The following is a 72,089-nucleotide window of genomic DNA, read 5'->3' as shown; positions in this document are numbered from 1 at the left end:
CGACTACTCCGCTAAGTACAACGCAATTTTGGGGTGGCCCACGCTCATAGCCTTTGAGGCCGCCACGTCCATTCGCCACCTCGCGATGAAATTTCCTACCTCCATGGGAATATGCACTGTCCGTGGCGATCAGCTCGCTGCCAGGGAATGCTACAGCATTTCCATGAAGGGAAAATCGAAACCCGGGCAGCTAGCAATGGCCATCCAAAGTGGTGAAGAGGAATCTCGGGACCCCTTGGCTGGTCCTGAGATTGAAAAACCTCAAAGCGCCGAAGGGGAAAATATCGTCTTAAGTGAGGATATTAACCCCCGAATAGGCGAGGACAGATCCAAGCTCCAAGCTATTGAGGAGCTCGAGGAAGTAAGCATTGACCCGCAGAACCCATCACAGATGGTCAAGCTCGGAAAAAACCTCTGCAACGAGAGGAAGGCGGAGCTGATCAGATTTCTGCGGGATAACCTGGATGTGTTTGCGTGGTCACACGAGGACATGGTGGGAATCAGCCCGAGTGTCATCATGCACACACTTCATCTGGATAAAAGCGTTCCTGCAAAGTCCCAGAAGCAGAGACGCCTAGGAACAACCCGGGCTGAAGCCTTAGAGGAAGAAGTAGCCCGGCTCAAAAAATGCGGCTTTATCCGTGAAGCCAAGTTTCCGATTTGGGTCGCCAACCCCGTTTTGGTCCCGAAGCCCAACGGGAAATGGCGGACCTGCATCGACTTCTCCGACCTGAATAAAGCCTGCCCCAAGGATTGTTTTCCATTGCCAAGGATTTACCAGTTGGTGGATGCCACAGTGGGGCACGAGCTCATGTCCTTTATGGACGCGTACTCAGGCTACAATCAGATCGCCATGAATTCGGCGAACCAGGAGCACACCAGTTTCATGACCCTGACTAACGTTTATTGTTACAAGGTCATGCCCTTCGGGTTGAAGAACGCCGGAGCTACATATCAAAGGTTAGTGAATAGAATGTTCGCAGAACAGATCGGAAAAAAACATGGAAGTGTACGTTGATGACATGCTAGTCAAGTCAAAGACTGCCGATAACCATGTTTTCGACCTGGGGGAATGCTTCAAGATACTACGGGAGTATGGCATAAGGCTAAATCCGCAGAAGTGCACTTTTGGAGTCGCATCGGGAAAATTCCTGGGTTTCATCTTCAATACCCGGGGGATCGAGGCGAACCCCGACAAGATCAGATCATTGCTCGAACTTCCCTCACCCAGGTCGCGCAAAGATGTCCAAGGCCTGACAAGAAGGGTGGCAGCCCTCAATCGGTTTATTTCCAAGTCCACCGATAAGTGTTTTCCATTCTACAACCTGCTCCGAGGAAATAAGAAGTTCGAATGGAAAGAAGAATGCGAAAGCGCTTTCCTCGACCTGAAGGCACATCTGGCCGAGCCACCCGTACTATCCAAACCAAAAGCAGGAGAGCCTCTTTTTCTCTACCTGGCTGTCACGAAGGATGCAGCCAGTGCCGTATTGGTCCGGGAAGAAGACCGAATTCAGAAGCCAGTCTACTACATCAGCAAGAGACTTCTCAGAGCTGAATCCCGGTACCCGTTGATGGAGAAATTGGCGTTCTGCCTTATCACGGCCTCGCGAAAGCTCAGGCCGTACTTCCAGTCCCACTCAATACACGTCATGACCGATCAGCCTTTAAGGCAGGTTTTGCAAAATCCTGAAGCATCGGGACGCTTGTTAAAATGGGCAATCGAACTCAACCAGTTCGAGATTCTGTACACTCCGCGAACTGCTATAAAGAGTCAGGCCCTGGCCGATTTTGTAGCCGAGTGCACAGGATTCCAGGAGGATCCTGCAGAAGACTCACCCCAAGTCACCTCGGCCCAGGCATCGTGGAAGATATTCGTGGATGGTTCATCCAACGAGAACGGCTCCGGAGATGGAATCATTCTGATATCCCCTGAAGGACATAGATTCCACTCAGCGCTGAGGTTCGGATTCAAGGCCTCCAACAACGAGGCCGAGTACGAAGCTTTGCTGGCCGGACTAAGGATAGCCCAGGAGCTAAGGGCGAGCTCCATCCAGTGCTTCAGTGACTCCCAGCTCGTGGTAAACCAAGTTCTGGGCGAGTATCAAGCACGAGGACCCAAGATGGTTGCCTACCTAGCAAAGGTAAAAGTTGAGCTGTCCGCATTTGGGCGAGGCTCGATCAAGCAGATACCTCGGGAGCAGAACGCCAACGCGGACGCTCTTGCCAAGCTCGCCACCTCCGGGGAGACGGAGACCTTGGGGTTAGTGCCAGTAGAATTCCTGGAGAAACCAAGTATAGAAGAAGTCAGGACGGAGGCCGAGATGATCAATGCCAGGCCGACCTGGATGACCCCCATCCTTGAGTATCTCACCGAGGAAAAGCTACCTGAAGTACGTAATGATGCACGGCGAGTGGTGTATCAAGCTCCCAGGTATACGGTAGTAGACGGGGTGTTATACCGACGTGGACACTCCCTACCTCTCCTACGATGTGTTCTTCCAGGCGAAGCACAGGCCATCCTGCAGGAGGTGCATGAGGGTTTTTGCGGAGATCACACTGGGGGCAAAGCTTGGCCTTAAAGGTCCTGAGGCAAGGTTATTACTGGCCAACTCTATCCAAAGACTCGATCTCATACGTGAAGAAGTGTGACAAGTGCCAGCGATTCGCCACAGTTGCCCGAGCTCCCCCAGTCGAGCTGAAGATGATCTCTTCCCCATGGTCGTTTGCAGTTTGGGGGATCGACTTGGTTGGTGCCCTCCCTACTGGAAAAGGCGGGGTCCGTTACGCCGTGGTGGCCGTCGACTACTTTACGAAGTGGGCTGAGGCAGAACCCTTGGCAACGATAACTTCCAAAAAAGTCCTTGACTTCGTGGTTAAGAACATTATCTGCCGATTCGGGCTGCCCAAGAAGATTGTTTCTGACAATGGGACTCAGTTCGACAGCGACCTGTTCACCGATTTTTGTGAGAGGTACGGAATTGTGAAAATTTTCTCCTCCGTGGCCTATCCTCAGGCGAACGGCCAGGTCGAGGCTGTCAACAAGACGTTAAAGGCGAGCCTCAAGAAGAGACTAGACGAGGTGAAGGGAGTCTAGCTAGAACAGCTCCCCCAGGTTCTCTGGGCATACCGGACCTCACATCGGACTCCTACGGGTCATACTCCTTTTTCCTTGACCTTTGGGAGTGAGGCAGTCCTCCCTGTGGAGATTAAGGTGCTTTCGCATAGGGTCCAGTCAAATGACCAGGACTGCAACCACGAGCTACTTTGCGCTTCCCTTGACTTGGTTGATGAAAGGCGAGAGGATTCGCAACTCCAGCTCGCCCATTATCAGTAGAAGATCGCTCGCTATTTCAACTCAAAAGTCAAAAATCGCGCCTTTAACGCTGGCGACCTGATCCTAAGGAGAGTTTTCCTGGCCAGTAAGGATTCCAAAGATGGAGTCTTGGGACCGAACTGGGAAGGACCATATCAAGTCATCGAGGTCATTAGAGAAGGAACTTATAAATTAGCTCGGCTAGATGGAGGGGCAGTCCCACGAACTTGGAACGCCATCCATTTGAAGAGATATTATCAATGATTCACTTGTAAGGCCTGAAAGGCCATTTTTTATGTATTAAGCAATGAGAATTAACTTTTTGTTTATGTTTGTACATGTTTTCAAGTGTAATCTAAAGTAACCACGAAAGACCCTTTCCCAGTTACTTGGGGGGCATATGGTACCTGAATATAACCAGGTCGCCTTAATGACTTAGAAGTTGATTCATATCGATTGATCGTTGTTTTTCTTAAAAAACGCGAGATATTGATAAGGATCAACGCGAACTAAGTCCTATCCTGGATTTAACCAGGTCACCTCATAAAACTTAGAAGTTGACTTAAATCGATTAATTGTTGCTTTTCTTAAAAAGCACGAGATATTGATAAAAGTTAACACAAACTAAGTTTTCAAATTAAGTTCCTGGATACAACCAGGTCATAAAACTTAGAAGTTGACTTAAATCGATTGATTGTTGCTTTTCTTAAAAAGCACGAGATATTGATAAAAGTTAACACGAACTAAGTTTTCAAATTAAGTTCCTGGATACAACCAGGTCATAAAACTTAGAAGTTGATGTAAATCTATTGATCGTTCTTCTTCCTAAAGAGCACGAGATATTGATAAAAATTAACACGAACTAAGTTTTCAAATTAAGTTCCTAGATACAACCAGGTCATAAAACTTAGAAGTTGATTTAAATCTATTGATCGTTGTTCTTCCTAAAGAGCACGAGATATTGATAAAAATTAACACGAACTAAGTTTTCAAATTAAGTTCCTGGATATGACCAGGTCAAAAAACTTAGAAGTTGATTTAAATATATTGATCGTTGTTCTTCCTAAAGAGCACGGGATATTGATAAAAGTTAACGCGAACTAAGTTTTTGAAAAAATTGTAACTGAAATGCGCAGAGGCAAAAGGGAGTTCATCAATTCAAAGGTAAAAATTAATTGTCTCGAGGTGGGAACACCTCATGCTAAGGTTACAACAAAAAAACATAAGAATGAAAGAGGGGGGGCAGAATGGAAAGGCCCTAGGTTCCACCGGTTGGCCCCTTGGAGGTCGCCGTCTCGCCCTGCTCAGCTGCGCCAGAGACTTCCCCGGCCTCGAAAGGTGCTTCTTTCTCGAGGCGAGCTTTGAACTTCTCCAGCAAGGGCTCCCAAACGTCCGCTGCCAGGAAGGAGAAGTCGGCGTCCTGATTATAGGCCCACCAATGGTAGAACATGTCCTCCATGGCGGTGCCTGAAGTTGCCTGCTCGGCCTCCAGGGCGGCCTTGGCCTTGGCCTTTGCAGTGTCTAGGTCGGCCCGCGTGGCGGTGAGGGCGGATTTGGTGGTCTCGAGCTCTTGTAGCTTGGGACGGGCCTCTTTCAACTCGGCCTGCGCGGCCGCCAGAGCGTCCGTAGCCGCCTGCAAGGAGGTCTGGTGGTTGGCCACAACCGCCTGGTGCTCGCTCCTCATCTCCTCGAGCTGGGCCTTGGTCCTGGCTATGCTCTGATGAAGGGCAACGGCGCTCTGCGAAAGCGGAGAGACACATGCCTTAGAAAAAAAAAAAAAAGAAGGGAGAAAGAAAAAACAGGGCAGGGCATGATAGTCAAAAACCATAAAAGGTTGAGGTTAGCTTATCGTTAGGGCCATGCCCAGTGAAGACTCCAGCATGCCCACCGGGCTCCTGGTTTCGATGGCCCTGAGCTCCTTCTCGTTGAACTTGTATATGTGGCTGACGGCGTAGTTTTCCGACTCATACACCGTCCCCCGGAAGGCCTCTGGAATCTTCTCCAGGTCCTGGGGCTCAACCGGGATGCGCACCTCGGAGGTTGAAATTGCCGAAGTCCCGGGCTCTGCCCCTGTGTCCCGGACGAGGGCCGGAGCTCATGGAGGGGGTGGGGGCATGCTTCTCCCCCCTACGGCAGGAGGAACAGTTCCCACGACCTGAGCGGTGGGAGGCTGCTCTTTCTCCTTTGTAGGAGACTTGGTCGGGGTCCCGGCAGTTTTCTTTAAAATCCGGGGCTTCTTCATTTTGGGCCCAGAGGCCCCGGCTGAAGGATTCCCCCCGACGAACGCAGCTCGAAGACTCCCTCCGGGCTGAGACATCTCTTCTGTCAAAACAAAAATATGGTTAGTACACAAGTTAGCAGCCATTCAAAAACAAAAACAAAGGGGGAAAAAGAGAAATTCAAGTATATATATATATATATACTAAAAGGGATCCTACCCCCCGAGCTAGAAGAAGAACCTATGGTTACGACCATCGGCCCCGGAGCTCCTGCAGGAGAATCTAAGTCGATTATTTCCTGAGCTAGCGCAAGTTTTGGATCCGACTCTGGTTCCGGGCTAGATTCTTCTACATATTGCCTAAGTCCTGGAGCTACGGCACCCCTCCGGAGTGATGGCCATGACCGAAGGTTGGTCCCATACTCCTCAAATAGGATCGATCTAAAGGCTAGGGTGTTATCTACGACTACGGTACCCCTAGGTCGGCTATCTTGGTAATCCAGCACGAGCTGGTCGACACAGTGAAGCAGGGTGGTATCTAGGTCCGGATCACTTCGATGACGTTGGACGAGCTGTCTGGGATTGAACCTAGCTAGTCGGGGGTCGGCAATGGCCCTATCTAAATTCCTAAACATGTAAGGGTTACCTTGGCCAGAAGGACCCGCGGCTGCTCCGGACCGGATCCTCTCCTCGTCCGTTCTCTGGGCGACCTCCAACGCCCGCTTCCTGTTCCTCACGAGGGGAACCTCGTCCTCCTCATCTTCGTCCCCCACGACCCCCTCCACGATGGTGGGCCTAGTATCGCGAGCTGGGGGAAGCGCCCGGGGCCTCCTTAGGTTCAGAGTCTGATTTGGGAAGATCAGCTTACAGGCCACCATCGTCTCGTCTGTCACAAGCACACGGTAATCCTTTTGACCGGGGGGCAAGCCCGCCAGTGTCTCGTACTGGGCCCCGAGGGTCACAGATTTCTCTGTCCTCGCGAAGATAGCTACAGGATTAATCTAAGTCAGAAAGGGATACAGGAGGAGCTAAACGATACTTAACTTACGAGCTAAGGTTGAAAAACACTTACGAGGACGATTGAAGTAGTGGAGCTCACAGTTTCGGAACCCCGTCGACATAAAGAATTGATCTTTGAAGTTGTTGGGGTGGCTGGGCAGCTCGATGACCGCAGCCGTGTTGGGGAACCGGGTTAAGTAATAAAATCCGTCGCCTCGCCCCCGCTGCTCCGGGCTGGCCTTGAGGCAGAAAAAGTACAAAATATATGCAGGAGTGGGGACCTCCCACTCCTGTTTCAAGAATAAATATCTCAACCCCGCCAACAGCCGATAAGAGTTGGGGGGAGCTGGAATGGGGCCAACCTCACGTAATTGAGGAAACCAGCGAAATACTGATCCAACGGGAGGAAGGCCCCCGCCTTAAAATGCTCGTCGCTTCAGGCCGAGAATGCCTCGTCAAGTGGCGCGCAGCTCCGCTCGCCCTCTGCGGGAGGTCGGGCAATCACGGATGCTCTCCCCAGCCCGATGTTGTGGGAGAGGAATATTTTGTTGACCTTCGCCTGGTCGGTAATCTTTGAGACGATCCTCTCCGCCTCAAAGAACGCGTCAGGGGCCACCTCGAGCTCCTGGTCCACCGCTGGCCCGAAGTTGGGGATCGGGGATTCGGCCATCACCTCCTTTCCTTTGTCTTGACGGGAGGACAAGCTTCCTACAGGCTTCTTGGGAGCATTCTTCTTAGGTCCCATCTGGTCGCCTAGCGAACAAAAAGAAGAAATTTTAGAAAAAGGCGATCTAAGGTGGAAGAGAATCTGAGTGTGTTTCTTTGACACGAGCTGAGGTAAGCCCAGCCCGTGGAGAGTGAGACCACGAGGTTCTAAGAACACGCGCCTGTGCTCCCAACAAATCCCCGATTACTCAGAATTCGTGTGTCAGGACGGTCAGGATAGAATTTTCCTTGGAAGGAAAGTTTCAGTGGGCAAGAAAGGCAAAACCGACTGTGAAGCGTGCCCCCTAAGCTACTCAGTTTTGCACCCAAAAATACTGAATACTCTAAACCAGCATACCAAAAATCTTACCCAGAAATTTTCCCCAGAAAATGCATCCTGTAAACCATGCTCCTAAACGATTTTCTACGGCAAAGATACCCTAATCTAAAAGGTTTTCACCCTTCATTCCCACAAAACCCAGCAAACCCTTGCATGTGGCTACAGTAAATATTTACCTAAGCTACAGTAAAAAATAATTTCGAAACATGCACAGTCAGGAGACTTACAGAGTGTTTGGCTGGGAAGTGGATGAGGATATCGCCTGGGTTGGGGCTTCGTCGGAGCAGTTGGTTCCAAGGCTTCGAAGGAGTCTTTGCGCCTGAACTTCTTGAACGTTAGGAGTGGCGATCGGGAAGAAGAGGGTTTTTTCTCTTGAGGATGAAGAGAGAAGAAGAGGAAAATTTCTGAAAAATTTCAAATGCACGGGTGGCCCGTGCGTAAGGTGGCCACCCCTTTTTATATGCGTGAAGGGTCACATGAAGAGGGTCGTTGGATTGCCCTGATGTGGGATCCAAGGCCCTCCACTCGAAATGCGAAACGACAGCTGGGCATAGGCTAGGCCATTAAATGCGGTTCTCGGAAGACGTACCGTCACCAACCACGATGTTCCACATATTCGGCGCCTGCGTAGAATGTGGAATATGAAGAGTTCAGGGGGAAGCCTAAAAGCCCCTACTGTGGCCCTACACGACGTCGTGTACCACGAGCAGGGGCTTGGGGGGCAGATGTACGCCCTGATTCTCCCACGGGCTGATTAGCGAGCTGAGATACGGCCTAATCATGACTACCACGTGAACATCCCCGAGACTGGAGCTGCCTTCGTAAGGTCCTACCTCCTTAGCTCGGGGTAACCTAAGGGTTCGCCAAGATTGCTTAAGGACTGAGCCTGGGCTCTGAAGACCACAGGTCGAGGGAAGCATCCAGCTCGTGGTACGAGCTGGAGTTGAAGGCTGTGACCTTTTATAAAGTCAATCACGCAAGGTAAACGTGCATATATCAGACATCACATGTCTGATATACCCCTGACTTCTCGGACACGCAGCAGGAACGTGCGTATTCAGACACCCACGACTGGTTTGGGCCGTGCGGCCCATTATCCCCTTACCTATTGATTTGACCACACTTATGTGTCAGGTTTAGGAATTAATCATGAATGTCACAGAGTTGACATGATAGGTAAGAAGGTCACGGGATGACCTTCTTACCAACTCCCAGGTGCCTTCTCCTATAAATATGGAGACCCTGGGAGTTATAAGGGGTTGGATGATAGATTGTAAGAAAGACCCTGTAATCAAATATCCAGTATATAGCAATAATACTAACTAGTGGAGTAGAAGGATTTTAACCTTTGAACCACTCAAAAAACGTATTTGGAGTCACCATTTCATTTCTAAGATCATTTGTCTATTTCGGTTCAACCTGAGCACTAATCCCTTCCTCTTCTTTTCTTAATTACCTGTTGGCGAAGAACCGCGTCAACATCTATGTTCATAAAAATCAGCATCATTAGATTCCACAATAACATGCGCATTTAAATCATAGAACCTATATGCTTTACTATTAATTGCATATCCGATAAATACACATTCATAGGCTCTACTTGCTAGCTTAATTCTCTTAGGATCAGGAATACGAACATAAGCCAGACAACACCAAGTTCTAAAATAAGACAGGTTAGGTTGCCTATTTTTCAAGATCTCATAAGGTGAAACTTTACTTTTAGACTTAGGAACTCTATTCAACACATAACAAACAGTCAAAAGAATTTCACCCCACCAATGAGATGCAGCACCAGAATTCAATAAAATAGCCACAACAGATTCAGTAAAAGTTCGATTCTTTCTTTCAGCTTTACCATTCATTTCAGGTGAATATGGTGTAGTGGTTTCGTGTACAATGCCATGTGAATTATAAAACTCAATAAACATGCTTAAATCATATTCAGTTCCTCTATCACTACGAAACCTTTTAATTTTCTTATTGAATTGATTCTCAATTTCAGTCACAAATAATTTGAACATGTCAAGCGCATCACTTTTATTTTTCATTAAGTACACATAAGTAAAGTCAGAACAATCATCAATAAAAGTGATGAAATAACGTTTACCATTCCTAGTTAACGTTCCATCAAGTTCACAAATATCTGAATGAATTAAATAAAGGCTCAGAGTAACTGACTTATGAGGAGTCTTAGTTATTTTTGCTTAACTACAAAAATCACATTTTTCAAAATCGTTATCTGACACTTTAGGAATCAGTCCTATGTTACTCATGTTCTTAATAATGCGCTTATTAACATGACAAAGTCTAGCATGCCAAACATTAAAATCACACAGCATATAAGCAGAAGGAGAAACTTTATTGGATTCAACATTTAACTTAAACATGCCATCAGTAGCATAACCCTTCCCAACAAAAATACCATTCTTAGTGATGGTGTACAAATCAACCCCAATAGTTTGAGTAAACCCAGCCTTATTAAGAAGAAAACCAGAAACCAGATTCTTTCTCATCTCAGGAGTATGCATTACATCTTTCAGTAATAAAGTCTTTCTTGAGGTAAACTTAAGATCCACATTTCCAATCCCAGCAACAATAGTGGTGTGGGAATCTCCCAACAACACTTTCTTATCATCAACAGCAGTGTATGTTTTAAACATAGCATGATCATAGTAGACATGGCGAGAAGCGCCAGTGTCTACCCACCACCCATCTGATCCACCAATAAGGTTGATCTTAGAAATCATAGCTGTAAAAGCTTCTTCAGTCAAGTTAGCCTGTGGAGCAATGCTTGGCTTGTTCCTACACTTACGTGCCATATGACCTGGCTTGTTACAGTTGTAACAAAGGAATTGTCCAGAGTCATTCTGTTTAGGTGGAGGCTGCTGCCTTCCATGTTGGTTCCTGTTATGGTTCTAACTCTGATTGTTGTTTTGAGGATTGTTCTGGTTGTTGCAGTTGGAATTTGAATTCGAGTTGCGGTTCTGATTCTTAAAATTTTTGCCATTTGGCTTCAGAACCGCAGGTGTGGACTTCTTAGGGTTTCTGTTAGAGACAACAAGCACCTCTTCTTTCTGATCTTGTTTCCTTGCTTCCTCCTCGATACGAAAGCGGGTGATCAAACTTTCTAAGGAAAATTCCTTAGTCTTATGCCTGAGAACATTTTTAAAATCCTTCCAAGAAGGAGGTAATTTGTCAATTAAAACAACAACTTGAGACTGTTCATCAAGGGCCATACCTTCTGAGATAATCTCATGAGCAATTTTCTGAATTTCGTGAGATTGGGCCTCCACAGATTTATCGTCCACCATCTGATACTTCAGGTAGCGGCTAACAACGTATTTTTTAGTCCCCGCCTCTTCTGTATCATATTTCTTTTGCAGCGCCTCCCAAATTTCCTTTGCTGACTTGTCTGAGTTATAATAGTCATAAAGATCATCAGATAAACCGTTAAGAATAAAATTCTTATAGAGGAAATCGTTTTCCACCCAGGAGTCCAAGTCCTTCTGTTGCTTCTCGCGTTCAGTCTCCTTGTCCTTGTCGGTCGAGGCTTCAGAGACAACCGGCTTCAGAGCAGTGAGTACAAACGCAACCTTCTTCATGGTCAGATAAAAAAGCATCTTCTGTTTCCAACGCTTAAAGTGCAAACCCTCAAAACGAAATGGCTTGTTAATATCAACAGAGGTAGAACCAGAAAAATCATCGGTTGCAGCCATAGCAAAACAGATTCGTCTTAAAATTGATTATCCTCAATAGAAAATAAAATTGGAACGAAATTACCAATCAATTTTTCTGGCTGAGTCGCGGACAATGTCGCTCTCTTTAAGATGTTTCGCGGCTCTACCCTAAGTGTGCACGGCAGTCTATCAACCACACCGTCCCCAGGATAAAACAGCCTCTGTATGATTCCTCCCTGCACCGAGAAGATCGTCCTTGTACACCCTTAAAAATGCTCTGAGAAAATTCGTAGAACCAAAAGAAAAAAGACTCATATTTTCAAAAAATGTTTGATCTGACTTATACAGAGAAGTAGACCCCATAAAACGGCTAAAAACGTTTTTCCATTTAATCAGAGGAGGAAATTAACAGCTAAAACGTTTATTTTCATTTAATCAAAATAAAAACCGTTTTTTTTTTAAATAAACGTTTTAAGATTAATTTAATTAATAAAAAAATGTTTTGTTACCTTTGTTGGAAAAAATAAAAAATACGACACCACACAGCTCGGTCGGACTGCGGCACGCGCGACACCACACCACCCAGCTCAGCTCGGTTGGCAGCGCACGTGTGGTGGTCAAGTGTGTGAGTCCTCACCCATGCGCACAAAACTGGATACCCCTTGGGGCACACCCCAAGACATAACATTTGCAACTTATATACACTCCTTGAAGAGTGTTTCAATTCCATGTGGGACTTTTCCCATATCACACACAACTATATTTTTTCCATTTTTTAATAATTCATATAAAAAAGTTCCAACAATTTTGATAATTTGAACTAAAACTAAATGTTTTTATTGTAAATGTTTTAATATACAAGTTTATGAAAATTAAAAAAGGTCGAATTTTTTGTCTTGTTTGGTCTAACTTTTGGGAATCTAGGGTTTATACTTTTTTGGACCCTGTGTTTTGTCTCATTACCTGTTTGGACCATGTGTTTTGACAAATTACTTTTTGGACCCTATGTTTTGTAAAATGGTTAAAATAGAACCCTAAACTCAATTTTGATGAAGAAAAAATTGAATATAACAACACAGTTTTTAAGCATAATGATTTTATTTTTGTTCTGAATTGTTAGTTTAGTAAATTATTTGTGATTTTAGTTGAGAAAACATTGACCAAAATCGAGTTTATGGTTTTATTTTAATCATTTTACAAAACATAAGGTCCAAAAAGTAATTTGTCAAAACACAGGGTCCAAACAGGTAATGAAAAAAAACACAGGGTCCAAAAAAGTATAAACTCGGGAATCTATTTGTTTAATTATAATATTTAAATTTGCTCTTTTTTTTTCTTTGTTAAGTAGACTGAAATTAGGGGGAAAGAATCAAAATAAAGATTAAACTATACGTTTTATGAAGAAATAGATCAAACTTAAAGTTGACTTGTTTGAGATGATTAATAGACCCACCACACTCATAAACTATCCTAATCAGGTACCATTATTTATTAATAACTATTTTCACTCCATGCATTGCATTCTCTCTTTTTTTTATTTCAAAATTTTGATGTAATGAATATGATACATCATACAAAACATGTGAAGTTTAAAGAAGTAATTCCCTACAATTTCCACTGGAACAAAAAAAAAAGTAAAAAAAATAATAATAATAAATAATTTCATAATAAAAAAAAATCGGTATATATTTTTCACGTACTGGTCAAAGTTGACGCGTGCAGTCGATTTTGCAGGAGTTACGCGCGTCGACCCCATTATCATATGCTGTCATTGTTTCTTTCCTTGTATGTAGGTTGCAACTTGCAAGTGGCAACCTAGTCCCCACCTTAATAACACACTCACTTTTAACATTCACATTACTGAATAAGGGTTCGTGACTAAGCTCCCCACTGTCCCTCGAAATTAATTAAGGCCCCCCAGGTAAATATAATCACTTTCAAATAATGTTCTTTTTTTTTTTTTATTTGAGGGGAACTTTCAAATAATGTTCACAAAATTAGATTTTGATAAGGTGTATTATCAAGTATATTTTTCAGCGAAAAGTCAAAAGTCAAACTCTGACTAGTGGACATTGTTTTGATGTCATCATTTAGCTCAACTTGTAATATTCTTTTTTGACCACTTAAACATAAGATGATGAAAAATGATGAGCAGTAAAAAATAAACAATTCAACGGAAAAACTGTATTTTAAAAACATATTCTTTTTTACTGTTATAAAAAAAATTAATGCCTTGTTTTGACTTTGGATTTTAAAAGATTTTAAGAGGGAAAAAATTAATTCTAAAAAATACATATTTTTCATATTTGGATTGAATTAATAAATTAAAAAATAAATTTTAGAAAAATTTAAATGCAATATAATTTTATGAAATTTAGAACAATTATAAATGTGTACTAAAAAAGAGAAAATATTAAAAAAAATTATTATATTTGCAAAAAATATTTCCTTTATTTTTTTTCTTCTATTTTGCCTCATAAAAATTTTTCAAGGGAAAATACAAGATCCAAAAAAGACCAAAGAATAAGTGTTATAATAATCATTTATAAACAACAACTGCAAGTATTTATTTCTATAAGATAATTTGTCACTTTCTATCATAACTATTGTTTTTTTTTTTTGTTTAGTTTGTATTTAGATCATTTACATGTATAATCATGCCCTATTATATTTATTATATTTGAAAAATTACTATTATATACATTTATATATGACATTGGTAATTAAATTGACATAAATGTTCTTATTAAATAATGAAAATTATATTAAATATGATATTTTTTTCATTAAGTTTGATAAATAGGATTTTTAAGCATTTTTTATGGCTTATATATATTTATGGGATTTTTTCTCAATATTTTAGTGTTGACCACGATTTTGGCCAACGACGAGTAGACGTCAAAATGACAATAAGTCTTGAATAGAAAATACGACACCAATAATTTTATAGTGGTTCAGCCCCAATTTATTGGTAATAACCTAATCCACTTGGAGTTGTGATATATATATTCTACACTTAAGATCATATGAACTTGAGTCAACTGAGTTTCTTAAATGTAAGTAGAAAAATACAGAGTTTTTCTCTCTAGAGAATACAAGATTTCTCTCTCTAAACTCTCTCAGAAAATGCCCCAAGAATGCCCCAAGTAACGGTCCCAAGTTCTCCAAACCAGAGAGCTCTTTTCTCTTTCAAAAGACCAGATCCCCAAAAATGATACCATGAGCCATTTATTTATAGGCTCATGGATCGTACATCAGAAATATCCCTTTGACCGGGTCCTTGGTTCTTCCAACCAGCTTTAATTAACTAAAATATAAATAATTTCAAATTACAATAATATAGCTATTATTTCGGGATATCTGAGAGATTCCCGCGGCAGTTGCAAATGATTCGGGTTGAAGCCATTACTGAAGCTTTTACTAAAGAGTTATTAGATGGTAACTTCTGAGATTCTGATTCGTGGACCGACCAAATCCATCCCCGAAGTGACTGGTTGGCCAAGACACATTACTGGTCGGCCATAAGTTTTTTACTGGTCGGTCAAGAATCTTACTGGTCGGACAGAAACCTTACCTGGTCGGGAATTACTTCCCGACCAGATAAATCAATTTCATGACCAGTAATATCACAACTCCGAAGATTAATTTCAAACTTTTGCACTTCTTGGTCAACCCATTTATTGACTATTAATGTGTCATTCACTACCATGCATTGTCACTTGTCACTTTTGATTGACACGTCATCGAACTGAAATTTTGGGGATAACATTTTTTCTCATAATTTTTTAGTAATGCGTTGGTAACCAATTACCAACATCAAAAGAATTTTTATTTTTTTAGTGATGTGGTGGTAACCAGTTACCACTATCAAATAATGTATTATGCTAATAACAATCAAATCTGAAACCTAAAAAAAAATTGATTACTTAACCTAAATTGAATGTGATGACAACTAGGATGTAAATGGTTACTTAGCCAGATCTTGAAGAAAAAAAAAACTAAATCGAACGTGATGGTTACTGGTTATCTAATCAGGTATGAAAAATGAAAACAGATCTGAAAAGAAAAAGAAAAACTAAATTGATTATGATGGTAACTGGAAACTTAGCCAAGTAAAAACAATTGAATTTGAAAAAAAAAACAAAAGGAAAAAAAAGAACATCAACCGATCGTGATGGTAACTAGTTACTTAGCCATGTCTAAAAAAAAGAAAACAGATCTTGAGAAGAAAAAAAAAAATAAATCGATCGTGATGGAAACTGGTTACTTAGTTAGGTCTGGAAAAAAAAATCAAATCTGAACAAAAAAAAAAAACTAACAATCATGGTGGTAACTAGTTACAGCTAAGTCTGAAAAAAAAATTATATTTTGAATGCAAAATCAAATGTGAAAATGAAGAAAAACAAAACCAAATCTAAATAGGAATAAAAAAAATAACCAAAGATGTGGTCGGGAGGGGGGGGGGGGGGGGAGGGAATAGTATGAGGGAGGAGAGAGAGAAAAAGGAGAAAATGATTGTGAGACATATAATTTTTTTGGTATTTAATTTATGGTAATCAATTTATTATATTTTATGAAATTGTCGTTATTTTAACTTTTTTTCTACCACAATTCTTTTTAGTCCGTAAGTATAGAAACTAACTTAATTTTTAACATATTTATATATACTTCTTTATTAAATATTAAAAATATATTAAACACACCTCCAAAGCATCTAATACATCTATTACTTATTATTAATTACTTTATCATTTTGTTAAGATAATTTTTTTCCGTACTTTAATAATTACATACATTAAAATTGAATAGTGTAAGTTTACTATTGATATTGATTTTAATGAGATCATTTCTTTTCATTTTTAATTATTATGTTTATATTTATTTTATTTTGAATTATGAAATAATTTAAAAAATTGTGATTAAATTTTAAAAAAATTATTAATTTTAGTTGAGAGTACAGCCAAAATTATGCTTTCATTTTTTAATAATAAATTATTAAAAAATAAAATTATTTAGTAGTATATATTTGTATTAAACATATTTTAAAATGTGTACAAAAAAATTTAAAAATTTATGAGCCGTTTATTTAAAAAATAATGTGGAGAAAAAACAAAGATGTTATAGAAGCACTTTTTTTTAAACAAGGTTTGTTGATCATAACATGGACATTTAATGGAGCAATACCATAATAAATAAAGGAAATTTTTTAGTAAGGGCATGGTTTTTACTCTTATCAGTATGAGCGTTTCTGTTTTTAGCATGTGAAGAAATTATAACATAAATATTTTTATATAAAGGTATATAATGTAGTATAGTCGGCATCCCACCAATTTTAATAAATTCCGAATAATTTACAGTGTCGAAATAAACTTCAAAATAATTTGTTTTTGTGTTTTCGGTACATGGATATATTACAATCTATATTTTTTATATGACGGTGTACAATATAGATATTTAGAATCTCCAACAAATTTTTGGAAAATTCTAAATAATTACAATTCCAAAAATTAATAAGCAAGTTGTTTTGAAGCTTATTTTATACATCTATGAAATAAGTTATTTTGAAGCTTATTAAATATTAAAAATATATTAACACACCTCCAAAGCATCTAATACATCTATTACTTATTATTAATTACTTTATCATTTTGTTAAGATAATTTTTTTCCGTACTTTAATAATTACATACATTAAAATTGAATAGTGTAAGTTTACTATTGATATTGATTTTAATGAGATCATTTCTTTTCATTTTTAATTATTATGTTTATATTTATTTTATTTTGAATTATAAAATAATTTAAAAAATTGTGATTAAATTTTAAAAAAATTATTAATTTTAGTTGAGAGTACAGCCAAAATTATGCTTTCATTTTTTAATAATAAATTATTAAAAAATAAAATTATTTAGTAGTATATATTTGTATTAAACATATTTTAAAATGTGTACAAAAAAATTTAAAAATTTATGAGCCGTTTATTTAAAAAATAATGTGGAGAAAAAATAAAGATGTTATAGAAGCACTTTTTTTTTAAACAAGGTTTGTTGATCATGACATGGACATTTAATGGAGCAATACCATAATAAATAAAGGAAATTTTTTTAGTAAGGGCATGGTTTTTGCTCTTATCAGTATGGGCGTTTCTGTTTTTAGCATGTGAAGAAATTATAACATAAATATTTTTATATAAAGGTATATAATGTAGTATAGTCGGCATCCCACCAATTTCAAGAAATTCCGAATAATTTACAGTGTCGAAATAAACTTCAAAATAATTTGTTTTTGTGTTTTCGGTACATGGATATATTACAATCTATATTTTTTATATGACGGTGTACAATATAGATATTTAGAATCTCCAACAAATTTTTGGAAAATTCTAAATAATTACAATTCCAAAAATTAATAAGCAGGTTGTTTTGAAGCTTATTTTATACGTCCATGAAATAAGTTATTTTGAAGCTTATTTTCGGTACCGTAAATTATTTGAAATTTTCCAAAAACTGATGGAAAGTCCTAAATAACTATAATGTATACCGTCATATAAAAAATAAGATAATAATTTCTTTTACGTGTCAAAAACAAATATACCCCAACCGATGAGGGCAAAATGCATGCCCACGTTGTAGTCTCCCCCAATAGATATAATGTAATGTCCTATCATATAAGATTAATACTTATCAAAATCTACACCCAAAAATTGCATAGTTTCGTTAATTTTTATAATAATTTCACATTCAAATATTAATATTTAAAATTAATTACATGTCTATGTCCTTGTTTCTCTTAGTATAATTTTTTAAGAGGAGTGTTAGCAACAATCTCTTAATTAACTTCCGCCCCTAAAACATATATCAGAGTACTTTTTTTTTCAATTCTTTTAATGGCGGTGTTTATTGTAGTTACAACATCATTCATGTAAATTTTGGAAAAATTCTTAATAGTTTACAGTGCCAAAAATAGAGTTCATTATATTTTAATTTAATTACCATGTGTTAGGTCAAAATCCTCCCCCTAAATCTTTTCATTAACTTCATATGTTTATGAATATGAGATCGTTAGATTGTTGATGTTGATCGTCAGTAATTTACACATTCAATTGGAAAATCTAATGACATAAATGTGTTCTTCAATGGAGTGAGTAGAGAAAACATGAAAGGAGGACCTGCAAAAGATGCTTCGATGTTTAAGTCAGCACATCACTCTCTCTCTCTCAAGCCACAATTAACACAAACTTTAAGTGAATTAAAACCAGGTGGTCCAAATATTGTCCCCCATCTACTATTTATAGAAAAATGACAAAGTGTATGGTTAGGAAAGTTTATCGTGATTAATCCACGTGTCCGACTTTACTAACTTTTTCCCCACCTTTTCTCTTCTTCACATTATGAGTTCACGTGCTCATCAGTCCTCTTACTTGACTTCTTCACCGAACTCTTCGTGATTCATCTATTATGAGCTTTGTGCCCATCAACCTATCTCACCATACTGAGCTCAAAGCTTCACTAATCTGTGTGATCACTATGAGCTTAGCGCTCATCAATATGTTTAGTCATATGAGCTTAACACTCATCTATCTGTTCAATCATTTAAGCTCAAAGCTCATCAATATGTTCAATCATTTGAGCTCAGAGCTCTTCCAATTGTTCAATCATTTGCGCTCAGAGTTCATCGATTTGTTCAATCATTTGAGTTCATAGCTCATTAATCTATTCAATCTTTTGAGCTCAGAGCTCATCAATTTATTCAATCATTTGAACTTAGAGTTCATCAATCTATTCAATAATCTGAGCTCAGAGCTCATCTATCTGTTCAATCATTTAAGCTCAGGGTTCATCAATCTATTAAATCTTTTGAGCTCAGAACTCGTACAATTCTTCAATCATTTAAGCTCAGAGCTCATCAATCTATTTTGAGCTTAGAGCTCGTCCAACTCTTCAATCATTTCAGCTCAAAGCTCATCAATCTATTCAATTTTTTGAGCTCGGAGCTCGTTCAACTCTTCAATCATTTGAGTTCAGAACTCATCAATCTATTCAATCTTTTGAGTTCATAACTCATCAATATTTTCCTTTTTATATTTAGTAGAATCTTCATTTCTTCCATCATTCGATTTATAATGACACGTCAATAATAGCAAAATTATTCCCATACACCCAAATATACTAACCTATTTTCAGTATTATAAATTATTCAGAATTTTTTGAAAATTTTCAAGAAGGATATTGTAACTATAACGAACACCGCCATGAAAAAAAATGAAAAAAAAATACTCCGACATATATTTTTTGGGGCGAAAATTGATTAAGAAATTAAAATAGAAGGTTGATTGTAACATTCCTCGTTTATTTTAATTTGAAGTACTAATATTTAAAATTAATGATGTAAAATTGTATCATATTATTGGTATAATTATCATATGTGTATTATATATAAAATAAGATGAATATTTGTTGCAAAAATAATTATTCTTTTTCAAAAATTACACTTAATAATATACCAAATTAATTTTTTTATGACAAAAGTATTTACGTTTATGTTTGGGTACGGTGTTAGTACCAAACTGTCAAATGATTATTTGGAGCCTACGTGTTAAATGCTTAAAGGTCAGGTACTTGACTTAGAATTAACGGCGAGGAACTAATGCGGCACCAAAAACTTTTTTTTTTTTTTTAATTTTAATATTGAGAATTTAAAATCTTGGCATAATGTATTTTTGTGCGGTGAAAACAATTTGATGATTTAAGTACAATTATTAACATAATTTAAGTATTATTGACACAAATGTGCCTGTATATAATCATGTTAGTTATAATATCATTAATGATGTGTTTTTTTTTTTTGACAAAATCCTTAATCATTATTAATAGGTATTCCCAAGTAAAAAAAAATATCTTCTATAAAAAAATATGTAAGTATCAGAAAATTTTGAATATTTAATAATTATATTACTATAAATTTAATTATTATAAAATATTTTTTTTATAATAATTATTAAATTAAACTTTTTTTTTATTAATATAATGTTGTCATGTGACTCTTATTATGATTTTAGTCAAATTTAATACTTGACTTAACAGTAAAGAGTGATGCTACAACAAATTTTTAACAGCTGTGAGTTTTGCTGCTAAATATTTAACATAGAGAGTTAAGAATTACAAAATAAATTACTTAAGGAATTTCGTCGCAATTATCTTTTTTTCTTTTAATATATGTATGTCATTATTTTATATATAATATTGTTTATTTATTTAAAATTTATATGATAATAATATAAATTTTATAAATAAAACTAAATAAAAATTTCTTGTATTTAGTATATATATATATTATTTGATTCTTTTATTAATTTATTTCGCAATAATGCAATTTTTTTTTTGAAAGGGATCTTATTTTTTTTAAAAATAAAATGTTTCCCAATAATACTCTTCAAAATGGTATGTATTTTATTATATATGATAGAGTTGAATAAGTACACAAACGACAAAACGATATTATTATTATTATTATACACGTCAGGAGATAATATAATAATATTAATAAAAGGATAGTAATAAATCTAATAAAAAGTTGCACAAGTCGTTTCCGAAGAAATAAGGCTCAAATTGTGGGACCTAAATATGCTTACGTTCCCAGTCAAGAAAACGCCACAATATATATTAACTTTATTTTCAATTACTTGCAAAATATTACGTCACCATAACTAACACGTGTTTTTTTAAAATATATACACGAATTAATTGGAATGAGTCCGAACTTAAAAACTTGAATAGTTTCGAACGTCTTAAAATAAACAATTATAAAATTATTCCATCTGAAAAAAAAATTAAAATTATTAAAGGAAACTGTATTGGGTCGAACTGTTGATACAGCATATTAAAAAAATTAAAATTAATTGCTTTAAAAAGTGATATATGATTAAGAATAGGAAAGACTCTCGAAACAAAAAGGGTAATACAGTAACAGTACTATCCACAAACACGCATATATATATCCGCGTTATGAACAAAGGCTTATTCAAATTCCATGTACAACCTTTCAAGTTTCATGCACTGAAACCTTTTCCTTTCTTATCTTTATCTTCTCAACTCAAACCGAGAGAACAAAACAAAACAAAAACTTGATCGAGTTTCTGGAAACTCTTTCTCAAATTCTCATGGTTCGTCTCTCTTTTTTAATTCTCTGTTTTATAAATCGATTTAACGTTCAACATTGACCCATTTTCTTCTTTTGCAGGCGTCCCAAGTATCGAATATCACATATGAAGAGGTAAGAATTTTAAAAACAAAAGCAGTTTTCAGAGATTTTTTTTTTTTGGGTTTTCTAATTGGTTTGCAAATACTTAAAATGAAAAAACAGGGCCATATCACAAACTCGCGTGGGATGAAGCTTTTCACGTGCAAATGGGTACCTGAAAATCAAGACCCCAAAGCCTTAATCTTCATCTGCCATGGCTACGCCATGGAATGTAGCATCACCATGAACAGTCAGTATTTACCTCTTAAGCTTTGATTTTTTTTTTTGGGTAAAAAAATAAGTTAATATTAATAATATAATTATTTAAGGTACTGCGACTCGATTAGCGAAAGAGGGTTTTGCAATATATGGTATAGATTACGAAGGGCATGGAAAATCAGCTGGGTTACAAGGCCTTGTTAATAGCTTTGACGACGTCGTTACCGACTGTTCTGATCACTTCACATCCATATGTGGTCAGTTCTCTCTCCCTCTCCCTCTCTCTCTCTTTCTTTTTGATGATTATAATCACGAATTTTATTTATTTTTATGATATGCAGAGAAGAAAGAAAACAAAGGAAAATTGAGATTTTTAATGGGTGAGTCTATGGGGGGAGCAATGGTTCTGATGGTTCACCAGAGGAAGCCTGACTACTGGGACGGTGGCGTTTTGGTCGCACCTATGTGTAAGGTATATTTTTTTAAAAAATTTAATATAAAAATAATGATTGTTAGGATTATTTTTTCCTTTGTTTTGAGATACTTTCTTAATTTGAGATGATTTGATTTGATTTGGTCATGGACCATCAAATTTGGATCCACTATATTTACTACGTAGTAGTAGTAGTAGCACCAAACCAGAAAATATTATATTAATTATTCAAGATTTTGGTTATTTTCTTCTTAACTAAAATCAAGGATTAGACTTTTGGTTTCTAGGGGTTGGGTTGGATCAATCATACCAAGGTTATGTCCTGGTCTTTCTCCTATATTTCTTCAAGTTGTGCGCATTTTAATGAGGGCTTGTATTGTAGTTTTTATCCACTTTGTACTTTTCATTTTCATTTTTATGGTCAAATATGAAGAAAAGTCATAGTTCACGGCCTAATGTAGAGAAAATTCAATATTAATAAATGAATACATACAATATTATAAAGTCATAAAGTTTGCAGTTATTTAAGTGACATCATGCCCAAGTTGTCAACTAAAATTTTGTTATGTATCCTTTGTTATGCGTATTTGCAAGTAAAGCATCTCCAATGATGCAGTCCACTAGGGACTTCCTAACCCATGTTTAATTTAATTATTTTTGAATTAACAATAAAATAATGAATTATTAATGTATAAACAACCATGAAAAGTACTTTTCTGAGCTGTAATTTCGTGTTTAAAATAGGTTTAGTTGACAAAATGATTATTTTTTTGGTAGCATAAACTTCGGATCCAATCTTTGATTATTGTTTGGTGGTGTGTCTTGTAGTTAAATTATTCTGCTCTGGACTATTCCATAAACTTTAATAATTGAGATTATTTAATTATTATTTGTATTTATTTTTTTATTACAGATTGCAGATGAAATGAAACCACCTCCACTAGTGATCAATATTTTGAGCAAGCTTTCCAACATCATTCCAACATGGAAAATAATCCCCACAAATGACATTATTGACCTTGCTTTCAAAGTTCCCGAAGTTAGACAAGCGGTATATATATTTTATCTCTTACATTTATTTATGTGTTAATTATATAAAAAAAAATTCTGATTTTAAAACTAAAACTATCCATGTTACGGTGATTAACTAATCAGGTTAGAGCCAATCCATATTGTTACAAGGGCCGGCCTAGGTTGAAGACTGGCTATGAACTTTTGAGAGTTAGTACTGCTCTTGAACAGAAACTTAATGAGGTAAAAATTAAATATATATATAATATTAATTTTTTCTCATAAAAGGCCCCAAAAGTATTAAAATATGAAACATAATATGAAATTCGGCTTGTTTAGATCTCATTGCCATTCCTAGTTTTGCATGGAGAAGATGACCGAGTGACAGACAAATCAGTGAGCAAGCTTTTATACGAAACAGCTTCAAGTAAGGACAAGACGTTTAAGCTGTATCCAAAAATGTGGCATGGACTACTCTATGGGGAGCCACCGGAGAATATTGATATTGTGTTTTCTGACATAATTGGCTGGTTACAACAAAGAACTGCCTTTGGAAATTCCAGGTTGGAAAATGAGCTCAAGGCCCAGAACGACATCTATTCCAAGAAATAAAATCACTATACTCACCAAACAAAATGTGGTTACAAGGCACCGTACCAAATGTTGAGGTGTACGACGTTACATGAAGTGGCAATATAATAAACGAAAATCTTATGTACTGTTTGATTATCTTAGTGTGCCCTGAAATATTAATCCACAAATAAACCTGAAGATATAGTAGACTTTTTATGTATCCAAATGATGGAGTGTTGGGTCTACCAAAAGTATTAAACTTGAAAAATTATTACCTCTCTAAGAGTATTAATTTAACATTTTTTAATTTTTTTAAATTATCTTGAGTCCTTTATTTGGCTTTGTGTAAATCTTGAATGTTTGTGTAAATCTTGAATGCTTCAAAATTGAATCCATTCTATCAAATTCAATGTTTGTATCTAATTGACTAAAAAATAATTACATAGAAATCCTTTGAATTTGATATTAATTTAGAGATACTAAAGTAATATGCACTTCACTTAAGCTTTCTTTAATAATTTATAATACAAAATCACAAAAAAAAAAGATTCTAGGACATATATTTAAACATTAACAAGATTTACAAGTAGTTATAAAGAATATAAATACATATTAGTTTACAAAATAATAGATTATAATAAAGAGATAATACTAGTTGGCGGTGACGGAGCCACTTAAGGCTAGGGATAGGCTCAAGGCATCACGAATTTTATTTATTTATTATTAAGTATAGAATAAATAATATTTTTGTCATTTGAACTTTTGACATTATTAGATTGTACTCCTAAAATATACAGTTTCTTAAAATTTCTCCTTGAACTATTAATACTATCAGATTGTGCCCCTGTTATGATTTGCATAAAATAATTAGCATTTTTGCCCCTCCAAACTTTGACAACTATCAAATTGTGTCCATTTTAATTATAAAAATTTAAAAATATATTTTTCTATTAGTTCTTAAAAAATTAAGAAAAATTATTAAAAAAATTCAACAAAAGACTAAAATGATTTAAAATTCATTTTAAATAAATTTAAATTTAAAAATATTTTTTAAAAGAAAAACTAAATTGTTACAATTAAAAAAACATATTCCATTCTTGTTTATTTTTTTATTAAATTTTCTAATTGCTTTCTATTCTTTCATTTTTGCCCCTGAAATCATTTTAAAAATTAAATGTATATAAAATATTATAAATTTAAAATGTACTAATTTTAAAAGAAATATATAAAACTTAATTAATTAAAAATATTGGGAAAAAATGAAAAAATAAAAAGTAATTAGAAAAATATATTAAAAAAGAATAAAGAAGAAAAAAGGAATATGTATTTTTTTCATTTGTAATAATTTAGTTTTTCATTTAAAAAAATATTTTTAAACTTAAATGTCTTTAAAAGGAATTTTAAATAATTTTAGTCTTTTATTGAATTTCTTTAATTTTTTAAGAACTAATAGAAAAATATTTTTTTAAATTTTTATAATTAAAATGACATAATTTAGTAGTTGTCAAAGTTTGGGGGACAAAAATATTAATTATATTATACAAATCGTAATAAGAGGCATGATCTGATAATATCAATAGTTTAGAGAGAAATTTTAATTCACCGTATATTTTAAAGGCACAATCTAAGGATATTAAAATTTCAGGCACAAAAATATTATTTATTCTTAAGTAAATATTTATATTTATATGGGTGCACTCTTAATGGTTACTACACATGGATAGTTACATTAATATTAACTATTGGATTAAAATCAATAGTCTATATTTATAGTTGTTAATTAAGATTTATAAAAATAAATTTTGATTTTTTCAAATTTTTGGAATGGTAACCTGACAAAAAACGTGTATTTATTATAAAAATATAATATTGTAAACTTTTTATTATTCAAGTATATGTCAATTTCTAAATATAGCTAGTGTCTCTCATTAGTTGGAAACAATATTAATTATGACAAAAAAAATAACTAAATTCAAAATTAATGTAGAAAAAAAATATATTATATACCAAGTCACATCTATGAGTAGTAACCATTGAGAAGTCTTCCACATATATATATATTGTATATGTTTTTATAATTATATATATTTTGAGTAAAAGTATAACTTCACTAATATGAAAGTTCTTCCAATACAATAGAAAGGAAATCAGAGGGAGCATTGCCCATCCCAAAACTACGACATGAAATAGAGACTTTGCAAGGTAATGAGCTGCTCTATTAGCAGACTGTTTAGCAAAAATCACAAAAACATTATGGACCCAAAACGAGTATGTTTTAAAAATTTATACTCGCAAGCGCATAAATCGTATATGGAATATAGTGTTCGTGTAAGTACGAGATCGAACCCAAAGAAGTTGTCTAAAATCAAGAAGAAAACTATTTTAAACCAAAATTAATAAATTCTAACATAGCTCCAAAGATTGATAAGATTTAATGTCATGAATATAAAATAAAATATTTAAAATAAAGTATTTAAGAGAATGAAAATAACTCAACAAAGATTTTAAAATAAGTGGTAAAAGGAAGATTATTAAGATACTAGAATACACAAAATGTAAGTTTAATAATATTTATTAGTATATTGATTCTCAAGTTTTAGTGATAGTTAAAATAAATCACACTATCATTTTTCAAATAGATTTATAATTTCAAGCACAAATTACTTCTAAAAATATAGGATTTTTCTTCACTTTTTAAAAATTAAAATTTCAAAGTATTTAATGTGAATCAACCTAATGAAACAACAAAAAATCAAATAACATTATTTATAAGGCAAAACATAATATTTTTGTTCTAAGCATGGATGTGTACAATTTAATGACATATCTTACACAAAGAATATTATGTTTTTGCAAAATAAATAACAATGTGCATATTATCTAACAATCCAAAATATGAGATATTAAAGATAAAAGACATATATGAAGAAGAAAAATCCATAAACTTTGTTGCATTACAAGAGAAATCAACATACAACATAAATATTATCTAGTTACAAGTTGTTTCATCATGATCTTAATAATCTTATGAAAAAGATTAGAAGTACATAACTAGAATAGAAATTACAAAATAAACAAAATACATACTTGAAAATGCTCTTGAAAAACTCAAAATGGAAGAGAGAATGGTAGAGAGGAAATGGTAGAAAGAAGATGGTAATAAAAAATTAAGCACCCTAAAATGGTCTTAAAATTCCATATTTATAGCCAAAATGAGATTATTAAAATAATCAACTTAAATTAATTAAATTGATTAAATTAATTAAATAAAATAAATATGGCATGTAGAGGTAAATTATAGGGTGTAATGATGATGTTGTGGTGAAATTGTGTAGAAAAAATGGGTAAAAAGTTAGCATTTTGGACATAAGGGATAAATGGTACACTTAGGCAATTTATGGGCTCAAGAAGGGAAATGGCAGCAGTTTTGGCAGGCTGGAGCTTGGGCTGGGCTCGGGTTGGTGGTGGCTGGGCTGGTGTGGCCCGTGGAGCTGCTGGGCAGGTGTGGGCTTCAGGCAGGCGGGTCGTGTGGTGCTTGTGGGCTGAACGGGCGGATGGTGGCTTGTGAGGCCTGGTGTGGTGTTGCTGGGAGAGGGCAGGCGTGGGAGCAATTGGCTGATGGAGGGGCATGGGTAACTGTTGGGCCGAGAAGACTAGAGCTACTGGTAGGCCTGGCTAGGCAGGCGGCCCAGGCTGAAGAAAATGCCAATTCCTTTTGTTTTGTTTCACAAAAATGCCACCTTTCTTTCATCATTTTTATTGTTTTTCAAGAGCATATAAAATACAAAAAATTCCCTATAAAACAAACATAAATTAAATTAAAACTAAATATTTTCAATAATAAAATATACGACAAAAGTTCCATGAAAATATTAATTAAAACTTAATTTACTAAAACATTTAAGCTCAAAATTGCATCTTTTTACTCCTAACATAACAATATTAATTTCAAATAATTAAGCTACAATATATTATAGTAAAATATTTATAAAACATATAAACATCTATAAAATCAAAATAAACTCAATAAATTCAAAATTACTTAAAAACTTAATAAATTAATTAAAAACTCAATAATTAAGCAAAAATTAGCACATAAAAAGTGGTAAAATAACTCTATTTTGTAGAGTTATCACACCTCCAAACTTAAAGTTTTGCTAGTCCTCAAGCAAAAGAAAAATTAAAACACACATTTTTTTTTTGGTGATATAAAAAGGATTTTCTCAAAAATTGCACAGTGAAAATAATTCTAAAAAATTATTATGAATAATAGTTAAGCTGTGTAATTAATTAAATTGTCAATTTTGCTTTAAAAAGAGGTTTTCATTAAAATTATTTTTCACTTAAACTTATAGGAGATAAGAGTGTTCTTGTAATAAAAATGTAATTTTTGTTATAAGCAAAATTGACCTTATAACTAAAAACAAAGCTTAAAAATTATTCATATTTTTAAGAGAACTAAACTCAAACTCAATCAAGATTTTTATCATTGAAAATGAAAAATATCACAAAATATTTTTTTTAATTTTTTTTAACAAGACAACAATATATATATATATATTTACAAAACAACACAAAAATTAATAAAGTTTTTTTTTCAAACAAAAATTAACACAAAACATAAACACCGCAAAACATAATCACAATAAATCATACTCTCACCCCCAAACTTAAAGTTTTGCTAGTCCTCAAGCAAAAGAAAAATTAAAACACACATTTTTTTTATTGGTGATATAAAAAGGATTTTCTCAAAAATTGCACAATGAAAATAATTCTAAAAAATTATTATGAATAAAAGTTAAGCTTATGTAATTAATTAAATTGTCAATTTTGCTTTAAAAAGAAATTTTTATTAAAATTATTTTTCACTTAAAGGATAAACTTAACGGAAATAAGCAAAATTGACCCTATAACTAAAAACAAAGCTTAAAAAGTATTCATATTTTTAAGATAACTAAACTCAATCAAGATTTTTATCATTGAAAATGAAAAATATCACCAAATTTTTTTTAATTTTTTTTTTTTAACAAGACAACAATATATATGTGTATATATATATATATATATTTTTTTTTTTTACAAAACAACACAAAAATTAATAAAGTTTTTTTTTCAAACAAACATAAATAAAAACAAAAATTAACACAAAACATAAATACCACAAAACATAAACACAATAAATCATACTCTCACCCCAAAACTTAAAGTTTTGCTAGTCCTCAAGCAAAAGAAAAATTAAAACATAGATTTTTTTATTAGTGATATAAAAAAAGATTTTCTCAAAAATTGCACAATGAAAATAATTCTAAAAAATTATTATGAATAAAAGTTAAGCTTATGTAATTAATTAAATTGTCAATTTTGCTTTAAAAAGAGGTTTTCATTAAAATTATTTTTCACTTAAACTTAAAGGAAATAAGAGTGTTATTGTTATGAAAAATGTAATTTTTGTTATAAGCAAAATTGACCCTATAATTAAAAACAAAGCTTAAAAATTATTTATATTTTTAAGAGAACTAAACTCAAACTTAATCAAGATTTTTATCATTGAAAATGAAAAATATCACCAATTTTTTTTTTTTTAACAAGACAACAATATATATATATATTTACAAAACAACACAAAAATTAATAAGTTTTTTTTCAAACAAACATAAATAAAAACAAAAATTAACACAAAACATAAACACAATAAATCATACTCTCCTTAATGATAATAACTATATAAACTCGATAGCCCCAAACTTAATTTAAGCATTGTCCTCAATGTGTCAAAATATAAATATAAATTAAAATTGACAAGAGTTTAGAATTTAGAATGGTCGTACCTCGATATGGTGCATCGCTAAGAGAGTAAAAGATACAACACACAAAAATTAAATCACACATAAAACAAACAAAGCAAATAAAACACCAGTTATCAAGATCAAATAGGAATCAAAGAACATGGTAAACAGGGTCCTCAAGGAGGATCTCACTCACTTCATCGGTTTTCAATTCTAAAAATGGTTTTAATTTTTTTCCATTAACTTTAAATATATCACCATTTTTAGGATTTTTAACTTCAATAGCTCCATGTGGAAAAAAAATACGAACAATGTAAGGGCCAAACCACCTGGAACGTAACTTTCCCGGGAATAAATGCAAACGAGAGTTGTATAAAAGGACTTTCTGACTTGGAGAAAAATCTTTTCTCAAAATATTTTTGTCATGGTAAAATTTCATGTGATCCTTATACTTTTTTGAATAGTCATATGCATCATTCCTAATTTCGTCTAGTTCATTTAGTTGAAGCTTTCGTTTCTCACCCGCCTTGTCTAAAGAAAAGTTTAACTGCTTAATTTCCTAAAAGGCTCTATTCTAACTCAACAGGTAAGTGACACGCCTTCCCATACACAAGTCTGTAGGGTGACATGCCAATGAGTGTTTTGTACGTGGTACGATACACCCATAATGCATCAGTGAGTCTTAAGGACCAATCTTTCCTAGTTGGATTCACAGTTTTTTCTAAAATGTGCTTAACTTCCCTATTAGACACTTCGACTTGACCACTAGTTTGTGGGCGATATGGTGTTGAGACTTTATGTGTAATGCCATATTGTTTCATCAAATGTTCAAATGACTTATTACAAAAGTGTGTACCGTTATCACTAATGACAGCACGTGATGAACCAAAACGTGAAAATGAAGCACAACTTTATGGTTATTAGTGTGGCATGCAATAGCTTCAACCCATTTAGACACATAATCAACACCAACAAGAATATAAAGGTTACCAAAAGAGTTAGGATATGGTCCCATAAAATCAATGCCCCAAACATCAAACATGTCAATAATAAGAATAGGATTTAAGGGCATCATGTTTCTTTTAGTTAAACTTCCTAACTTTTGGCAATGTTCACAAGCTTTACAATAAACATATGTATCATGAAATATAGTAGGCCAATAGAAACCACATTGTAAAACTTTAGCAGCTGTTTTCTTACCACTAAAATGCCCTCCACATGCATGATCGTGACAAAAAGATATGATTTTAGATTTGTCACAATTTGGAATGCATCTTCTAATTATTTGATCAGGACAGTATTTAAACAAGTAAGGATCATCCCAAATAAAAATTTTCACCTCAGAATAAAATTTAGATTTATCATGCTTAGATCAATGAGATGATATTTCTTTAGTGAACAAATAATTAACAATATCAGCATACCAAGGCAAGGAAGAAACACGCATCAATTGTTCATCAGGAAAAGTTTCAGTGATAGGAGTGGAATCATGTATAGTTTCAACAACTAGTCTAGATAAATGATCAGCAACAACATTTTTAGATCATTTTTTATCACGTATTTCTAAGTCGAATTCTTGTAAAAGCAGGATCCAACGGATCAAACGAGACTTAGCATCTTTTTTCGACAAGAGATATTTTAATGCAGCATGATCAGAATAAACAATAATTTTAGACCCTAACAAATAAGATCTAAATTTCTCCAATGCAAAAACAACAGCAAGCAATTCTTTTTCGGTTGTGGAATAATTTAATTGAGCATCATTTAAAGTTTTGCTAGCATAGTAAATTACATGAGGTATTTTTTCAAGTCTTTGTCCTAAGACAACACCTATAGCATAATCAGAAGCATCACACATTATTTCAAAAGGTATTTTCCAATCAGGGGGTCGAATAATGGGTGCGGTAGTCAACAAATTTTTTAATTTTTCAAAGGCAACATGGCAATTATTATCAAAGAAAAAAGCATTTTCTTTTCCAAGTAAATGGCATAAAGGCCGAGAAATTTTGCTAAAGTCTTTTATAAATAGTCTATAGAAACTGGCATTGTAACGACCCAAATTTGCTAATAGGGCTTAGGGCATTGATTAGCGTGCCTGGAGGGCAATAAATGATTTAATATGTTAATATGTGAATATGTGATATAGATGCATGTTTAGTTGAATTAAATATGCATGTGGGCCCCGTTTGGATATTAGGGGTATGTTTGTGATTTTAGCCCGTTGAGGGCATAAATGTGATAAATATGATATGTATGTGATATATGTCTGTGTAGCATGATCCGAGACAGTTCTAGGGAGCAGTTAGCCAGAAAGTCACAACGGGGTTGAGAATCCGACTCAGGGCGAGTCGAGGGGTATTTTGGGTAATAGATGTATTATGGGGTTATCGGGTTATGGAAATAAATATTTGGAGATATATTTGAGGTTAGAATGTCTAGCAGGGAATATTGGGGAAATTTACCATTTTGCTCTCGGGGACGTTTTTGGCACCCCAAGCCTTGAGGTAACCTCAAAGCTTAAGTTAAATAAAACATAGCCTAGGAAGTTTTTAGAAACTTAGAAACCGACATTCACTTTTCCTTCTAAGTTGAAGATAGCTTCTATTATCTCTCACCTTTACTCTCTAAGACAATTGATAACTCTACAAAATAGAGTTATTTTATCACTTTTTATGTGCTAATTGTTGCTTAATTCTTGAGTTTTTAATTGATTTATTAAGTTTTAAAGTAATTTTGAATTTATTGGGTTTATTTTGATTTTATATATTTTTGTGTGTTTTTATAGTTATTTTGTTGTAAAATGTTGTAGTTAATTATTTGAATTATTGTTGTTGAATTTGAGGTAAAAAAATGTTGTATTATTGAGCTTAAATGTTAAATATAAATTAAGTTACAATTAATATTTTCAAAGAATTAACTTGATTTATTTTATAGTTGGAAATATTTTATTATGATTTACTTTATATTTATTTTGTAGGGAGTATATATATATATTTTTTGGGCTTTGAGAAGTAATGAAATCAAAAGAAAGAAGTGGCATTTTTGAAGAAAGAAAGGAGAAAAATGAGAAAAGTGAAGCTTCCTTCAATGCCCAAGTTCAACACCATCCCAGGCCCAGCGCCAGGCCCATGCCCACCTTGGGCCAGCCAGCCTGAGCCCACTGTTGCCTCTCGAAGCTCCCTGCCTCCACAAGCCAAGTGCTCCCAGCCTGTTGCCTCCTCTCCCAGCCTTTGGGCCCGCCTGCTACAGCACCAGGCCCAACCCGTTTCTCTCCTTCAGCACCTCCTGAAGTTCACGCACCAAGCAGCCTTCTCTTGCCCCCAGCCGAAGCTCCTTCACCAACATCACCTAGCCAGCTGTCAACCGCCTGGCACATCACAAGACCACCAGCAGCTGCCCCTCACGCCTGCCTCCAAGTCCAACCGAAGCCTTCCTTCAGCAGCTACCCAACCCACCTTAGGCCCAATGCCTAACTCCTCACCCATGCCCAGCATCTGCCAGCCACCAAAAGCCACAAAGCAATTTTTTCTTGAGCCCATAAAAATGCCACAATGTACTCTTGTCCCCTATGTTCAAAAATGCCACTTTTTACCCCACTTTCTACACATTTTACCCCAAAACATCATTATTACACCCTATAATTTACCCCTATTTGCCATATTATAATTAATTAAATTAATTTAATCAATTTAAATTGATTATTTTAATACCTCATTTTGGCTATAAATATGGATTTTTGAAGACCATTTAGGGTGTCAATTTTAAGGAGGTTACCATACTACACATTCTACACTTTCAAGACCTCTCCATTTTCTTCTTCTTCTTTTTTGTTATTTTCTATGTATTTTTAGAGGAACAATTTAGGGGTTTCTCCTCCAAATTTTCCTATTTATGTTTGTAATTTTTAGTGTGTATTTGCTATTCTAGTTATGAGTTTCTAATCTTTTTAAGATTATTAAGGTGATGATGAAACAATATGTAACTAGATAGTGTTTATTTTGTATGTTGATTTCCCATTTTGTGCAACAAAGTTTATGGAATTTTCTTCTTCAAATATCTTCTTTCATCTTAAATATCATGTATTTTGGATTGTTAGCACATATTTACACCTTGTTCTTCATTAGTGCAAAACCATAATATTCTGTGTGTAAGATGTGTCATTAAATTGTACACATCCATGCTTAGAACAAAAATATTATGTTTTGCCTTATAAATAATGTTCATTGATTTATTTGTTATTTCATTAGATTGATTTATACTAAATGCTTTGAAATTATAATTTTGAAAAGTGAAGAAAAATCTTCTCTTTTTAGAAGTAATTTGTGCTTAAAATTATAAATCTATTTGGAAAATGATAGTTTGATTTATTTTAACTATTACTAAAACTTGGGAATCAATGTACTTATAGATATTATTGAACTTATATTTTGTGGATTCTAATCCTTAATAATCTTATTTTACCATCTTGTTTACAATTATTAATTTAGTAATATATATTGTTTTTAATTTCTATATTATTGTCTTTTATTTTATTTTCATTAGTAAAAAAATATCTTCAATCTTTGGAGCTAGGTTAGAATTTATTAATTTTGATTTAAAATAGTTTTCTTTTCGATTTTAGACAACTCCTTTGGGTTCGACATCCTTGCTTATACGATCACTATTCTATATGAACAATTCGTGCGCTTGCGATTTATAAATATTTAAAACATACCCGTTTTGGGTCCATCAACAACTCAAGGAAACAAGCTAGGAAAAGAAAACAGTCAAGAACTAAGAATTGGAGCTGAACTTGGGAGACTCTAACCAGAAAACCAGGACTTGGAGCTTGAGGAATTAAAGTTGGGAATTTAGGGGTTTAACTCTGAATCATAACTCAGCAAAGGTAAGCTTTAACTTTGAGGATTATGGTTGATTTCTACTGCTTTCTTAGGAAATGCATGTGAGTAGAATTTGATCTGTTCATGGGTGTTTAGCTGAGTTTTTGGAGCAGGTGTTTGATAGGTTTTGATGTTGAAACTGGACTAGAACCTTTGTGATGATTATCTGGAATTGTTAGCTTGATTTTGGGTATAATTGGATTGATTTTTGAGGTAAAAAAAGGGTTTTTTCTGGGTTCGAGGGATAGGGTTGTGGCTCTATTCTTGCTGAGCCGCAGCCCCTTTGAACTTGGGGCGCCAGAAATTGGAGGCGCGCTGCGGCGCCCTTCAGCAAGGGTCGCAGCGCGTGTGGGCAATTGTGAGGCAAGGCCTCGGGTTGAGTTGGGGGCCGCGGCATGGGTCCCTAGGGCCGTGGCTCTTAAGGTATTTTTGGGTTCTAGGCTCGGGAACTCAATAGTTTAGGCTTGGGATGAATTTTATCACCCGAATTGATAGAATTCAAAGCCTCAGAGATTATAATTATGGTTTGAGACTAATTATTGGATTAGAACTTGATGGATGAATATTGTTAATGCGTTGTGACTAGGGTTTCGGCGAGGCTCAAGTTAGGGGACTGTGCTCGGGATATCGGTGCTCGGAAGGCTCGGGACACAGGTAAGAAAACCATTATTCCCATAGAGCTTGTATGCAGAGCAGAGCCTAATATGTTTGAATTGCAGGGCGTAGCCCTTGGATTGAATTTATTAATGTTCAGTATATGTTTTATGATGCCATGAATGCAATTGTGTAAATGTTCGGCAAGAGCCGGGAACGGCGTAGGCCGAGGTCGGCAGGGGCCGGGAATGGCAAGGGGCCGGGAACGGCGTTAGGCACGTGGAGTGCAAGGCCGAGTGCGGCAAGGGGCCGGGAGCAGCGTTGAGCACGTGGAGTGCGAGTTGCCAGGGTGAGACCCTATGGGATACCTAGGATATCCTCACGGTGTGGACCGCAAACCCAGGGCCTGGTAAAGCGCCTGGGCGGCATGGCCGTATGTGTTTAGCCTATTGATGGCCTGTTTATATGCTAAGTGTTTGTTATGCATATGTTTTCTGCTTGTGAGGGTTTTCTTGTTGGGCTTCTGCTCACGGGTGCTCTGTGGTGCAGGTAAGGGCAAGGGAAGAATCGACCAACCATGAGTACGGAGAGCGTGAAGCGGCGAGTACATGTTTGGCCTGCCTGGCTACCACAGCCAGTGGTTTTGAGAGATGATTGTATTAAAACCTGGGTTTTGTCGTCTAGTCGACTTGGTTTGTACTTTTATGTTGTAAATATTTCTAAACAGTATTTTGGGATCCCAAGTGTCAAACATTTTATGTTTTTCAATAAATGGAATTATTTTCAAAGTTTATAACCCTGTTTATAATTTATTTACACTTTTTGACCTAAAACCTCGATTAGCGAGTTGAATGCACATTTTAAACTCATTTAGTAACGGCTCTAAGGAAGTAGGGCGTTACAGGCATGACCTAGGAATGATCTAATTTCTTTCACAGTTTTAGGTGGGGGAAGTTTTGAAATAAGATCAACTTTAGCTTTATCAACTTATATTCCCTCAGATGAGAATACATGACCTAAAACAATTCCTTTTTTAACCATAAAATGATATTTTTCCCAGTTGAGCACAAGGTTTTTCTCTTTGCAACGAATTAAAACAAGTGACAGATGGTGCAAATATTCATCAAAGGAGGAACCAAACACAGAAAAATCATCCATAAACACTTCAAGAAATCTTTCTACCATGTCAGAAAAAATTGAAATCATACACCTTTGAAAAGTCCCAGGTGCGTTGCATAATCCAAAAGGCGGGCAAAAGTCTTAAAAGGGCATGTAAATGTAGTCTTTTCTTGATCTTCTAGGGCAATGGAGATTTGGTTATATTCCGAATACCCATCAAGAAAACAATAATATGCATGGCCAGCTAAATGTTCAAGCATTTTATCAATAAAGGGTAATGGAAAATAGTCTTTTCTAGTAACATTATTCAACTTTCTATAGTCTATGCACACTCTCCACCCCGTGTGTACTCTAGTAGGGATTAATTCATTTTTCTCATTTTCAGCAACTGTGATCCCAGACTTCTTAGGCACAACTTGAACTGGACTAACCCATTGACTATCAGAAATAGGGTAAATGATATCTATGTCTAATAATTTTATGACCTCTTCTCTAACTACTTCTTTCATATTTGGATTTAGCCTTCTTCGACATTCCCGAGAGGTTTTAACATTCTCTTCTAGATGGATTCTATGCATACATATGGATGGGCTAATTCCTTTAATGTCTCCAATGGTCCAACCTATGGTCTCTTTATGTTTTCTAAGGACATCTAACAATTTATCTTCTTGTTCTTTATCTAAAGCGGATGCTATGATAACAGGTAAGGTTTCAGACTCTCCTAGAAAATCATATTTTAAATTTTCTGGCAAAGGTTTAAGGTCTAACTTTGGAGACTCAAAAATTGATTGAAAGTGATCTAAGGGTAAAAAAGGTTCAACTTTGGTTTCATTTAAGGGTATAGATTCTAGCAAAGAATTCACATCATCATTAGAGTCATCAACATGCAAGTTCATACCAAAGTATTTTTCACAAAAGTCAAGTAAGCCATTTCCATCCTCTTCACAAATACAATCTATCATGTTAACTTCATACACTTCATCACACTCAACAGATTTAGCAACATTAAAGACATTCAATTCAACAGTCATATTTCCAAAAGATAATTTCAAAATACCATTACGACAATTAATGATTGCATTAGATGTAGCTAAGAATGATCTACCTAAAATGATAGGAATTTGAGCATGCACATTTTCCACAGGTTGAGTATCAAGAACAATGAAGTCAACAGGAAAATAAAATTTATCAACGTTAATTAAAACATCTTCTATAATGCCTCTAGGAATTTTCACAGAACGATCGGCTAATTGAAGAGTTATAGAGGTAGGTTTTAGTTCACCAAGACCAAGTTGCTTATAAACAGAATAAGACAATACATTCACACTACCCAAATCAAGTAAAGTCTTGTTAATAAAATGATCACCAATAATGCATGAAATTGTGGGACATCCAGGATCTTTATATTTAACAAGACTCTTATATTGAATAATGGAACTAGCTTGTTCAGTTAAAAACGCCTTTTTAGGAACATTAGTGTTTCTTTTAACAGTACAAAGATCCTTTAAAAATTTAGAGTAAGCAGGAATTTGTTTAATGGCATCTAAGAAATGGATATTGATACTAACTTGTTTAAAAACTTCTAAGATGTCATATTGGCCGCCTTTTTTAATTGGAAGTGATCTTTGTGGGAATGAGGCTTTTGGAATGAAAGGATGGATTTGAGTTTCCTTGTTTGAAGATTCATTAGCATTAAAACTAGAAGGCTGACTATTTTCTTTTTCTTTTTCTATTTCTTATTCAACCTCAGGTATGTAGTCGGGTTTGACAATGTTCTTTCCGGACCTAAGAGTTGAAATTGATTTGACTTCCTAGTATGACTAGACTTTCCTATCTCATATTGACCTTTTAGATTAAGGATAGGTTGACTAGGGAATGTTCATTTTTCTCTATCAGCTAAAGTAGTGGCGAGTTGTCTTACTTGTGTCTCGAGTTTGGTAATTGATTGAGACTGATTTTGTAGGATTTGTTGAGTGGATTGCATAAATTGTTGTAAAGTATCTTCAAAGGAAGGTTTTCTTTGTTGATGATATGGTTGATTTTGTGGGGCATGAGCTTGGTTTTGTGTGTTGTATTGGTGCCCTTGATTCATTTGGGGTTGGTTTTGTCTCCATGAAAAGTTTTGATGGTTTCTCTAATTTGGATTGTAAGTGGATGAAAATGGGCTATCATTTGGTTTCCCATAAGAATGAAGAGCATTGACCTCCTCAAAAAAGACTTCTTGGTAGGAAGGACATGATTGGGCATTATGACAAGGACTAAAACATATAGAACAAACATCTTTTATTGGTTGTATTAGAGAATTTATAGTTTGGCTTATGGCTAAAGCTTCTACTTTTCTCGCTAATTTGTCTAAGGATGTTCTTAAGTCTAATTCATCTTTTAATTCATACCTTCCTCCTCTTTTTGGTGAATTAGTTGACCTAGACCTAGGATCAAAATAATTCCATTATTGTGAATTGACAGACAAATCTTCAAGGGCATCCCAAGCCTCTTGTCCTTGGAATTTTAAAAAATTTCCGGTATGCATAGATTGAATCATTTGACGATTACAGGGAGTCAAACCATCATAAAAATATTTTACAAGTCTCCATTTTTCAACACCATGATGAGGAAATTTTAATAATAAATCTTTAAATCTTTCCCAATATTCATAGAACTCTTCATTATCTTTTTTAAAAAACTCGGAGATCTCTCTCCTTAGACTATCAGTTTTAGACATAGGAAAAAATTTCAGCAAGAATTTATTATAAAGTTGATCCCATGTAGTTATAGACCCCGTGGGAAGGGAATTTAACCAAGCTTTTGATTTGTCTTTTAATGAAAAAGGAAACAATCTTAGTTTGACTGACTCATCAAAAAAAATTTGAAATTTAAATGTTGAGCAAATTTCTAAGAAATCTTTGACATGCATGTAAGCATCCTCTCTATCTAACCCATAAAAAGATGGCAACAATTGAATGATTGCTGGTTTAAGCTCAAAATGAGTAGCAGAAGTTGCAGGAAAAACAATGCATGAAGGAGCACTAGATGAAATAGGTGCAAAATATTCAAGCAAAGTTTTTTCAGGCACAACATTTTCATCAACAGGATTAGAAATTGGTTCCATGATGCTCAAATTCTTACTAACACTTTCATTTCAAACAAAGATAGACGTCTTTTTACTAATCGATTTTTAGAGTTACGTTCCCAATGATGCATACAATTTTCACAAACAAGGCAACAAAGGTAATCTCAAACAAGCAATTTTCTGATGTGGAAGATCAGTTAAAACCGCAACCACAGAGCATACTTAGAATTTTTCGAGATTTCACAACAATATAATTTTTATGGTTCACTTGTCCCCAGACCTATTTGATTCCACTTACTCGCGCACTACTAACAACTCCCTGAGGTTAATTAGGAGAGGCGGATTGGGAATTTTGTTCAAATTTCCTTTAAGCAAAAATTTCTTATGGTGAAAGGACAAGATTTAGGTTTCCTTTTTTTATTTTCAAGTATTTTTTTTCACAATTACACTAAAATATGATAAAAGACAAAGAAAAATAAGGTAAAATTAAATAAGACTAAAATTTAGGCAAGAGTAAGGAGGCATAGCATGCCATTAACCATAACAAAATTAAGGTAAAGATTAGGAGGCACAAGTGCCATCAACTAAAACATAAGATAAAGGACTAGGAGGCAAAATTGCCATCAACTAGTAAATTGCAATAATTAAATAAAAATAACAACAAGATAAATAAAGAAAATTACAACAAATGTTAGGAGGCACAAGTGTCGTCAACTAACAAAGAAATACAAGGAATAAAAAATACAACAAAATTAGGAGGCACAAGTGTCATCGACTATAAAAATTAAAAAGATAGATAGGAGGCACATGTGTCGTCAACTAAAAAAAACAATAAATATAGAAATATAAGCAAGTGTTTTTTTTATGGGTGGTAGAACCGTCCCAAATTTTCTTTTTATCTTTTTTTTTAGTTTTATATAAATATATATTTTTTTATATTTTTGTATATATAGTTTTTTTTGTTCTTTCTTTTAAGTACAAAAATTAAAATAACTAGTAGAAGAATTTACTAACCTTGAGATAAATTTCGTTTCTTTTCTTCTTGCAACTCCCCAGCAACGGCGCCAAAAACATGATGGACCCAAAACGGGTATGTTTTAAAAATTTATACTCGCAAGCGCACGAATCGTATATGGAATATAGTGTTCGTGTAAGCACGAGATCGAACCCAAAGGAGTTGTCTAAAATAAAAAAAGAAAACTATTTTAAACCAAAATTAATAAATTCTAACCTAGCTCCAAATATTGATGAGATTTAATGTCATGAATATAAAATAAAGCTATTTAAGAGAATGAAAATAACTCAATAAGGATTTTAAAATAAGTGGTAAAATGAAAGATTATTAAGATACTAGAATCCACAAAATGTAAGTTTAATAATATTTATTAGTATATTGATTCCCAAGTTTTAGTGATAGTTAAAATAAATCAAACTATCATTTTCCAAATAGATTTATAATTTTAAGCACAAATTACTTCTAAAAAGATAGGATTTTTCTTCACTTTTCAAAAATTATAATTTTAAAGTATTTAATGTGAATCAACCTAATAAAACAACAAAAAATCAAATAACATTATTTATAAGGCAAAACATAATATTTTTGTTCTAAGCATGGATGTGTACAATTTAATGACACATCTTACACAAAGAATATTATGTTTTTGTAAAATGAAGAACAAGGTGCATATTATCTAACAATCCAAAATATGAGATATTAAAGATGAAAGACATATATGAAGAAGAAAAATCCATAAACTTTGTTGCATTACAAGGGAAATCAACATACAACATAAATATTATCTAGTTACAAGTTGCTTCATCATGATCTTAATAATCTTATGAAAAAGATTAGAAGCACATAACTAGAATATAAATTACAAAATAAACAAAATACATACTTGAAAATGCTCTTGAAAAACCCAAAATGGAAGAGAGAATGGTAGAAAGAAAATGGTAACAAAAAATTAAGCACCCTAAAATAGTCTTGAAATTCCATATTTAAAGCCAAAATGAGATTATTAAATATTAAATTGATTAGATTAATTAAATAAAATAAATATGGTATGTAGAGGTAAATTATAGGGTGTAATGATGATGTTGTGGTGAAAATGTGTAGAAAAAATGGGTAAAAAGTTGGCATTTTGGACATAGGAGACAAATGATACACTTAGGCAATTTAGGGGCTCAAGAAGGGAAATGGCAGTTGTTTTGGCAGGCTGGCACTTGGGCTGGGCTCGGGTTGGTGGTGGCTGGGCTGGTGTGGCCCGTGGAGCTGTTGGGCAGGTGTGGGCTTCAGGCAGGCAGGCCGTGTGGTGCTTGTGTGCTGAACGGGCGGATGGAGGCTTGGGAGGCCTAGTGTGGTGTTGCTGGGAGAGGGCAGGCGTGGGAGCAATTGGCTGATGGAGGGGCACGGGCAGCTGTTGGGCCGAGAAGACTGGAGCTGCTGATGGGCCTGGCTGGGCAGGCGGCCCAGGCTGACGAAAATGCCAATTCCTTTTGTTTTGTTTCAAAAAAATGCCACCTTTCTTTCATCATTTTTTTTTGCTTTTCAAAAGAAAATAAAACACAACAAATTCCCTATAAAACAAACATAAATTAAATTAAAACTAAATATTTTCAATAATAAAATATACAATAAAAGTTCCATGAAAATATTAATTAAAACTTAATTTACTTAAACATTTAAGCTCAAAATTGCATCTTTTTACTCCTAACATAACAATATTAGTTTCAAATAATTAAACTACAACATATTATAATAAAATATTTATAAAACATCTATAAAATCAAAATAAACTCAATAAATTCAAAATTACTTAAAAACTTAATAAATTAATTAAAAACTCAAGAATTAAACAACAATTAGTATATAAAAAGTGGTAAAATAACTCTATTTTGTAGAGTTATCAAAACACTAGCTAAAATGGCGAGAACTAACAAACCAAACTCAGAAATCATGGTGACTGAACTCTGAATTGCCTGAATCGCCACAAGGCAATCCGATTCTACCACAACATCAAACCAGGATCTATCCTTATTCCAGCTCAAAGCCTCTTTAATGCCCACAATCTCAGCTATCTCAGGAAACACCTTTCCAACTTTGCAATCCGACATAGCTTCCACAAGCCAACCTGCATGGTCACGGGCAATACAGCTAAATCCAAACTTATTTTCAGCTTCAAGGATAGTTGCATCAACGTTAATCTTGATCTTATCTACTGATGGTTTAGTCGAATGCTCATCACCTTCATTTGAACATAAAGGCTCCAATTTGCAAGATTGAGCACGCTTCCAATGATCAAGAACTATTCTCACTGATTGCACTACTTCTGATGCTGAAGGCAATTTATGGTGCCACAAAATATCATTCCTAGCCTTCCATAAACCCCAACATAACATAGCTGCCTCTTCCTTCCTAGCCTTTGCTTCCTTTGGGAATACCGCCTACAATCAAGCTCCAAACTCTGTCTCCCCACAACTCAACGCATCCACAGCTAACCGGTTCCAACAAGACCGAGTAAAGGTACAAGAAACCCGGACATGGAAAATAGATTCATAGCTATTAAGGCAAACTGGACACAGAATTTATGTTTACATGTTTGGTTTGTAGTTGGATTCTAGTTGGGAGGTAACCAGTTACTGCCCTCCAAATGAAATTCTTAACTTTTGGAGGAATTTTTAAGCTCCATAGAATCCTCCAAAACCCAGCCGAGTTATCTTCTGACCACTCACCCTTTAATTGCTGAAGAAGGCGATAGGCACTCTTTACTGAGTAAATACCAGAATTTTCTTTTCTCCAAAAGTAATAGTCACGCTCAGCAGAGGAGCTCAACTGAATATTTAGGATAAATGCCTGGTCCCTCCCCTCAAATAAGTCAGCTACCACATCCTCATCCCAAACTCTCTCTAAAATCTTCATTAAGCTATCCACTTTCATATTAGTAAGCGCTAGATGCACAAAAATCACACATGGGTTGGCCTCATCTGGCAACCAAGGCTCCCCCAAAATGCTGACCGATCTACCTGCCCCTATGCTCCACCTCACCCTTGCTCTAACCAAACTTTGAGCATCCTCTATACTTCGCCAAATGAAACTAGGATTACTACCCAACTTTGCATTCAAGTAGTCCTCCTTTGGATAATATCTAGCTTTGAACACCTTACCAACCAATGAGTTTTCATTAGACAACAATCTCCAACCTTGCTTACCAAGGAGAGCTAAGTTAAAATCTCTCAAATTTTGAAACCTCATACCCCCCATGCCTTATGTTTACACATCCTTTGCCACCTACCCTTCCCCTGCTAGAAGAACAGTTCCACCAAAACTTGCTCTTCATCCTTTCCATATCTTTACAAACTTCTGCATATATATTATAATATATTTGATTTTATTGTATACACGTAAAAAATGGCCATTATTATATGTAATCGTATTTGGAGATTCTTATAAATATATCATGATTGGCATAATCTTTCAGTACATACCCCAACATATGGTCTTCTTCATGGTGTTTATAACTTAATGATGCTAATCATTCACATAAACAATAAATATATCGATAAGAGTAATCTATGATAAAAAAGTTATTGAAGAACGTTGTGAATCAAATAAAGTTATAGTGCATATATGATCATCCTAATCTTCCTAAGAAGGTTAACCTATTATGCTATACATTCTCATAACAATTACAGAGAGGAAAAAAAAGAGAAATGAGACTAAAATTTAGTAGAGTTTTGCTACCTTAAAACTACATGTCAAATATATAAAATGAGCTCTTACTTATAAAGCCTGAAAATGACTAAAAATAAATAAAGAAAAGTTTGGGGTTACAAATTAATATTAATAATAAACCTGATATTGTAAATTATTTTTATTATTAATATTATTTTTATTGTTGTTATAACTATTGCTATTTTGCTTTAAAATAAATAAGATTTTTGCTCCCTGAACTATTATCACTACTTTATTGTGCCCCCTCAACATTTCGTGTTGTTTTAAATTCCTCCAAAGTTTCCAAATTATTACCATTATCTTATTGTGCTCATTCTGTTAGTTTTCATCTTACATGGCTAACAAAGTGATGATTTGACACTTAAAATAGTGATGTGACATTGACACGTTATTGCCACATGCATAATTAAAATTTTAAAAGATATAAAAATTATTTCAAAAGATTAAAAAAAATAACTTAAAAATTATAAAATCAATTTTTTGTGTACTTTTTTGTCTTTTTTCTTTATTCTCCTCTGTTGACCGCGTTTTTGGCCAACGACATGTAGACGTCAAAAATGACAAAAACCTTCAAGAGAAATAAACGACACAGACGATTTTTATAGTGGTTCAGCCCCAATGTGTTGGTAATAGCCTAATCCACTTAGAGTTGTGATTATAGATCTACACTCAAGATTAGATGAACCTGAGTCAACTGAGTTTCTTCAGTGCAGATTACAAGAATACAAAAATTCTCTCAAATACAAGTACTCTCTCTCTAGAAAATCAGAATTCAATCAAAAGTCAAAACGTCCTCTTTATGATGCCATAAGCCTTGTATTTATAGGCTCAGGATCGTACAGATGATGTCCCTCACAATCGGGATATTTTGTTATTCTCATTATATTTAATTTATAATAATATTCAAAATATAACAGTATACTATATTCGTGGGATAAACTGAGAGATTCCCGCGCAAGCCAAGACCGATTCTTGTTGCCGTTTCTGGGATATCTTGCATAGCCCTGCTCTGTCTAGTCGATCCATATCTCATTCAGGCTGGTCGGCCACACCTTCACTGGGCAGACACGCACCTGACTGGGTAGATATGCACTTGGCTGGGCAGACATGCACTTGGCTGGTCGGACATGGTCATGACCGGTCGGCCAAGGTCATGCCTGGGCAGACAAACATGTGACTGGTCGGACAAGGTCATGCCTAGGCAGACAAACACGTGACTGGTCAGACAAGGTCATGCCTGGTCGGTCATGACACTTCTTTGGCCAGTCAAAATTCTTCACTGGTCTACCGGGTCACTCCTAAGCCAGGTCACCCAACCATTCCTTGCCATTTGTCATTTCTATTGCCACGTCATCATTTTCAAATTTTGGGGATAACATTTGCCCCCCAAGTTTATTATATGATGCTCTCACATAATAAACTTTTTTCTCCATATCTAACTGCACAAAAAAGCCAAAAATCAACTATTCATCTTCCCGCCATGCAACAGACCACGACTCCACAGACCACGATCACTGCCATTAACTGCTCATAGTCGTGGGGAGAAAAAATATCCCAGGAATTCCAAGGGTCCAAAAATAAGTGGTAATTCCCACTTTTTTCCTTTAAATAGACCCCTATACTCCCACATTTCCACACACACACAAGAGAGCAAAAACAAAAATTTCCCTCATCTATTTTTCTTCTTTAGCCAAAACCCCACAAGCCTTCTCCTTGGCCGAAACTTCAAGGATTCTCAAGGAAAAGCTTCTCATTTCTTCAAGCATTCTCCAAGGTCTCTTCAAGATTGGGTAAGTCTTCTCCTTCATCTTCACTTGTGTTGTTTTTTTTTTCAAAATTCCATGAAAAATACATGTGTTGGCCGAAACCCCCTTGGAAAATTTCCCCTTGAATCTATGTGTGAATCTTAGAGATGCAATGTATTTGGTGGCTGTTTTGATGTTTTTTAGGTTATGGGTAACTCAATTTTACCTTCAATTTCATAGAAATTTAAAGGAAAATGAATCATTTTAACCTAAATCATGAATATGGGTTTATGGGTAATGAATGGTATATATGGTCTCAAGAACATTAGGAACTTTACAAATTCCCCATTTTGATCTTGTGATTTTGTATTTTGGGTGGAGAAATGTGTTTGTGCTAGATGGAATTTAGGGCTTTTTTTTCTTTTTCAAAATGGGTCTTGGTTGAGGTTCGGATATGGGGTATGGCCGATTGGCCATTGCTCATGCCATTTTGAAAATTCTAGTCAGATCGGACTCTACAACAACCACTCGGACCTAAGTCCCATCAGATCGGATGCTTAGCTTTGCTCCTCGGAGATGCACCAACTGGCTCCTCGGACGCACGGCTCGGACACACGGACACGCACCTTGGCTAGGCACGGTCCACTCGGATGCGTGCATGCGTCTGGTCGGATGCTTCAGCATCCGCTCGGACGCTCACGTCTCAGCCCCTCCTCGGATGCTTGGAGCTGATGGCCATCCGCTTGGACAAGGCCCTTCGGCACTCCTCGGACGCGCACTGACTCCTCGGGTGTCTCGGCACCAACAGCCCAGATGCCTCGACACAGCCCCTCGGATGCGCGCTAGCTCCTCGAACGCCTTGGGATTCGCTCGGCCACCCCACGGCATCCGTTCGGACACAATGTGGGCCTCACAGACACACCATAGCCACTATGCACCCGACCGGCCATCTCCTTGGCACTCTAAGCACTTATAGCACTTTTAGGCACTAAAATTATTTTTCCTCATGCATGCTAAAATTTTACTACTTAGACAAATTTTTTCTAAGTAGAAAAATAAACACTGCTCTGCTGAATTATATTTGTATGGTTACTCACCTCCCCATTTTTATTTTTTGTAGATGAATCGCTTTGACTATAGGGGAGGAGACAACCACACGAATTCTGATACGTCCGACTCGCAATCGATCAACACCACTCAAAGCAGCGACTCCTCGTCAAAGTCTCCTAACAGTCGCACTCCTGAGGATCGCCTTCGCCGCTTTAAGAAGATCCTTCCCCGTTCAGCTTTATACTTTCTTCACGAAGAGCAGTTCCTCCATCAAGCTGAACAGTCGACAATGAGGGTAAAGAAGTCCAACAGACTCCCGCAAGACCAGTGTAACGCCCCAACCCCAGGGACCGTTACGGTGTGCCTTGTAAATAGTGCTAAACTCACTAATCGAGTCATTTGGCCAAAAACGTGTAACTAAGTATGATTAGCGGTTTAGGGATTAAACATTTTGGTTAAGGTGTAACGTTTCACTAGAACGTTTAATATATATACATTGGGATCCCGAAAATATAAATTTCAGAGTTTATTATAGAAAATATTTACAACAGGCCGTTCTAAGCGGCAAAACAAGGTTCAACCCTAGTTCCACTTTAAACCTCGGCCGTGGCGGACGAGCAGCTGCATATGTGCACGTCATCACCTAAGCTCTCCAACTCAAGGATGGTCTAGCTTCCTCTTGCCTTTACCTGCACCACATAGCACCCGTGAGCCGAAGCCCAGCAAGAAAACATAATACTTTTCATAAACATTATCATATGATTATCATTATAACCATACTGAGCGTAAAACTTTCAAACCAATGAGTGAACATCACATAATTCAAGAGGGAGAGTGGCTGCTAGGTAAGCCACTAGCCTCCAAGTGCTTATTTCATTCATCGACCCTCGAGGTCGGTCTTGCATTAATGCTCTTTGAGCCATTCAATGCTGATGGTCGATTAGATCTAATCTCTGTTGGCTTGCGTGATCCACGCTAAGGTCGTTCTGGCTAATAAGTCAGCGCTTTGTGACCAGTGTCCAGTATCACTGCCGAACCTGACTCATAAGTCACAGCTTCACAGTTGATACCAACACCTTTGCCAGTTCTGACTGATGAGTCAGTGCAACGTGACCAGTGCCCAGTACCACTGCCGAACCTGACTCATAAGTCACAGCTTCACAGCTGATACCAACACCTTTGCCAATTCTGACTGATGAGTCAGTGCAACGTGACCAGTGCCCAGTACCACTGCCGAACCTGACTAATGAGTCACAGCTTCACAGTTGATACTAGCACCTTTGCCAAATCGGACTAATTAGTTAGTACCATGCACAAGTAAGCAATGCTATCAATATGTATCATATGCCAGTTATCCAAGAGTAGGGCATTCAGCATGCTTACTAAACAGTTACTAGCATAATCATGATCATGCACAAACTCAGAGACTCAAGCTCTGGCCAATCTCATATTCATCATTCATGGCATGCCCTAATCACATGTTTCTCGTGCATCACATGCATCACACTTAATCATCCAGCATGCCTCATTAAGAACCATATGCAAATGGGAAAGCTTGCCAAGCATTCATTATGCTATCAATGTTTACATTTAAACATCCAACATGCATCAATCATAGCCATGCATGTACTCAATAGCCAACCAACATGCATCAAAATAGCCATGCATGTCATGCTCAATAGTCAACCAACATGCATCCATAATAGCCATGCATGTCACATATACACAGGGTGCAGTTTTCTTACCTTGGGTTCGAGCGAGAATTAATAAAAGAAACGACCTTTGAGAACGATCAGCTTTTAGTCCTTTAGCGGTCACCTAGTCATAACCAAACATAGGGTAACATCAATAAAAATGATCAACTTAAGTTCCCAAATCAATATCTAGCCTCCGGGACATCAATCCCCACTTAACCGGGTACTAGGCTCAACCCCGAGGCCTATGGCTTGAATCCCCAAGCTAAAAACATGTTTTTGGGTCAAAATGGCCTGAAGGGCCGCGACCCTCCCCTGCTGCGCCGCGGCGCGCCTTCAAATAGAAAGGCTCCCCCCTGCCAGACGCCAAGGGCCGCGGCGCACCACAGCTGCGCCGCGGCGCTCAGCCCAGACTAGGCAAAAACCAGCATGCGAACACAGAATTTGCCCCTGTGTTTTCCCTTAGAACCAGCCCCTCGAATTAGCCCAAAACCTCCTCCAAACACTCATTCAAACCCCTAGACAACACCCATAATCTCCCCTCATCAAAACCCAATCTTATAACCCATCGAAACCCCTTTGAATCCAAACTTCCAACAAGAAAACAAAGCTGAAAAACCAAAGAAGAAAACAGAGCACCACCTGAATTCAAAAGCTAAAACTCACCTCAAACACAGTTTTGAATCCCCTTTAATGGTTGAAACAGGACCCCTAGCTGCCACCTTTGATTTCCTAGCTCAAAACCCTAAGATGGCCTCAAGAACACCCAAAGAGAAGATGGTGAGAGATGGTGTACGGGTTGAAGAGGAGGAGAACTCTGTTTTGCCCTGTTCTTTCCACAGCCCTCCTAAGTCATATATATCCTTAGGGTCAAAAGACCATAATGCCCCTAAGCCAAATAAACCCCTCTAAAAGCTTCCGAGGGTAAAACCGTCATTTCCCGTCTATCTCGTTAATTATAATTAACGCTCTCTAATTCCCGTTATTCTCAATATTCCCAAATACCAATAAATCATATCCCATTACCCTTTAATTCCCGGTAATGCTCTAATCATTAAATTCACCCCGAGCCCCGAACTTAAACCCGTTATGACTAGACCGAACACTTACATCTCATAATCGTCTCATGTCGAAAAGCTCGAACCAATCCACCTTATAATGTGGCTATATTAATTAATCACAATCACGCACCCAAAATATACAATTACGCCCACAATGGCCAAATTACCAAAATACCCTTGCATTTAAAATATGAGCCCACATGCATGCATTCACCATCATATAATAATATAATTCACATAAACATGCATATACTCATTAAATATCATAATAAATCATTTATGGCCCTCCCGGCCTCCTAATCAAGGTCCTAAACCTTATTAGGAAATTTGGGGCATTACAACCAGGATCCTTAAGTAGCCCATAGAGCGGTACAGAAAGTGGTGGAACGCAGTGAGGTCCGCACTGCAGCTTCTTCGAGACCACCCCACCAGACACCAAAACCAAATAAGCCTCGGGGAAAAATTACCCAGAAATTCGCTACCGAGATCCAGCATCAGGCTGTCCAAAAACCAAGGAAGGAAGGAGAAGAAACTCCTTCTTGGTTTACCACCAAGCCTACGAAACTCAACCCTGGGATGTTTGACAAACACATCCAAGCCTTAGGCTTGAGAGGGGTGAATGTGATATGTCCGCGCCCTAATCAGAGGGCTAACAGGCCTGGCGGACCGTACTGTGCCTGGTCTAGGCACCATATATATGCAGGAGCGACTATCCCGCTACACCCCTTCTTCCGGTCAGTAGCAGATTATTTCAACGTCTCTCCCTTCCAGATCGCTCCTAACGGGATTCAGGCGTTGTCTGCCCTGTTCATTCTTTACTTCATGCAAGGCTGGGATGAGCCTACTCCTCACGAGATACACTACTTATTCGACTTCAGAACCAACCCAAGCTATAAGAACACAGGTTTTTTCCACCTCCTTCATAGGCATAAAGGGGTTAAATACCTTTATGGCATTGCTCACAAGTCAAATCCGGGGAAATACTATACAGAGTATTTTCTCACGTCGGACATCAAAGCCAATAACCTGGATTTTACGCATGCGGGTCCATTCCAGCAACCCTTGCCCACAAAAGACATGCTTGACCGAGAAGAGGAGTTGGCCAATATGTGCATCGAGGAGAAGGATGTGAAAATTTTGGTTACTGTAGATAATCTTCAGCTGGTGGGCCTGCTACCAAGTAACCAGAACATCACAGTGGAGAGCACTACTGAGGAAAATAATGCAACTGATCAGTCCTACGCTGGCACTGAGGTAGTGACCGATCAGTTCTCTCCTGGACCATCTCCTCACTCCCGCAGACCAGGCTATCTCATCATTAGGGAGCCCCAGCCAGAGGACCAGCGCAGACCTGCTATTCCCACACAGCCTGGGAAGGGAAAGGCCATCCATCCTGAGAGGGACTTGAGCTCATCATCCGACGACGAGGACGACTTCCTCAACCAAATCCTCAACTCAGGTCTAGTATTCATAGTGATATGTTTGCTAACTTGGTTATATGGGATTTATAGAACTGTCTAGTAGTAGTAATGTACTTATCCACATATTGCTTTATTGTTATTTTTATTTTTTACTAACAAATCTTGTACTTTCTCTTTTGCAGATTCAGAGATGTTTAGGCATTTCAACGCCCCTCCTGCCCCGAAGAGGAAGTCCGAAGAAGGAAGTGGCTCCACCCCTCCGAGCAAAGTCCCGAGGACAGTACCGCCCAGCCAAGGGAGACAACCCGAGGGGTTAGTTGCAATCCCGCAGCTGACCCCTTCCTCACTTCCTCCCTCAACGAGCCTAACCCCCACTCGTCCGACCGGCCTGAGTGAGGCACTTCGTACTTCTGGTACTATTGGGAAGGAAGTGGTTGATTAGACTCTTCATGATGCTTCAACGATTCAAAGCTTTGAATCCTTCCCTCGACTTAGCGTTGGTGTCGTCTTACAAAGAGGGCTTGCTCAGTTGGCGAATGTAAGTATTCTATCACAAGACAGTTTGTTATTTATATTTATACTTGTAGTAACCTCTTGTTTTTCATGCAGACGCTCATCACCATCAGTCATGCTCAGCACCAAGCAATAAACTACAAGGAGTTGATCAAGGTCTTAAATGATCAACTAGTGGAGGCCCAAGCTAAGGTGGATACTCTGACTTCTTCAGAAAGGAATCTTAAATCCAAGTTGGAGCGGTCAGAGAAGACTGTGGCTGAGCGAGATGAGTCTCTTAGGGGGTTGGCTGATGGGAACAACAAACTAACCCAAACCAACAAGTCGTTGACTGATCGGCTAGAGAAACTGACTTGTGAGAACAAGGGATTGACTTGCGAGAATGAGGAGCTACGGCGGGAGAAAGAAGCCGATCTTACTCGCTACGAGGAGATCTGCTTCAACTGCTTTTACCAAGTGTGGAAGCTAAACAAGCTTCTCAACCTCGACTTTCTCACAGAGGAGGTCAAGGCAGAGGAGCTTGCGAAATGTGAGGCAAAGGCTGCCGAGGAAGCAGCTAATCGTGCCGGCACTACATCTGTTTCTCCCACGCTGTCATTCCGACTGGAAGGAGCAGCTGATGCTGAGGAAGGGGTTGATCAACCAGCCAGAGCCGACTAGTGATCTCTCATTTGACCAGAGAAGCCTCCATCCGACCAGACAAGTTGTCATCCTACCAGCTCTCTAGTAGACTTTTGTTTTGTATTTTGCTACTGCACTTTTGCTCGTATGGCCGAGCTGTTGGCATTTATACTTTACTTTTCTTTTGGCTAACTTGAAACATTCTAAGTCTTTTTAGACTTAAAACATTATAAGTTTTTTGTGAATAGCAAAGTCACTCTGATGTATGCCTTATATTTTCGCATGAGTACTTAGTTTTCTAACTTAGAAATTCTAGACATTTCATAAGTCCATACTAAGTATACTTTCTCACACTCTTATTGCTCTAACATTTTATGAGCATAATGTTTATTGTCACACGAATATCTGCTTCTAACTTAAAATTTTAAAAAATTCCAAGTTACTTAAGCTTTGTCAAACAAGTTAGCTTAATGGCCTTTTTGGACTTCAAAAATTTACAAGTCAGCCTAAAAACAGATATCTTAACTCGCACTCTTATTGCCTGTGTTAAATTATATACTGATATACCCTATGTGCCCCCCAAGTGATTGAGGGTTGAGAGATCCTTAGTCACTTGCTACTTGACCGAATCTGTTCGAGCAGTTTATCACTCGTGAAACACATAGAATATATGGAAAATATTCGAGCAGTTGAACACTGCTTGAATGTATCGACCAGTTGAACACTGTCCGATTTTACCGACCAGTTGAACACTGTTCGGATAATTAACACACATGCACATTTGTAGCAAGAATCGACCACGCTGCGCGTGATCTCTTTTATTACTCGTAAATTAAAAAGGACAAAACGTGTCTAATAACGAGTCTTAAACAACAAAATTGTTCAAAAATAGATAACTGGTCAGCAAATAATCAGCTCATAATCCATATTTAAATAACAAGTTAAACAACTTGAAATTAAACTACCACTCTGAAAGCGGTATTTAGAAATAATATATTCATAGACGCTCGCCACTCCAGCGTCTCCTGATCCTAGCACTCATGCCCAGCATGCTTCTCCCTTGCTTTGTTGCTTTCCTCAGCCAAGTGTGGACCTCCACATATAGTGTCTAAGGTAAAGTCCACAGGTCCGGGCTGCAAGGGTGGAGATCTTTGTCGTTTGAAACCAGGATTGTTGCTGCCTCCTTCTCCTTGGGGTGTCTCTGCCCGGTACTTCCTCAACTTGCCCGACCGGAGAAGAAATTCTATTTCATCTTTGAGGTGATTGCATTTGTTTGTGTCATGGCCATAATCTCCATGGAACCGACAAAATTTGTTCATATCCCTCTTAGATGTCTCTTTCCTCATCGGTGGGGTTTCTTATAGGGAACTTCCTGATGACTAGCGAGATAGATTTCTGCCCGGCTTACTGAAAGAGTTGTGTAGTTTGTGAATCGGGGCTCATACTTGGTTGGCTTATCGTTCGAATTCGACTTAGCTTTCTTTTCATCATGGCGGTCAGACCAGTTATTCCCACGTTTCTTTCCGCCATTTTGACCATTTTCTCCGTTCTTGGGGAGATCAGTCGATCCGGCCGGATTGTTTAGACCTTTCTCTCCTTTCTCAATCGCGTCGTCCAATTTCATATATTTATCTGCCCGGTCAAGAAACTGTTGTAACGTTGAAATTGGGTTGCGATGAATACTGTCCCACAAAGGACTCCGATAGATTATGCCGGAAGAAATTGCCACCATTTTCCCCTCATCTCCCACTGCAGTAGCTCGGTTAGCTTCTCTCATGAACCTTTGTATGTAGTTCTTGAGAGACTCATCTTTTCCTTTCTTTATATCCACCAAGTGATTGGCGTAAAATGGAGGAGTCCGAGCAGCACTAAACTGCCTGCAAAACTCCTTTCTAAAACTTTCCCAAGAAGTGATGGAGTTAGGCTTAAACTTCCAATACCACTCTGGGCAATGTCGGACAATGTAGTGGGGAAGACTCTGCACCGATAGTCATCACTCACTCCGAGCAGCTCCATCTGATCTTCGAATTTCCCCACATGCCTTATCGAATCTGCCTTTTCTGTATAAACTGGCAATACCGGTGCTTTGTACTTCGCTGGTGGCTGGGCTGCTCTAATTCGAGCATTGAACGGGCTGCCACTTCTGTGGTCTACTGGATCGATCGCAGAGGGTCGTTTTGACAGACCCTGAACTGTTGTTGTCAGAGCATCAAGCTGGGCTTGGATGCCTGGGGCCACTGCTTGGGACTCATTCTCGGGACCGCCTGGTCGAGCGCTCCTATCCGGCGGACCATCATCAAGTATTTCTACTTGACTGGTAGGTCGGATTGGATCTCGCCCTTCGACCGAGACAGTCCTTCTTCTATCAGCAATGTCGTCTCTTAAATCCTTCTGGGAGGTATGCCTCCCTAACCGATCGAACACCGTACTCCAAGTTTTCTCGGAAGGTTTGCCATGCGGAACATGCTCCTTGCCACTGCGCTGGTTGGGATGCAGTGGTGGCCTTCCTGTCTGAGCTGGGCGATCTTTTCCTTCCCGATGGTTGTTATCATTCTTCTCCTTCGACTGGTCAGTGTGATGACTATCAGCTTCATCACGACCATGCCCATCTTTGAAGTGGGAAGTTTCTTTACCTCGAGGAGCTCTATTGTGCTCCTGCTCAGGTGGAGTTTTCTTGCTACCTGACTTATGACTTCCAGACCGGGAAGTCTCTGATCGGTGGCTCCTTGAGGGGGTTCTGGAGTTCCCCTTTTGAGTTGAGGCAGTGCCCGACCGGACCCCATCTTCCTCCCGACCAGGTGGGTTACTACCACTCCTGTTTGGCCCTTGAGAATGGGGTCTATCAGTGTTCTTACGACCAGCTTCTGTGGTCCTTGCTCCTGGGGTGGCTGCCCCTCGTGCTGCAGCTTGTGCATTGGCCTGGGTCAGCTGTGTAGCTGCCTCCAAAGCGAGTGCAGCCTTGCGATGTCGCCTATCAGCCTCCTCCTGCTGTCGCTTGATCTCCTCGCTCCTGGCCTCCATCTCCTGTCTCTGCTGCTCAAACGCCACTTTCTGCCTAGCCATCTCTTCAGCGAACGCCTCCTGTCTGGCATTGAATTGTGCCATCTCCTCCTGGAAGGCCCCCATGGCTTCCTGGAGTTCTTCAACTTCTGGAGTCACGTCCTCGAGCACGACTCTAGGTTCAGTCTCACAATTTTGTGGGCCAGGACCTTTTGATCTAGCCGGCTCTTTACAGGAGCCTGTCTTCTTGGAGGCCGCATTGGTGTTCTTAGGCGCCATAATACTTCAGGGATCGTCCGTCTTTCTCTTCAGGCTCTCAATGAAAGCACCAAAATGTTGACCGCGTTTTTGGCCAACGACGTGTAGACATCAAAAACGACAAAAACCTTCAAGAGAATTAAACGACACAGACGATTTTTATAGTGGTTCAGCCCCAATGTGTTGGTAATAGCCTAATCCACTTAGAGTTGTGATTATAGATCTACACTCAAGATCAGATGAACCTGAGTCAACTGAGTTTCTTCAGTGCAGATTACAAGAATACAAGAATTCTCTCAAATACAAGTACTCTCTCTCTAGAAAATCAGAATTCAATCAAAAGTCAAAAAATCCTCTTTATGATGCCATAAGCCTTGTATTTATAGGCTCAGGATCGTACAGATGATGTCCCTCACAATCGGGATATTTTGTTATTCTCATTATATTTAATTTACAATAATATTCAAAATATAACAATATACTATATTCATGGGATGAACTGAGAGATTCCCGCGCAAGCCAAGACCGATTCTTGTTGAAGCCGTTTCTGGGATCTCTTGCGTAACCCTGCTCTGTCTAGTCGATCCATATCTCATTCAGGCAAGTCAGGCACACCTTCACTAGGCAGACACGCACCTGACTGGGCAGACATGCACTTGGCTGGATGGACATGGTCATGACCGGTCAGCCAAGGTCATGCTCGGTTGGCCAAAGTCATGCCTGGGCAGACAAACATATGACTGGTCGGACAAGGTCATGCCTGGGCAGACAAACACGTGACTGGTCGGACAAGGTCATGCCTGGTCGGTCATGACACTTCTTTGGCCAGTCAAAATTCTTCACTGGTCTACCGGGTCACTCCTAAGCCAGGTCACCCAACCATTCCTTGCCATTTGTCATTTCTATTGCCACGTCATCGTTTTCAAATTTTGGGGATAACATTCTCCATTTAAAAATTATATTTTGTTCTTAATATTTAAAATTAAATAAATAAAAATAGAAAAAAGAAAAGAAAAAATATATATGTTTTAATAAGAAAAGATATTTAATAAAAAAAATCTATTTTACTAAAAAATTATTAAAGATCTTTTCTTATTAAATATATACTTTTTACTTTTTTTCTTTTTTTTTCTTTCTTCTCCTCCATTTAAAAATTATAATTTTTTCTTAATATTTAAAATTAAATATAAAAAAAAGTAAAAATAGAAAGAAAAAAAGAAAAGAAAAGAAGTAAAAATATATATTTTAATAAAAATATATATTTAATAATATTTAGTAAAATATTTTTTTAAAAATTATTACTAAAAATTATTAAATATCTTTTCTCATTAAAATATATATTTTTACTTCTTTTTCTTTTCTTATTTAATTTTAAATATTAAGAAAAAATTATAATTTTTAAATGGAGGAGAAGAAAGAAAAAAAAAAGACAAAAGTAAAAAAAATAGATTTTTAATTTTTTAATTATTTTTTGAAATTTTTATTTTTAATTATACACGTGTAAATGACGTGGCAATGTCACGTCACGTCGTCACTACCTAAAGTGTCATATCAATACTTGGTTAGCCATATAGTATGAAAACTAACCAAATGGACACAATAAAGTAACGACAATAGTTTGAAAGGAATTTAAAAAGTGAAAAGTTTAGGAAGCATAGTATTAGTTCATGGAGCAAATTTTTTTTTTTTAATATATATATATGGATCACATTATTCAATATCAGTTATGATAAAAAAAATTATAAAAAAAGAATGGATTAAATGATGAAAATGGTAAGTCAAATAAATTAATAAAAAATAATATCAATATCAAATAATATAATTGAGGTGAACATTATTATACTTCAAATTATTGTTTTTTTGAAGGGTTTATACTTTTTCGGACCCAGTATTTTTTCCCATTATCTGTTTGGACTCTGTGTTTTGATAAATTATTTTTTGGATCCTATGTTTTGTAAAATTGTTAAAATAGAACTCTAAACTTAATTTTAATGAAGAAAAAATTAAATATAACAACACAATTTTTAAGCAGAATGATTTTATTTTTGTTTTGAATTGTTAGTTTGGTAAATTATTTGTGATTTTAGTTGAGAAAACATTGACCAAAATTGGGTTTAGGGTTCTATTTTAACCATTTTATAAAACATAGGGTCCAAAAAATAATTTGTCAAAACACAGGATCCAAACAGGTAATGGAAAAAAATACAGGGTCCAAAAATGTATAAATTATTTTTTTAATATTATTTGTATTGTCAAATCAATATGTCACATTAATTAATTCAAATTCTAAATAATTTTATAACATGATCAAATTCAAAATTGATTTGTTGAGATTTGAGAAGGATGTGAGTGGGATGGCAAGGAAAAGAACTACATCCTTGCCCATATAATTGATGAATATATTTTGTCATTATATGATGCCAAAATAATGGCCAAGATTAATACAAAGCTACCAGGTACGTAGTAATTACAAAGGGAAATTTCACTTTTTATCTCTAATAATACTTAATATTACCAAAAAATCCCAACATTAATAATATTTTCAAATTAATGCTAAACTTTCCTCCCATACCCAAAATACCCCTCCCATTATATCAAAAATTCACAAAACCTTCTCTTCCACTCTCCTCCCTCTCTCTCTCTAATTCTCACGAAATCTCCATAAAACCTACAGTTTTGTATAATTTTCTTGTCAAAATCATTGTTAGTTATCTCCATTGTTTCTGTGAATTCGTTAATATCAAAGGCAACATCTATTTTGAGAGTTTTTGGAGGAGAAAAACCATGGGTAATGAGATTTTACATTTTGTGTTGGGTATTATTTGTTTACATTTTTTTTGGCTATTTTGAACAGATCTGAGCCTATATTGGTGTATTTTTCGGGATTTTTTGAGAGATTCCGCGATCTGTGTTTTTCTGGGTTTTCTGCAATTTTTTTGCTCGATAGAAGCTCGATAACGGTTCGATGGTATGTAGAAGAAGGTCTTTGTAAGAGCTCGATGTAGCTCGATGTTAGCTCGATAATAGCTCGATAGGTTCGGTTTAGTGCTCGATGGAAACTCGATAAGGGTTCGAGAAGGGGTCGAATGGATCTATAATATGTGAGCTCGATAGTAGCTCGATATGAGCTCGATAGGGTTCGATTGAGGGTTTGGTTGTGTTTTATAGTCGGTTTTGAGAAATGATAGCTCGATGCTAACTCGATAATAGCTCGATATGGGTTCGATGGAGGGTTTGGTTAGGTTTATGTTCTGTTTTGAGAAATGGTAGCTCGATGATAACTCGATAATAGCTCGATAGGGGTTCGATGGAGGGTTTGGTTAGGTTTGTATTCTGTTTTGAGAAATGGTAGCTCGATTCCAACTCGATAATAGCTCGATAAAGCTCGATAATGTTATTTTTTATTGCATTTCTGGAAAAATGACAGTTTTCCTGACAATGTTAATGTTTTTTTTTCCAACACAGGCTCTATTGTCTACGTTTTTGTATCCTACAATGGTGTTTGGGAATTACAAGGGAATAAGTGGATTTTCAAGGACCCTCAATGCACGGTGATACCGATGGAGGATACTGTAACGTACTTGCAACTTCTTGACATATTGCACAAGGAACTTAAAGTTGATAAACAGATGTATGAGTTGAAATTGGAGGTTCCTTACACTTGCGGCGACCAACCGTTTACACCCGTTCATGTTGAAAGTGATCTTGGTGTCCGTGCATTCATAGGAGTAACATCTAAAGAAAGGTTGGCCTTGTGTGTCACTCCTGTTAAAAAGATTGTCATTGCAGATCCATATTCCACTCCCGGACTTGGGGGAGCAGCCAGTACTTTAGGATTTCCTATTGGTGACCTGAGGGACAACCAGTATGAGTACAACCCCTATGTGAATGACGATCCGGTAGCCGAACACAATGAGGAATTAGGAGACAATTCGGTGGATGATGATCTATTAGCTGAACATTTGCAAGTAGAAGAAGCACAAGAACAACCAATACGTCATATTGCACGGACGAACCCACCAAGTCAAGGACGCCGAACACCTGGCACCAGCTCTAGTCGTCATGGTGGAACATAATATAACTATACAGGGAACATTTCAATATGTTCAACAGAAGATCACAGAAAATGGAGTGCTCCCATGTTTACAAAAGAAGATATCATAGCTTGTAGTCGTTCTGAATCACCCTCATCCGGTATAGCGTTGGGGGAATTACATCTTGGGAAGACATTTGAGAACAAGATGGAATTGAAAACCAAAGCGGCTCTCTTTGCAATGAAGAATAATTTTGAGTTTATGGTTAAGAAGTCTGGTACTGATGTGTTGTATATCACCTGCAAGGATCCTGATTGTGGTTGGAGAATAAGAGGGAAAAAAGTAGCGCGATCAGAGATGTTTGAGATCACTGTTTATAATAGTGTACATACTTGCTCACTAGAATTGCGACAAAAAGACCACCGTCAAGCAGCACCTTCTGTCATTGGGCACCTTATCAAGAACAAATATGCTACTGATGGCACTAGCTATCCACCAAACAGCATAAAGGAGGATATGAAGAATAATTTTGGGATCGATATGAGTTATATTAAGGCTTGGAGATGCAGAGAGAAGGCACTCGGTTATGTTAGGGGGACACCTGAAGAATCGTACTCCAAGTTACCTTCTTACCTGTACATGCTGCAGCAAAAGAATCCAGGTACAATTACTGATTTTGTCACAGATGACGGTCGCTTTCTTTACTGTTTCTTCTCACTCGGAGTTTGTAGAAGGGGATTTACATCATGTCGTCCTGTTATATGTGTGGACGGCACTTTCTTAAAGTCAAGGTACGGTGGCCACATGTTGTGTGCTGTCGCATTGGATGCGAATAACCACATTTATCCAATTGCATTCGCGATTGTTGACAGTGAGAATCATGCTTCTTGGAAGTATTTCATGATGAAATTGAAGGAAGCCATTGGAGTTGTTGATAATCTGTCTTTTGTTTCAGACAGGCATGCTAGCATTATTCATGCTCTTGAGTTGGTCTTCCCTGATGCCTACCACGGCGCATGCTACCATCACATAAGTATGAATGTAATCGCTAAGTTCAAGACCGATCACTGTCACAAGGAGATGTATAATGCGGCATATGCATTTCGGAAGTCAAAATTTCACAGGTTCTTCAATAATATAAAGCAAATGGATCCTGCCATAGCTCAATATCTCGAGGGTATTGGCTTCGATAAGTGGACTCGTGTATACTTTCCTGGGAATCGATACAATGTAATGACAAGCAACTACGCTGAAAGTTTCAACAACAAAACCAGAGACGCAAGAACCTTCCCAGTCACTACTTTTGTGGAATTCATTCGTTTCACAATTCAGTCATGGTTTGCCGCGCGTCGTGAGGAGGTAGAGAAGTGCACATCGAAATTAGCAACAACATATGAGAAAGATGTCTCAGGCATTGCGGATGATGCAAGGTACTTGAAAGTCCATCCTCTTGGACAGTTTGAATTTCATGTGGTAGACCCAGAAGGTGATGGTGAGGTGAATTTGATGACCAAATCATGCTCTTGTGGTCAGTTTCAAATAATGGGTTACCCTTGTGTTCATGGTGTGGCTGCGGCCATGTTGCGCAATGTCAACATTTACTCACTGTGTTCACCATATTACACTACTGAGATGTGGAGGGAGTCTTACAAAGAAACAATTTACCCAACTGGGAATGAGGATGATTGGGAAGTTCCCGAGAACATAGAGAAAATGCAAGTTGGGGTTCCCGTTGAAAAACAACCAGTTGGTCGACCGAAGAAGAATAAGGTGGGAAGAAGGAAGACAAACCGCACTCCATCGAATGGAGAAATCATTCCCAGTCATCGCAAGTGTAGCATGTGTGGTGGTCTTGGCCACTACAGGGCTACATGCAAAGCTAGGCTTTAAACTTTTTTTTCCCATTTGAACTTGTTGTATTAATAAACTCTTTTTATTTGATTTTTCTGAAAAGTTATGTTTATGGCAAAGCTAGGCTTTAAACTCTTTTTTCCCATTTGAACTTGTTGTATTAATAAACTCTTTTTATGAAGGTAACAAATTTTGATAATTCAATAACAGTTCGATATAGCTTGATATTAGCTCGATAACAGCCCATGAAAATTATAAAAAAATGTGAACAACAAACTGTACATGTAAAGACCCTGTATATATACAATCATCAAGGTAACAAATTTTGATACCACAAGTCTGTGGTCCACTTGTTCCTGAACACCTCCATATTTTCATCGCAGATAGCTTCCAATGGAAGACCGACCATTAGATGCTCAATATACTTGATAGCATACACACCACAATCCCCACTGTAAAAAAAATATATATATATATTAAGTGCACATTACTATAAATTTAGTTAGAAACAAAATTAGTATGAAGATGATGTTTGTTACCTTCTCTTTGACTGAGGGAGCTCGTGTTTCTGTTTGCGACGCAATGTGAACTGATGCGGCCTATTTCCTGCTGATGGAATCTTCAACATCAAGCTATCAGTAAACATTTTACTCTGCATTAACAGAGAAGGTAGCATAAAGCACCATGGACTCATAATATCCTCAAGCTTTGCGTCACTAATCACCGAGTTGTCTGAATCGTAAACAGTCAGAGTCCAACTAGAAATGGAAGCCTCAATGGCAAACCAATGTTGTTGTCCATAGTTCTGGCACCAATATACATCCTCAACTCCTCCCCAAGATGCCAGAAACTGCTGCTCGATGCCGGTCAACATGGACATAATGTCAGCATCCCAATAATACTTTGTTTTGTCGGCTGTTTTCTTGAACTGATCATATCGGGCAGGTATCACTTGTGAGAAATAACTGTTCATCATAACTGCATTCTGTCGATATATATTGGGAAAATACTTGCGACGCATACGAAGCATGTGTTCTGCCGCATCAATATGCTGCAAAAGAGAGTACGATAAAAAAATTAGCAAAAACCATCATAAAATGCTGATGTCGAGCTCCATCGAGCTCACATCGAGCTCATATCGAGCTCATATCGAGCTCACATCGAGCCAGTATGAAACAGTAAAAAAACAAACTACTTTAACATCCCTATCGAACTACCATCGAACTACTATCGAGCTCACATCGAGCCAGTCTGAAACAGTAAAAATAACCTACTTTAACATCCCTATCGAACTACCTATCGAGCCATCATGAAATAGTAAAGACAACCTATTTTAACATCCCTATCGAACTCCCTATCGAGCTCACATCGAGCCACTTTGTTAAGGGAATTTTCACTATCGAACTCATATCGAACTCACATCGAGCTTTTAACATCCCTATCGAACTAATATCGAGCTCACATCGAGCCACTCTAAAACAGTAAAAAAAAACAATCTATTTTAACATCCCTATCGAACTACCTATCGAGCTCCATCGAGCTCACAACGAGCCACTCTGAAACAGTAAATAACAACCCCTATTTTAACATCCATGTCGAACTACTATCGAACTCCTATCGAGCTCACATCGAGCCAGTATGAAACAGTAAAAATAACCTACTTTAACATCCCTATCGAACTACCTATCGAGCTCACATCGAGCCATCATGAAATAGTAAAGACAACCTATTTTAACATCCCTATCGAACTCCCTATCGAGCTCCATCGAGCTCACATCGAGCCACTTTTGTTAAGGGAATTTTCACTATCGAACTCATATCGAACTCACATCGAGCTTTTAACATCCCTATCGAACTAATATCGAGCTCACATCGAGCCACTCTAAAACAGTAAAAAAACAATCTATTTTAACATCCCTATCGAACTACCTATCGAGCTCCATCGAGCTCACATCGAGCCACTCTGAAATAGTAAAGAACAACCCCTATTTTAACATCCATGTCGAACTACTATCGAACTCCTATCGAGCTCACATCGAGTCAGTAAAAATAAAACATGTAAAATTGAAAACAGTCCATAATTAGGTATAAATTGCTTACCCCATCATTGAGCCACGACTGGGGTGTCTTCAACGTCAGAAACCATGCTGGACCGTGACTCCCAGTCTTTACATCCCGCGGGGTCTTGTTGGGCATGTCTCCAAGAAGCCACTTGCACATTGTCCTATACTGTTTGGGATCTGGCTTCTTGAGAGGGTCCAGCACATGTGTAGCCTCTTGTGTAGCCTCGTCTGCTGGTGCAGCTGCAGCAGTGCGAGGTCTTTTCCTCGTGGGATCCGTATAGTCCTCAAACCAATCTGGCTTGCGTCTTTGGCGTCTAGCCCTCTGAAACTGAACCCCAGCAACATCCTCAGGGTTGACAATAACGACTCCCGGAGTCTCAGCATCTGGTGTCACAATGATGGTAGGGGGCGTCGTTGGATCATCAACATAGTCTAGCGGAAGATCCAATGACTCTGACTCTGAATCTTCATTGGACCCCCTCGGTTTCTCCTTAACAAATGTCAGGATCTGACTGAGTACGTCCAAGATCACTGACTGGTTCTTCAAGAGGGTCTCCTGTCGACCCTCGACTCTGTCCAACCGCTCAATCAAGTCGGCCAGCTCAGGGGCTGAGGCTGAGGCTGGTGGTGGGGTTGGTGTTGGGGCTGACACTGAGGCTGGGGCTGATGTTGGGGCACAGGTTGATGCTGGGGCTGAGGCTGGGGCTGATGTTGGGGCACAGGTTGAGGCTGGGGCTGAGGCTGGGGGAATAGGAGGGGTGGGACCTGCAACCTCCTCCCCCGGGGCAGCATCAGCAAATATCTTGGCTGCCTCGGCAGCCTGAGAAACTTTCTCTGCCATTTTCTCAAAAGTCGCATCCTCCTCCTCATCAGTCTCCGAGGGATCCTGGCCAAGCCCAGGATAAAGGGGAAGATCTCCCTCAGTCAAAGACAAGTAATAGTTTTTTTCTGCTGGCCGAGGCTTCAACATCGGAAGAACAATTAACTGCAAACAACATAAAACATTTGGTTAACTCAAATAATGATAAAAGATAAGCATATAGATAAAAAAAAAAACAACATAACTTACATTCTTCTTCAATAATATCGGTGCGATGACGGACTTGGTGAAATCCTTGTTCTTCCGATGCGACCAGCTAAGCATCCTCGGGAACATGTTTCCCGAGCTCACAACAAGCTCCACCGCAAGCTGTTGGATAGCCTCATATGCCCAGTACTGTAAGGCGGGGGCATAACCATACATACTGTATTTGGACTCTTGCTGCACCTTGGCATCCTTCTTGGCATCATAGTTGGCCTTTTGCTTCACCATGTCCTTCTTACAAGAATGCAATAGCCTCCTATAAGAGTACTTCCCCCATGGATAGCTGAAGAAGTACTCTACATTCTCAACAATTTTTAGAATATCTCGCCAAATGTGCAGTTTTCCCTCAATGGCATTCAGAACCCCCTCAACAAACAGACATAGACCAAGCTTGTACACATCTTCCACAACCGTACAAGTCTTGAAAGCATGGTCCACCTGTGACAGCTTTACTTTCTCAGCATCGTTGAAATACTCCTTTATCAACCGATCGCTGAGATTACGCCCTTCCAACTCTTCTGGTGACGGGAAGGCACTGAAATCCAACCCCGTCACCAGGGCAAACTCTCCCATGCCGAATCTTCAAGACTTCGACCCCAAGAAAAAATGCACCTCATCTTCGTTGTTGCTGGCGATTTTCCTCAGCAACAGTTGATGCACCAAGACTCCGGAGAAATTAAACTCCGAAGCCAAAAAGAATTGCTTAAAAGGGGATTCCTTAGCCCTTTCAAGCAGCCCGAGCTCCAAAAACCTGGTCTTGATGTGATTTAAAGTACTACTACCCCGATATGTCACTCGACCAGGAAAGTGATCACTGAACGGAACAAGCAACTTAGGCATCTGTAACAACACATGAAATTTTTTTTGTAAGAAAACAGAATAAAAAAAATTTCAAAAAAACACTGAAATAAGTTGTCATCGAGCTATATCGATCTCTATCGAGCTATCATCGAGCTGAAACATACCCTATCGAGCACTATCGAAAAACTATCGAGTTCCATCGAGAAATATCAACAACCTAAATTTATCGAGCCTATCGAGCCAGCATCGAGCCTATCGAGCTAAGAAAAATCTGTCTGTCTAGATAAATAACCATCGAGCTACAGTCTAGTCTCATATCGAACCATTATCGAACCTATCGAGCTATGAAAAATCTGTCTGTCTAGATAAATAACCATCGAGCTACAGTCTAGTCTCATATCGAACCATTATCGAACCTATCGAGCTCTTGTAATATAATACAACATATCCTACCGAGCTCTTATCGAGCTCCTATCGAGCTCATGTCGAGCTCATATCGAGCCATAATCGATCCATCATCGAACTGTTCAAACTACCTTATTGAGCCTACTATCGAACCATAATCGAACCTATCGAGCCACTGGTTCAAACCCATAAAAAATTTCCCACAAAATCGGACAACCCATTCCACAAATCACAGATTCAACAACGATATAAAGCAAATATGGACTTGGGTTCAAGATTTTACCTTAGTTTTTTAAACTTTGAAGGAAATATGCTCCGTGGGTCTCGGGTTTGACAGAAAAATGGGAGTTTGCAGTGGGCTCGAGATCGCCGGAGAAATGGGAGAAGGTGGGGGCTCGACGGAGAAGGTGGGAGCTCGACGGAGATGCGGGCTCGACGGCTCGACGGAGATGGCGGCTCGACGGCTCGACGGAGGTGGGGGTTCGATGGTTTTTGGGGGATTTTTGTGAGACTGAAAGAGAGAGAAACCGAGACTTAGAGAGAGAAGGCTGAGATTGAATGGGAAGGGTATTTTCGGTAGGAGGGAAAAGCTTAGCATTAATTTGAAAATATTATTAATGTTGGGATTTTTTGATAATATTAGGTATTATTAGAGATAAAAAGTGAAATTTCCCATTACAAAGCAGCGTTTGCATCAACTTTGTGAAAGTCGTGAAAAACCATAAGTGTCTTTCCATATCATTTCAGCTTTTTAGGTCCCAGTTTTACTCTAAAAACAGACCAATTAGCATTCAGTGACTTTCTCCAAACTGAAGCTTGGGAGAAAATTTGTGGATGGAGCCTTCTATACAGCAAGATTGTAAAAATAAAAAATTCTTTTTGAAAACGTAAAAATGAAAGAATCTTGCTCGCTATTTTGGAATTTTTTTTTTCCATACTGTAGTATTTGGGGCAAATACACTTATTTTTTGCATTTTAATTAGACATATTTAATCTTATTGAAGAAAAAAAAATCATTGAGGAATTCGAATGACGAATTTTTATTTTTCAATTATACACAATAGATCTCAGCAAATAATTTGAACCAAAAAAAAAATATAAACCCAATTAATAGCTTAGTGAATTTTACCAAGATATTAAAAAAAAGATTCTATAAAGCAGCAAAAAAACTGGGCAACAAGAGTGACAAAATCATGCAACTATTTTTCTTGGATTCAATAATCTTGATTAACAAAAGTACATTCAATGAGATTAGTCGAGAATCATTCAATAAGTTTGTAAAGAAATATATTAAAAATCTATTCTAATTAATTACAATAACATAAAATGTGGCCTACAAAGTGCGAGGATGCCATAAGATTTCTGAATACACTTGAGATTGAAAAATGGGGAATGTTGGCATGCTTTTTCTTTTAATGAAGCTTTATTCAGCACCAAATCATTCACCACTCACTCACTAGCATACTTTGCCTTCCCCGTCAGCATTACCATAAACTGCAAAATCGATTCACCATTGTCACGCACTACCTGATTAGCCACTTAAAATTTCGATTCCATAAGCTTAGATTTGAGTCATGATAGTTCAATAAATGAAATTACATCAAGGTCAACTCCACACACCTGTTTTATGACCGCTTCTCAGATGATCTTATTCCTAATTTCTTCAAGTTTCTTAAGAATCTCTCCAGGAGTTCTGTCCAGCTCATCTGCAATTTTTCTTTGCAAGTCCAGAGGTAATGTCGGAAACTGCTCGCACAAATCACCATCAATAACATCCTGCAAAATTATTATATGTTAGTGTTGCACAAACCTTAATAGTTTTGACAGCTAAAAAAAACTGAGGTCATATATTCCCCCAAATACATTGCAATAGCATATGAGAAAGAGGAAGAAGAAACAATTTCAGCTATATTAAAACAGATCTACAGATCCAACATTTCTTCTACAGCCATAAATCCCTAGTTTTCAAAGAAGCAAAATTTATTTACAGATCCTACATTTCTTCTACAGCCATAAACCGATAGTTGCCAAACTCCATCCAAACAAGCAGGGGTAGGCAAGTATAATATTGAATCAGTGATTGAAAAAAACATGAATAAATAGATAGCCTGCACTTTGAAAGCAAAAAGAGAAGGGAATTGCATATCAGTGAACTTCCAAGGAAAAAATATTTACCTTAACCGGAAAGTAAGCAGATCTGTAGGCCATGTGATCCCTTCCACATAAGGGCGGATGTTCCTGCCTCATATGCATCTCCAAATGAGAAAAGAAGTCAACATCATCACGAGAGGTGAACGTAAGCAGTGCCCCCAAACTCCCCATTACTGTCCCGTAAATGAGGCACTCCCCACCACCTGGAATCAGAGTGGCCTTCTGCAAGCAAGTGACCACATCACCAATGTGAAACTGCACTATCTCCTCTACCTTGTTGGGTGCTCCATTCAACTTCCCCTGCTCCCACTTTATCCTCCCACCAGTTGGATCTTCTTCAATCTCATCTGAAACATCTTGTGATAATCGCACAAAATAGATATTACCAAACTTGTCTGCACCTGCCATAGTATCGAAGTCTATGTGGTGCGACGCAGTCAGCCATCTTGGTACACAATCATCGGCAAATATATACAGTTGATTCTCATCCCGCCTATACTTGCAATAATGGAACGACTGCAAAAGGAAAGACAGATATAGTTGGTTGGTTGGTTAGTGTCAAAGTAAACAGACAGAAAAAAGTAAAGAACTTCAATCTCAGTGCAGAATTCTCAGGAATTATGCACCCAAAAAGGAATAAAAGAACCAACATACCTCCTGAATGTCACCTACATAAAGCCGATCATGATAGGTTTGAATTGATACAATTGTGTTTGGAAACAATTTATTCTCACATTTTCTAAGCAATCTCTTCTTCCCCAAATCATATAGTCTGAGAACTGATCCTATTCCAGCAAGTAATCTTCCCTGGAATTGGCACAAAGCAAGAGGAACACCTTCCACTTGTGTCTTGTGCAGAAGTTCAAGGGATCTTCCATCCTCTAAAAACCTATAGATGTGAATGAACCCAGCAGTTAAACTTCTTTTTGGGAAAAACTGCAGTCCCTTGGCTGTGCCAACAGCTAAAAGAGAGCCATACTCCTTATCATGAAAATTCACAGTACATATGCTGAATGCAGCTTCATTCTCCTGAAGTTCCAAAAGGCATGTTGTGCTTGATGTCTTTGGATCAAGAACTCTGATGCAAGAAACCCATCTATCAGACTCTGCCTTGGGATAACCATAATGTTCATCAGAAAGAGGATCATCCTTGTCCTCATCATCACCGTTTTCCATCTGCTCTACATTACCATTTCCATTTTCCCCAACTCCAGCAGCCTCAAAACACTCCTTTTTTGCAGCTTCACGCTCTTCTGCACTGAAAGCTCCTTGATCGCTCTCAATTATTACCAACAGCTTACGCTTGGGTTGAACCACAAACTTTCTGGGAGTGTACCTTAGTGGAATCACAGTTTCATTGAATGTTTCTCCTAACCTCTCAATAGTAAAAACCCTCAAAGCATCACCCGCCACAGCAACCACACCTTCAGCACATTGATCAGATGAAAATGAAGCTGCATATTCGAGGGTTTCATAGGAAAGGGGTGTTAAGAGAAAATGTCCTTGGTGAATATAACCAAGCCAAGGCCGACTTGACAAACAAAGCATTGCACGTTTGCCTCTAACAATAATGGAAAAGAGTTTTGGAGCTCTTAAACCTAAGAAGCGTGATCGAGAATCAGAAAGTTGCCCAGTCACCATATCTACCACAGTTCTGAACAAAACCCCAGTGTGTAAACCAGCGTTGAGGAAAAGGCTAGCAGGATGATCAGCACCGTCCTCCCCACCAACTGATGCCTGAACTTCAAGAAAAAGAAGAGATTCTGGAGTTGAAGACACGCTTTGCACACTCAGAATCTGCATACAATCATCGGGATCCAGTGACAATATGCGAATTGTATTGTCATATGAGCCAACAGCAAGAAATCGAGATCTCTGTCTCCCTTCAGGTACTTGGGCAATGTCCAAGCAAGCAACATCTCCAGACATTTCATATTTCTCCACCTCCATCAATTGACCAGTCATATCAACCTCAAAATATATAAGCTCTCCACCACTCAAAGCAATAACAACCTGAAGTCGATTAGAGCCAACCTTAACAATCGTTCTTTTTCCAGGAGTCCTCCACTCATTGATACGTCCATCTTCCCTAATATGCCTAATGCCATTTGGGTGAACTTGCATTAGAGAATCATCTCCTATCAAAGAAACAGCAAGTGAAGGGGTAGTATCAAGAAACCCACTATCACTAACTTCTTCAACCGTCTCTCCTATTGAAAGCACAAGAGTAGCATTTGCAAATGACACAACAATGTATGCATCAAACTCATCAGTAATATTCTTTTTCACAGTCCAAACTGCACTTGGCACACCAGGAAGCTCTGACACAGCCATCTCACTAATAGCTAAACCTGGCCTTAGTATCCTAAGAGAGGAACGTGGACCCCGTCCACAAAGTGTGAATATTTGAGATGTTTCTTCCTCAAATAGATTAAGGACTTTCATGTCCATCATTGGCATCAAACTCTCAACCTGGTCAATCCTAACAAGGTTCTTAAGTCGTCTAGGTTGGAAAAACACAGGCTGGAAACCTTCTTCAGTTTCCATCAGTGTAGCAGAGGAAGACTCTACATCAGCATCATCACCTATAGCCTGGAACTGATACAATGAGTGATTCCCAAATTCAGATGCAGCAAATAAAAAACCTGACTTAAGAACACACATCGAAGCCGTAACAGGAATTGTATCAAAATACTTTATTTTTAATTCTGTGACACGGTCATTGTCATGCTCTAAAGTAACCTTAAATATATCACCATACTCGGTCTGCAAAAGAAAAAAGAACATCGATTTTTGCTTGTGCATAGCAGCTGAAACTATCAAAACTCCACGCTCAGCAGGCAAATCAGCACGTCTAGGAATCACAGCCCGAACATCAGACTGTCCCTGATTCTTATAAATGACAAAATTTTCGGCACATACTAAGACACCACTTGGGCCATCACCACCTCCAGGAACCGTGACCAGCATATTTGCCCCATTATCGACCTGCTCCGACCACTTCCTTGACACATGATTAAGCCCAAGATCAAGTTCGTAAAAGGTCAAATGCTTCTGTGCCTCACTAGCTGCCTGCCCAGTAGAATCCTGATCCGCCTCCGAGTAGTCCAACTCAATGGCAGCAAATATTGGGTTATCAAACCCGCAATCAACTCCACAAATGGAATAAACTATAGTATGAGATTTATGAGCTTCCAAAGGTGATGATATCGTCAATCTTGCAGCTGTATCCCTATTCAAAACATAAACCAGCTTCTGCTTCTCGCAAGCTCCAATCATAACAGCCCTACCCTTTGGATCAATGGCCAAATACTGGCCCGGAACTATCCTGCGACAGCCAGATTTCCCAAAAGTCTCTTGGTGAATTTTATCGAATACATTTTTTTCTTTATTGTATTCAAGAATCACAATTCGGCCTGAATCAGACCCTACAACGATATAGTCCTTTTGGGCACCAGTGAGTCTAAACTGAGCTAAAGACCTAATGGCACCGAAAATTTCAACAGAGAGAACAGTCTGGATCTTACCACTGTCGTCGGGTCGAAGAAGATCGAGAACTTTGCCTCTGGCGACGACGATTTCTTGTGCCTTCCCGCCGGAGAAATTTCCATTAATGGCGGAGACGATGCCCGTCGGTCGCTGGAGTGTGAGGCTGTAAAGGTACATAGCTCAGATATATTGAGTTTCAAAGACTGCTGAATAGGGTTTCCGAAAATGGTGAAGACGACGAAGAAGAAGATTTCGAAGTTGAGAACCAACTTGGGGATTTATGGAGTTTTAGAAGATATTAATCACCATTTTCTTCGAAAGATGAAGAGGGTATAGGGTTTTAGTTTTGGGGCAACAGAGACTGAAAGCGGGAGAGCCTCACTCAATTTAAACCCTAGATGGCTAAAACAATTTGGGCTTTGTTATCCTACTCTAGGACGACCGGGCAAATGTTTGACAGTAAAAATGGGAAGAAGTTAGTAGTAAATTATTAATTAGATGAATTTACACCAAAGGAAATTTTTTCTAAACTTTGATAAATATGATATTTTTTTGTTGTGTGTATTTTACATGATATTTTATGTTTTCTTACTTTTTTATTGGAATTATTTTCTCATATTTCATATTTGTGTAATAATTTATTAGATTTACCATATTTAATTATATAAGATTATTTTGGCTAATTTTGAGTTTTTGTGAAGGTATTTCAGTAATTGTAGGTAGTATTTTTAAAGTAATTTTTTGTTCAGATATTGAATTTTTTTTTGTTTTCTTCTATTTTTTTTATCTTCTTCAATTTATATTTTCTCCGCGGTAACCGATTATCACTATTAGAACAATTTTGATTTTTTTTATGGTAGTGATCATTTGTCACTGTTAAATTTTTTTTTAGTGATGTGTGGTAATTTATTATATCTATAAAAATCAATTTTAATTTTTTA

The 72,089-nt window shown here is 37.3% G+C and overlaps 2 protein-coding genes and 1 non-coding gene across 5 annotated transcripts; 2 read left to right on the top strand and 1 right to left on the bottom strand.

The window, feature by feature from the left end:
* Nucleotides 1-21,224: 21,224 nt before the first annotated feature.
* Nucleotides 21,225-24,131, top strand: LOC133798471 (caffeoylshikimate esterase-like). The gene is made up of 8 exons (XM_062236753.1): nt 21,225-21,413; nt 21,491-21,523; nt 21,614-21,740; nt 21,820-21,966; nt 22,051-22,181; nt 23,056-23,193; nt 23,298-23,396; nt 23,493-24,131. Exons 1-8 carry the CDS (start codon nt 21,411-21,413, stop codon nt 23,763-23,765), a joined length of 951 nt encoding a protein of 316 aa, XP_062092737.1. The 5' UTR covers nt 21,225-21,410; the 3' UTR covers nt 23,766-24,131.
* A 14,574-nt stretch (nt 24,132-38,705) lies between these two features.
* LOC133798912 (small nucleolar RNA R71) lies at nt 38,706-38,812 on the top strand. Its single transcript, XR_009876129.1, has one exon. It is a non-coding gene; the product is annotated as a small nucleolar RNA R71 (small nucleolar RNA).
* A 27,879-nt stretch (nt 38,813-66,691) lies between these two features.
* Nucleotides 66,692-71,533, bottom strand: LOC133798470 (spliceosome-associated protein 130 A). Of its 3 annotated transcripts, none has more exons than XM_062236752.1 (4): nt 68,314-71,533; nt 67,684-68,175; nt 67,129-67,284; nt 66,692-67,046 (listed from the first exon to the last, which is right to left on the bottom strand). In XM_062236752.1, exons 1-3 carry the CDS (start codon nt 71,323-71,325, stop codon nt 67,147-67,149), a joined length of 3,642 nt encoding a protein of 1,213 aa, XP_062092736.1. In that variant the 5' UTR covers nt 71,326-71,533; the 3' UTR covers nt 66,692-67,046; nt 67,129-67,146. The 3 variants fall into 3 exon arrangements, with proteins under 3 accessions (XP_062092736.1, XP_062092735.1, XP_062092733.1); XM_062236751.1 differs by having other exon boundaries at nt 66,692-67,035; nt 68,314-71,532; XM_062236749.1 differs by having other exon boundaries at nt 66,692-67,002; nt 68,314-71,532.
* Nucleotides 71,534-72,089: the final 556 nt, after the last annotated feature.

Source organism: Humulus lupulus, chromosome 8 (assembly GCF_963169125.1).
Source record: "Humulus lupulus chromosome 8, drHumLupu1.1, whole genome shotgun sequence".
Lineage (NCBI taxonomy): Eukaryota > Viridiplantae > Streptophyta > Magnoliopsida > Rosales > Cannabaceae > Humulus > Humulus lupulus.
Note: the sequence above shows the minus strand (reverse complement) of the source record. Positions and strands in the feature narration are given on the sequence as shown.

Excerpts from the sequence above, each read along its gene's own strand:
- LOC133798471 (XM_062236753.1), top strand. Across the intron at positions 21,524-21,613 it reads CGAATATCACATATGAAGAG|GGCCATATCACAAACTCGCG; the intron begins GTAAGAATTTTA and ends ATGAAAAAACAG. Across the intron at positions 22,182-23,055 it reads TGGTCGCACCTATGTGTAAG|ATTGCAGATGAAATGAAACC; the intron begins GTATATTTTTTT and ends TTTTTATTACAG.
- LOC133798470 (XM_062236752.1), bottom strand. The coding sequence starts at position 71,325 with ATGTACCTTTACAGCCTCACACTCCAGCGACCGACGGGCATCGTCTCC. Across the intron at positions 68,176-68,313 it reads ATGTAGGTGACATTCAGGAG|TCGTTCCATTATTGCAAGTA; the intron begins GTATGTTGGTTC and ends TTCCTTTTGCAG. Across the intron at positions 67,285-67,683 it reads CTGCTTACTTTCCGGTTAAG|GATGTTATTGATGGTGATTT; the intron begins GTAAATATTTTT and ends ATAATTTTGCAG.